The sequence below is a fragment of the Hibiscus syriacus genome, unplaced genomic scaffold (assembly GCF_006381635.1).
Source record: "Hibiscus syriacus cultivar Baekdansim isolate YM2019G1 unplaced genomic scaffold, ASM638163v2 tig00111298_pilon, whole genome shotgun sequence".
Lineage (NCBI taxonomy): Eukaryota > Viridiplantae > Streptophyta > Magnoliopsida > Malvales > Malvaceae > Hibiscus > Hibiscus syriacus.
In genome coordinates this window covers 177,597-238,544 of record NW_024063047.1, presented here as the reverse complement: position 1 = coordinate 238,544, position 60,948 = coordinate 177,597, and the positions used below count along the sequence as shown (strand labels likewise).

Below are 60,948 nucleotides of genomic sequence, written 5' to 3'. Positions count from 1 at the left end.
ACCTTATAATCAACTCATACTATTCAATTTTTTTTTTTATAATTATCGACATCTGATTCCTTATTAATTAATCTGGAATGAGTATTGTTAAGATTTATTAAGGGGATAACCCTTCATTCATAACATCGTGATTCAAATCTCTTACATTATTTAAAGAATTTGACGTTTAATCCACTAAATCATCTAGTAATTAAATTTTTAATACATTTTAATTATAGAATGGTACATTTATCGAATAAAATAAGAAGACATTAAGAAATTAATTACTAACATACAAATTAAATGTAAATTAAAATTGAAGAATAGAAAACAAAATTATGTTATAGGCATAATACCATAATTAGTCCCCAACATTTATCAAAATGATCATTGTGTCCGCATTCTATTTTTTGAGTATTTTGACCCCCCAATGTTTCATTTTATTGAAAATATTCCCCTAATATTTGATAGAATAATCATTTTGTCCTTCATTCCTTTTTTCCCAAGGAGTTTTAGCCCTCAATGTTTTATTTTTGTCCCAAAGTGAAATGTTGGGGCCAAAATGCCCTAAATAAAAAATAGGGGCTAAAATGAATATTTTGATCAACGTTTGGGGGACTATTTTTGGCATTATGCCTATATTATACGATAAGGATTTTTAGTGGATATTCATAACTTATTTTTAATATGATGACATCTTTACTTTCGGCTGGTCATGATGAATGTATCAAAAGATACAGATATTTCTCATTGATTCCCATTTAGTTAGTCAAAAAGATAGGGTTGAAACTTGATACTAATTATTTTTTTCTTCCCAAAATCAGTATGAACATAGAAAAGATTTAATTTAGTTTTGTTCAATTGGGATGGAATTAAATTTAAATACGATTTTTTAGAAATTTTAATTATAGGATTTGGCTTGATGGTTGAGCTTTGGCATTTTTTTCACACTGCAAAATGCCAAGGTTCAAGTCTTAATAATTGCACATTTTGTTTTTTTAAAATGTAAATCAATGAGATGATAACACGTGTTATCATATCATTAGATAAAGATTATTAAATATATAAAAATATTTTTTGTTGATGAGATTTTTTTTGCTGACGTCATTTCTATATCAATATTTTTGTATATGTGGCACAACTAAATCATCGTGCAATGTCATATAGGATTGTTACGTCATCTCAAGTCGTTGATCATGAATTGATTAAGTGTTTTCATTTACATATGAAGTCTTTTGCCATAAAATGATACGTTAAAGGTTAAAATATTAAAAAAAAGAAGAAGATAAGGATCAAAGTGACCTAATGTAAACATTTTTAATACAAAATTATGAGTCAGAGTAGAAGCACTAGTAAAAAGTATAATAATGGTTTTTGTATTTTTAAAAATTAATTATGTATATAACCTTGCATTATTAAGACCAATGTTATATTATCCTAACCAAAATGATATGAGAGTAGATTACAGTCTACAGAAAATAAAAGACATAATAATAAAATTATTCTTAAAATTTACATAAATAATTATTTTGGTAGCTATTATTTTCTTTAAATATTTTTTTGTCAAAATATATATCCTTATTGAAAGGAGATTATTAGTTGACTAACGATTAATACATATTGTTAATGTGTTATTTTCTCATATATTTAATTGTTTATGTGACATGTGTCACATCACTTAAAGTGATGCAATGACATGTATAATGTCAGTAATTAAACACATGTGAAAATGTTACGTCAATAATATGTGTTTTTCCGTTAATCAACTTACGATTTCATTTGAGAGATGATTATAAATATATTAAAAACCCTAAAGACAAAAATCCCACCGAAAGCATTGTCAAACATTTTGATTTCACTTCCAACTTAGAAAAAAAAAGTAGAAAAAAACCACTCTTTAGTCAAACAAAAACACCCATCACCGCCTTCATTCGGAAAAGCATGCAACCGGAGAATTTCGAGCTCTACCGGTTTCTCGCCCAGAACGGCGTCGGAGGCTTTCCGACCAGTTCGGGGTTTCCAGCGATGCAAAGCTTCTCTAGTTCCTCTACGTACTACCCTTTGGAGATGTCTGGAGTTACTAGTGAAACGTCGCCACAAGATAAAGCTCTTGCTGCCTTGAAGAACCATAAGGAGGCTGAGAAAAGGAGGAGGGAGAGGATTAACGCTCATCTCAACAGGCTTAGAACTCTTCTCCCTTGCAATTCTAAGGTAATATATATATATATATATATATAATGTATAGTATTTCATTTAAGTAATTTGAAGCTTTTAGAGAAATGGGTTTGAATTTTGATTACGATTGGTTTAGTTCTTCTTTGGATATGCATGGTTGAACGTTGATTTCTTCTTCTTTCTTTTTCTTTTTGCTGTAGTTTGTTGACTGTTTGTTTCTCGGGGAAAAATAACAGTAGACGATTGATTTCTTTTGACCACGGCCCACGAAATGCTAAATGACCGGACGTTTTCGCAACTCAATTATTGTAGTCGTTTCAGTGTTTTAATCAGTTGAAAAATGAACGGAAATCGAATTAGTCGATAATTGAAATTGATTTAATATGGATTAGTTAAATTAGTTAATTTATGTAACATATGTTAAAAGTTATATGATTTGATCGATTCAATTATTCGGATTATCTATTTTAACCACTTGTAAACCCTAATTCATCATCATAACTTTTGACTCAAAGTGAATAAGCTTTTTGATTCCATTTGTTTTCTTCAGACAGACAAGGCTTCACTTCTAGCAAAGGTGGTCCAACGAGTGAAAGAACTAAAAGAACAAGCTCTCGAAACGACCGAGCTCGATAACTTACCGTCCGAAACTGACGAAATCACCGTACTCTCGTGCGATTATTCCGACGACGGGAGATTGATCTTCAAGGCCTCGTTTTGTTGCGAGGATCGATCTGATCTCCTGCCGGAACTAACCGACATCCTAAATTCTCTCCACTTGAAGACTCTTAAGGCCGAGATGGCGACGATCGGAGGACGGATATGCAACGTTCTGATCGTCGCCGCCGACAAGGATCACAGCATCGAATCGGTTCATTTCTTGCAAAACGCGTTGAAATCATTGCTCGAACGTTCGAATACGAGCGATAGGTCAAAAAGGAGACGAGTGTTGAATCATCAAATGATGGTGTAGTGGCATTATCTATTTCTCCATGGCCATTGTTTAAAAATTTCATCTTCAACCTTTTGCTTTTTAAGAGTGAGCTTATCTTTGTTTTTAGGGTTTTACATGCATCATGATTGTATGGTGAGTTTAGGGTTTATCTTTTTTTTTTTTATGAAACCAGGAAGATATGAGACAGAACTGTGTTGTGGAATTGTTATATAAACGGTAAATTTGTGGTTTTAATTTGATTCGAATTTAACCTCAAAAATAAATAATATACACATCTAAAAATTCTATCAAAAAAATTGAGTTGTATTAATCTGTCATAAAAAATAAACTCAATTCGTTTCGATTTAAAACTCGATATCCGAAAAAACAACACTAGACTTCAAAATTTTATATAATTGATACTTGCAAAGATACATAAAGAGCGGAAGATTTTTAACAATTTAAATTTTAAGATTAAATACTTGACGAATCTCTATTATTTTGAATTTAAGTACTCACTTCTTTTGATATTTGATTCTAATTATGTTCTTGGATAAACATGATATATACGGTTAGAATTCACTAGTACCAACTGTAATACTTTTAGTTTATATCTTTTTAATAACGTTGAATGAGTGAAAACAAACAATTAAAATTATATTTTTATTTTTATTTACGAATATCTTCTTATTTTTTATTATTAATTTTAACAATCTATTTTTATTCCTCTAGTGATCATAATAGATGTAAAACTAAACAAATTTCCATAGTGAAAGTATATATTGTCTTATATCGTTAGATGAATATAAAATAGACAATTAAAATTGTCTCACGATTCTTTTCAATGAATATGTTATAATTTTCTGTTGTTAGTATCAACCGGATTCTATATATATATATATATATATATATATAAAAGGAGACAGATGGATTTATAAGATTTAGACATGAGAATCTGCAGTTGAAAAGGGGGTAGGAAGAATCAAATCCAATCATCTGAAATAATATATATGAAATTAATTGGTTGGTGTCGTTTTGTTTGTAAAAAGCAGTCGTTTGTGTGAGTTTCGATGAGTTTGCGAAGATCACATATTGTCTGTTACGCATCCGTTTATCACGTAGAGGGTAATGCTTCTTCCCTCACTCGCCATTTCTTTTCTAACACAAAGTTGGAAAGAAGATAAAACATTGGAAATGAGGAGGAATTACAATCCAAAAATTCAAAGTAAATTTATATTAAAATGTTTATTCGTGTCAACAGATTACTCCACGTGATATTTTGATATGTTTTATTTTACATTTATTATTATCTTATTTATATTATTTTAAAGGATGGTAATAATTCAACTTAATTGATATTAAATATAATAAAAACAAAGAGAAGAAGGCGTGAATAAAGGGAAGGCTGACAAGAAGAAAGTATTAAATGATGGTGTGTGAGAAGAACTGCAATGTTCACAAATTTCTAGGAAACGAACAAGGAAGGGAGACAAAAGAAAAACAAAGTGAACAATGTCGGGAAGACGTGCAATCTTTGCTCGTCTTTGTCTCCCCTCTCATCTCTGCTTCTTATTTCCACCGACGAACCATTGCCTCCATCCCACCTCTTTTCTTAAAGTACGTGCCCTTTTCTTACATTGCTTTCTCTCAAAACTTCAATCTAATTTTGGACTTATTAGGTGGGTTTATTAATTAAAATTAATGTTATTTTTTTTTAAGATTTTAAGTTTAAATAATTATATTTACAAGATGTATATTATTAATGATTAAAAATATATATGAATATATATTATTTTGTATAAAATGACTATTTGTACGATAATTGAGGCCTATTGAATTTTCAATAAGGATAGTTACTACGATTAACATTGAGTTGAGTTTTTATCAATTAGACTTAACTTGAAAAATATATCTATTCACTTGAAATTTGATTCGATTTGAATTAAGAAAGGTTTCATATTATCTAAAGCTCGATATAATTTTTACGATAAAATCTATATTCAATTCTATTCAATACAAATAAAAAAAGTTCTTATGTCATGCGATAAAATAAGGATCTAAGTGATATATATATATATAGAGAGAGAGAGAGGGATAAAATGAGAATTATATATATAATTTATGTTGGGTCAAGGAAGATAAGTGCATGTTTTTTTATATCAATAATCAAGTCAAATTTTGAGTCTGGTGATAGGTGAAAGGAATTTATGCTCGGATCGAATTCGAGTATAAAAAATATGACTTTAACCCATAATCATACCTAACTATTATCCAGAATTGGGTCAAATCGTGTATTTTCAATTTACCCGACATCCTCCTTCAAAAAAATCAACCCGCTCCTATTATTTTTTGTTTTGAAAAACTCGATCTTATAGAATTAGATCTAAACACTTTAGATTCGAGTAACATGACAATCCCTAGTTTTTGGGGATAAACTTCAATTGGGCTTCAATAAGATTAATTGGTTTTTAACTGGGCTCATATTTTGATCACTTCCCAAACAGACCCTTGAGGGGCCCCTTTCCATCCAATGCTTTGTTCCATTGTTTAAATTTCAGTGAATTAGGAGAGCAAAGTGTATATCAGACAGCTAGTAGGATGTTGGTCCACTACCAAACACTTCTAATTCTCAGTCCATTACTAATACTGGACTTTACATGTTCAAATTCGAATTCAAATAATCTTTTTATCGAACTGAATTTTAGTTCTTTTGTTACATTGTTATGTCGTACGATTATTTTTGTTCATTATTTGGGATTTTAGACTATAACAAGTCGGATCAGATTATTTTTTTAAAAAAGGATTCTTTTATAGATTTGAATTTAGACTACATCGGCCTGGAAAATCGCTTCTTATTACTTATATATTGTAACCCAGGAACAAAATTACAACACGATGAGCATTATAATCTCAGAATCAATAAGCTTTTCTATTCTATGGGTTCTAATCTCCTCTGCTTAACAATTGAAGGAGAAAGTTTGCAATGACAAACTCTAGCTGGATCGAGTTCGATACCCTTTAAGCAATAAGTGTTGGGAAGTTTCTGCAAAATCAGGATCCGAACTCAACTCAACTCAACTCTGAACTTAGTGGGGTCTATGTGACTAACGGACACCGGGGTCTCGGACCAAAAACGAAAAATGGTGGCAATGGCATATATTTACAGAGGATGAAGGGGACAATGACATAAATGCTTTCTATTCCAAGACTTGTTTAGGCCAAAGACGTTTCCACATAGAGATCTCTTCTTTGTAAAGCTTTCTGATTCCACCATAAAATCCATCAACTTCATTGCCTACTTCTCTATGATCTTTCCTATTTATTGCCGTTTTCCGCCATCTCGAGCTTGCCGGGAACTGCTTGAATTCTAGCATCACCGTATCTGTGTTAACAAACACAATGCTGTTACAATGCCAGCTATATTGATCGGCCTTCCCGTTTTTCTTAAACTACTCGTATTAAACACTATTATTCGACACACAGGCCATAGCTAAACACCATTTTGACATCTTCTGCACCTAAAAGGACAACGACATGCTAACAAGAGAATGCTTATCGAGGTTGCAGATGATTTCGACAATATTAATGGTTCAAAAAGTCAAAAACCGAAAAATAATGATCATAACATCGCGTTACAGCCTCGGTTAGCAATTAAAACAGTCTAGTTGGATTTAAAGCACAACTCAATTAGTCCATATAATCATTTTTGTAAAACAATTATTAAGTTCGAGATTGAATCCCGAAATCGATCATCTTTCTCCTATCCCTAAACCGTGATGCCAATGTATATAAATGCAAGGAAGATCAAGTGATTTTTCCTTACCTGTATATTGACAACGGCAATGGTTTTCATTTCCATCACAGGATTCCATGTGACCAACAACACCATACCACCAACCTGAAAGAAATCAAGTTCACATTGGTTACCATATTGTTTCTAATAAGTAAAAGAATTCAAGTTTCGGGTTCAAGTCCTATTAACGGAGAAGACATACGGTCCAATCTGACCCGACTCTAGAATAATGGAGACTCAATATGACTACCGAGTACCCGAATAGCTTTCTGGAAAACTCACCATAGGGGAATTCTTTGGTCTTTCTCCATTGGATCTCAATATGATTCCCAGGTTTCAAATCAACTAATGAATCAGAAATGTAAAGATCATATGAACAAGTATCGACAGGCGGCGCCCTCAGCCTATCCCACGATATATTCTCCTCTTCCGTCTGACGTCCGTGAGGTGAGTACCTGAGAACATAATATAATGTCAAAATCAAGTCCGAGATTCGAATCGCGATCTCCATCGCGTTTTCGGGTCTAAATTTATCGCCGTTGCCGACGAATATGCCATAACCAAATTACCTTGCCTGAAAGGTATCAGTCTTGGAATCATAGCTAAGCTTGGCATCATAACAAGATAACATAAATCCAGCATGTCCATTCTGCAAAAACCAAATCAAAATTACAATCATTTCACCAAAATCATCGTGTTCATCAGCAACATTTAGCAATTATAAAAATTACTTTCGGGTCTAAATTATCGCCGTTGCGGACGAATATGCCATAACCAAATTACCTTGCCTGAAAGGTATCAGTCTTGGAATCATAGCTAAGCTTGGCATCATAACAAGATAACATAAATCCAGCATGTCCATTCTGCAAAAACCAAATCAAAATTACAATCATTTCACCAAAATCATCGTGTTCATCAGCAACATTTAGCAATTGTAAAAATTACCTCTCTGTTATAAACTTGTGCTGGGAACCAGAATTCGCCGGTTTCAAGAGACAGATACCGAGCCATGATCGAATCAAAAGGAAAATAACTTTTCTTGAGCTGATTCTCGCAGTTTTCAGTTCTGGGTTTAGAGCTAAACCGAGAGAGAAAAGGGCAGATTTCAGAAATGGAATCGATGAAACTCTTTTGGTTACTTCGATCCAAGAGATTTGTGGATCTCATTTTTGAAGCAGTATGCCATTGCCATTCTCTGTAAGCTGAATCCCCAATCACTTTACCCCATTTTTGCTTCATGTGTTTCTCCCAAAGATGGTCGCTCGTACAACGATCCCTTAACGAGGAGCAAACTCCGGCCATGGCACATAGGCCGGCCGTTGAAAGGCGCCCAGAATGCATTCGAGGGTCAGCTCGGGCAAGTCCAGCAACGAAGATGATGACGACGTATTGTGGTCTTCCTTTTGATTCTCTAACGACCCGAGCTTCGTCTTCATCTTCTTCAATGGGGTGATTTGAAGGAAACTGAAGATTCCGAGCTTACCCTTGTGGAACAATGGCGGAAGCAATCTCCATTTACAGTGAAAGAACCTTTGATGGGTCTTTGAAGACAATGACTTTGACAGAATAATGACTGAGAAACATGATATTAGTAACAGAAACATTTGATTCTTTGAAGCTTTTTGTGTCAAAAGAAAGAATCAACGAAAAGAAGAAGAAGAAATTATGCAAAATAACTGTTATCTAAACAGAGATGATACTACAGCAGGGGGTATTTATACTGTTCTTTTCATGTCGGTTTGGTGTGCATTTTCACTTTGGTTTGATTAGTGATTAAATTATGCTTTTGGTCCCCTCATATTTTGGGATAAACACATGAGTATACTAATAATAATATTTAAATTATTAAAAATATTAAAATAATATTAAAAAGTAAAAAAAATTAAAAAATAAACTATATAATAATTATTATTTATTAAAAATTAAAAATTTATAAACATTAAAAATTTTAGATACTTTGAAAAATCATTGGTATATTTTTTAATATTTATTTTTAATAATTAATAATGTATCATCTTATAATTTGTAATATATTTTTATGCAGTTTAATAATTTTTTAAAAATTTAATTTTTGTATTTTATATTTAATTTTTGTATGTTTTAATAATTTAATTTTTTATTTTAAAATATTAAATAAATTCTCGAATTTTCTATTATAAATCAATTAAGTCCATATAACATGTCTCATCTATTATGAATTATTACATCATTATTATTAATAATCAGTGAATAATATTATTTTTTCTTAATTCAAGAATTATATTGAATAAAAATAAATTTAAGAATCACATTAATTTAAAAAAAACTAGAATGTCATTAAACCAAAAATTAAGTGATCTATTATCAACAATCAATTGTCAAGTGAAATGAGACATCAGATTCTTTAAGTAAGATTATGTGTTCGAATTCTGAAATTTACAAATAGAATAACTGTGTTAATATGGTTGTCCATACATGAACATCTCTAATATTTTATTTAAAATATCAATTAATATATTAGATACAAATGGTTAAACAAAAAATTAAATCACCTATTAATTCAATTGGTTAAAAACGTGGTGTTGAATTTTTCAAGTTATTCACAAAGAAAGTAAAAGCAATGAAAGAGAAGCGAAATGGACGGAGCTGTCAAAGTGCAAAGCAAGGTGAACGGTCCTCTAAAAACACATTGAAATTAAATTAAATAACTAAAAAAATGTGACACATAGGTTGAGTGTTGACACCATAGCCGACATCTAACTTGGTAGTTGGATTTTAGTTTGGTTGGATGGTTGGCCTTGAAATTTAAAATAATAATAATAATAAACTATAGATTATATAATAAATACACAATTTGTGAAAAAATTACATTATGGGTCACATTCATAATCTTTTCTTCAATGGATTTTAGGTCTAATCTTAATGCTTAGGTAGAGGAGATTTTAGATTATGGGTAACATTTATAACCTTTAGTCTCTTAAAAAATCCCATTTATCATGAACTGAAATCTCTCTAATGACATGAACTAATTAATTTTAGTGGTTGATAGAATAATTGTTATTTCTAGATATCTCAAATTCAAACACAATATATACAAGAGTGATTGAGCGTTTATTGTCAAATGGTTAAGAGTGTTTTTTAATATAATATGATGAGATTAAAGTAATGTAACTCACGTAAACTAATTACATATTCCGATTCAAACCTATCTTTTGCCATTTTTGACTACAAGAAATGTAACATTGTAACTAATAGAAAATTATAATATAATTACTTCTTTTTGTAATAAATTATAAGTTCAATCACTTAAAAGGTAAATTATCCGAACCGTCCAAATACAATGTATTAGATTTCCGGTTCTGCACCACATGGGATTGAAAGGTGAACCGAATTTTCCGAACATGGAGGACATGTGGCAAGTTATAATTGGTAGATATATAATAATAAAATAAAATAGTATGAGAATAAAATATAGGGGAAAGTTATTAACCTTGAGGTCGTGGGATCGAGTCTCATGGAGGGCATTTTATAATTTGGAGATCTCATACGGAAGCTGCTCTCAGCCTAGTATTGGGGGCAGCCTACTATCTTACCTCCCCTTACCTCATTACATATGGGAACAAGGGACAACCATTTTTATTGTAAGATTTTGTCAGGTGAGAGCCCACGTGTCCAAAACCTAGGAATGTTTTTTTTAAAAAAAAAATTGATAGGTTGCTTCATAATGGGATCCAAATTAGTTGAAAATTAGGTTATCAAATGTATTAAATGTTATATAGTGAGGGATGATGCAAGATCTAAGCTTACAAAATCTTTGGATTTTAATAATATAATTGTTAAAATAATAATATTTCACATAAGTTTTGTGAGGAGAATCTACATCGATCCAAAAATACAATACTTAATTATTGAAGATTTTAACCAACTGTATAATTGAAAGATCCATAAACAAAGAGCATGCCAAATACTAGACCAATAATATTATTTTTGCAAACCTTAACCTCCACGTGTCCACAAAATGGTTAGAGGTTGGCGAGGATGTGACGACAACAAAGGGAGGAAGAGGATAGGAGACCAGGTGGGTCAAATTTTCTATTTTTTTTTAAAGAAAATAAAAATCGTCTCAATCTTTTTATTGTCATCCTTATATTTATTAAATTTTAGATTATATATAAATTTATGCTTAAATTAAAAAATAATTATTAATTTACAAATTGAGATTTGAAAATAATATTTGGTGGGTCCAAAGTGGATTGTTCCCATTAACTCTGATTGAAGAAAAGGATAGTTATCCGTTTGAGAGGGTGCAATGACTGAACATTGATTTGTGAGAAATCCATAATAAAAGCCAACCCCTCCTTTTGTTGGCCTAACTTCCCCACCAAACATCATTAATGCTTAATTTTACTCTTTGTTTTCTATTAAAACCTAAAATATGATATCTGAATTTAAAAAGTAATATTAAATTATTTTTAATAGAATATTAATACACATATGTCACATCATCATTTAATATTATTAATTTTAAAGATATTTTAGAAAACGTAAATAAAAGCTAAAAAAATCTATAACATATTATTAAAAACTCTTAGTTGACACATTATCTCTCCTCTATATTATGAGTTCAATACTCATTAAGAGTAAAATTCTCTTCTATTTCTCCAAGTAAGAAATATAAAAAAAAATACATGAAACACGTTACACAATTACAAAATACAAGCATCACATTAACAAAAAGTAATAAAATACATAAAATATGTATCACATGTCCCTTATCACTTTGGACATATAATATGTTTCACGTCATAATTTTACATACGTGGTATATACCACATTATTGTTGGACACTTGAATGTGTCACGTCAATATTTTAGACACATTTTATATGTCACGTCTATAATAAACATTAATGATTAATCAACTAATAAGTTTTATTATACTTATAGTGCTTTATCTCAAAATAGAATGTTGCATGTCAGAGTGTTCCAAAACGAAGATAACATAGGCCTAAAAAGATTGACATTGTATTTTTTTAATTAAATCATACTAAATTATTTAATAGAATTAATAAAAAAAAGTTGACATTAGAAAAAAAACATTTCAAAAAGGTAGGAGACTAAAAAGAGAAATTATAATTCAAGGATTAAATTGATCAAAACACATAGTACATGGATCTTCTATGGAATTAGACCCATATATATGTGTGGAGTACTTGGATCAAAGCATTATAATTTATAAATTATTAATTGCCGAAAGTAAATGGTGACTTCTTCTTTACCATCGAAATTGCCTTGTTGCTCACATCAATCACATGTTGATGGTCCCAATGTCTTCAACTTAGGATTTCTCATGTTAACCAATTTATAATTTATAAATTTAAATTTTAAGATTATTTAAATTAAATTTATAATATTTTAAACATGCAAATAATAATATAAATGTGAATATGATAAAGATGTGAATATAAATACGAATATGAAATATTTTAATATCAACGTAAACAAATCATTATCACAGAAAAGTTTATTTAAAATTATAACATTCTCACCAATTGGGTTTAGGATGGCAACTTTTAAGTTGATGTTTAGATAATAATTATGAAGAACTAATTACCTATGATAATAGTAATACCCTTTCAAACCAATAAGAAATATGATAAATTACAAATTTAATCATCCATTTATTATGTAATTTCATTTGATTACTTAAACTATATTTTTTCCTTTAAAATCATATCTATGCTACATTTTTGTTCCGTTTCAATCACCATTCATTAAAAAAATAGAACTGTTCATGTGGTAAATTTTTATAAATTTTCAATGATGGTGTGAGATTATCTTATAGTAACACATCGACATCACAGTTAATTTTTTAAAGGCAAGTAACCAAGTATGATTTTGAAAGAAAAAAAAAGTTGGATGACCAAAACAGAATCGCAGGAAATGGTGAGTAACTAAATACCAAATTTACCCTAATAAGTATTAATAAATGGGTAAACTACACAATAGTCACTGATGTTAGCATAAGTTTCTTTCCCACTGATACTTCAAAAATAACGATTTAATCACTAATGTTATCGATTTATAGCAATTCAGTTTTTCGACAAAAAACCGTTACTGTAAGTAAGGGAATGCTGATGTGGTGCACTAAATCGGCTTACCTGACACCGTTTGGCCATGATAGACAACCATGTTGACCGGTCGTTTGAATCCCCTCTTTAAAGACCCAAACCCATACAAACATCCAAGACTTGCACCCCAAGACTGCTATCAAGTACTCGATTTGAATCTTCCATGAGTTGGTCTCCAAGTATGGGCGTATAAGGTTGATTCGTTTTGGTCCATATCTCTTCCACAAACATATTTTTGCATCCTGCTGCGTACAATTCACATCACACTTCCTGTCATGGCTCAAGGCCACTTGATCCCCATTGTAGAAATCGGACGACTGTTAGCACAGCGTGATGTGGTTGTTCCTATCGTTACGACGCCACTTAATGCAGGCAGAGTCGAGAAATCGATCTCCCGAGCCGACAAATCAGGGAGCCCTATCCGTATGTTGCAACTCCAGTTTCCTGGCAAAGAAGTAGGACTGGCAGACGGGGTTTATAACATAGACATGCTGCATTCGATGAAGGACTTCAAATCCTACACTGCAGTAAACAATATGGAAGATGCAGCTAAGGGATTATTTGAGAACCTGCATTATACCCACAAAATTGCTACCGAGTTTCGGGTTCTCGTTCCATGGATTTTGTTGCTTCGCTCTTCTTTGTGTGCACAATGTGAACTCGAAGATACTTGAGGTTAATTATGATTTATTATAAACCAATAACGACCAAATAGCTATTTTTAAGACATTAATATAAAAAAAATAAAGAAAAACTTTTTCAAACTTCCGTTTCAGTGACCATTTATATAGTTTACCCTTAATAAATCCGTCATGGTCAGTGATTCTACAAGAACCAAGCACATTAAGCCCGAGGAAGACACCCTATCGCCGGCGGTCTTTAGTTGCTGAGCTCCATACGCTGAGGAAAACATTACTAACACCAGATCAAGTGGAAATATTAGAATTCTCAGGTCAAGATTAAGACGACCAATAATCCAACTCGATACGATCCATGTCCATCTCTAATTGGTGCGTCAATTCATTGATGATTTAAGAAATCCCTCAATTATTTCTAACATATTATGACTAAATTCAAAAAATGATCTAAATTAATTTGACACTAACACAAGAAAATTCTTCATTACTATTCTGAATACACATTCACAACTTTAACTTATTTTACCTTTGTTACATGTACCACCCCCTATCTTCATTTCTTAATCCTAACATCGTACTTATCACATTATTATTCGATCTGTCGTCTATCATTTTACAACATTCTGTAGCCATTGCTGCTTCCCGGAAGATTCTGGATGTTGATGTTGATATTGAAGAACAGCGCCGTGTGGAGACTGTTTTCATAGAGATGAACTTTGTATCTACTTGTCATTCACGAGGCCTGGCCAGCCAGAGAGAACTGAGAGCTCGAAGCCGAGAGAAATAGTCATTTATTGCAAGAAGGGCACGAGCTGATTGCCGAGTCGTTAAGATCCGGTGCATTTGTTGAAGTGTCTGCTGTCGTAGATTATCGGCCTGGTACGTTAAAGAGAGAGAGATTATTAATCCGATGAATGCCCCAAATCCGAATAAATCTGAATATTGCACCGAGAAGGGAAGTACCTGACGAAGGAACCCTTCAAGGGTTCCTAGCTTTCCCATGGCCATGGCCATTTGACCCATATAATTTGCCACGTTTCCAGATGGTCCCGAGGGGGCAGGTGATCCATTTGCCAAAGTCTCTGCCAAAGATTGTTGTAATGCTTCCATCCCTTGCGACAACGCATCTTCGGCCTGCTGGGATGATTGCTGCAAGTTCTGGATACCCATAAACTGTTGCTCTGTTAGAGGCTCCAACTGATTTGCAAGAAGCTACAAGCAACATGAATTAAGCTTAGAGAATGTGAAAAACAACAAAAGTTTTAATACTGGAGGTAGGAATCAAGAATCGAGCTCACCTTAAGAAGCTCAGATGAGCGGAATCCACCTATCCAAAGAAAACACCGTTCTGCTGGTGTTTTCCACATTCCCGATAAGATATGAAAAACATCAGCTTTTGCAGCGATGCCTTTCAAACGAAAAATGTCGTCAAAATGTGCTGTGACGCTGTCGACAATAGTGCGAAGTTCAGTGTCACCAGCATGTGAATTGACTGCAGCCCTCAGCTCACTTATGTGCCTATTGTGTTCCTCTAGCCACCGTGCATACTCGGCATCAAATGCCAGGGCACCTGCACAGCAGTCCATAAAGCCAGTATCTTATCATATGATATCACTGATGGATGCCCATGACTAGAGCACTTAAAAACGCTTCTTAATTTTAGTACTCCTCCAAACTACGGCACTAGTTTAATAATCGATCAAAATCCGATAACAGAAAAAAAGATCTATTCAATAATCTTATACCTAGTGCAACACAAAGACTGAAGGTTGTAAATGCACGTAAAACAGGCCTTTCTATGTTCCAAATAATAGCATCTATGCCGACTTAACAGTATTTCAAAAAGCGATGAACTTTCTACCCCTAGAATTAAAATACCGTAACTTGGTACTTGGTGCCTGACAAAGCATAAACAGTACCTCTTCTCAGCGTTTCAGGAACAAAAGTTGACATAGTAACACGTAATATCCACAAGGCTAATAGCTACGGGATGAAACATATTACAACGAACTCAAAACATAGTTACTTGAACTCCAAGACCCTAACAGAAATCACATATCATTTTTCAAATTTCAGTGATGAAAATAAAGCTCGCATACCATTTCCACCCATTGATTGAGATTGATTTCCGGAGCTTGAAATGAATATACCCTGAAGTGAAAGAAGCAAAAACAAAGAAAAGTGAGGCATAATAGACAGCATTAGCACCCTGAAAACAAAGAATGCTTATGATATTCATCACAATATTAATGGGATAACATAAAGCAGACCTGCTGACGAGCTTGCTGCAGCTCTTGCTCAAGTTGTGTCAGTTTCAGTCGACTACTCTCTAGTTGTTGCACATATGCCTAGATTTTGAAGGCAGAAAAAGGATTAAGAATAAAGGAATGTACACTAATAAGTACTATATACAGGCTTTAATTATCGTAATAAATAAATGACGTGTCACAATTTTGAACTTTCTTCCTATGTTACTTGGTCAGATACTAATATGTCTCAGCCATTGGTGCATTTAAGCTTTATTATGTAGTTCATATCCATGTCCATCCGATACATATTATTTTCCTCACAGTTCCAACCAAAAACATGACGGTTAATAACGATGTTTTTCCAATTTTTATATGTCCAAAAGGGGCAATTAGTATGACATAATGGTGTAATTTCAACACAATATCGTAGTGGATTTTATAAGTGACCTCTTAATTTATAATAGGACACAAAGAAAGTGTATCTTGACTGATTATTTTCACAATAATATAATAAAATCTTGACTATATAAACACGATCAGTTGAAAAGATTAAAGAAGTTCAATAAAGGAAATACTTTTTTCCTTAATCGGCTTTTTCTTGCAGCCTCGCGATTTTGAGCAAGCCTGCGCAATGTCTGCAAATTAGTCATTGAGAAGGAAATATGATTAATTCATCGATATTATAGAAGGAAAAACTGATTTAAGAATATAATATTCGTGTTATTTCAAAATCAATTGCAAAAAAAACCCGACCTTCTGATCTGTTTTATCTTTTGACCTATCACTAGAATCCGAGGCCACAGTAGCATTTTTTACACCTCTTCCAAACTGCAGAAAAGGATGGTCAGTTAAGAGTCAGTATTAGCCAGTAAGCAGATTCTCCAACTATAGACTTGTGCACATGCACACGCTATATATATGTAAATACATTTTTCTTTTGATTATTTCTCAATGATGAAAGAAAAAGTATATTCAGACAAGTAAGGATTTTAAACACTGTGATCTTAAACATTTATACATTAAATTGAAGTAAGAGGCATCACCCTTTGATTCTTCTCATCAGTATCATCTGTTGACGTATCAGTTCTGGGGCTGCCATCCGCCATATTGGAGTCCCCCCAGTTCTCCCGACCAACTGATATATGCGCAAGATTTGGTTGGATAACCTTCTGAAGCGGTAATGGTTGGGATCCCACAACAGCAGCAGAGAGATTGTTGTCTGTGGATCCAAGTGTCTTACAAGTACAAAAACAAACATAAAAAAAAAAACCTCTCAGTAACTAAATTTATGTCAAATGTTTGAAGCAAAAACACAACTTTCAAAAGGAGATGGATGGCTACCTTGCTTAAAGCGCCAAACTGAGCATCAGCTAAAGCCTGGCTATTTGATTTTATTTGATTAAATAAAGGATCTAAAATACGAGAATATTATCAGTAGAAAATATATACCAAATAAATTCCATAATGCAAAGAAGAAAACAAATGCTGAATAATCAAGTAGTGTAATACATTAAGCAATTCATTTTCCATGAAATATAAAATCAAATGCTTGCATATGCCCGTTAATAGTAAATTGAGGCCCATAATTACATACTTCTGGTCAGATTAATAGCATCCTCTATTCGAAAATGCTCAAGGGCTCCAAAGTCCGGAATTTGAGAAGAATGAACGGCATTTGCCTCTGTGCCGCTGAAATCCATGTCATTAAAACCACATGTTCAATTGTAAGGCAGTATGATTCAATAAGATTGGGTCTATATTCCTAGACAAGAAGAAAAAGCTACATAGGAATATCTCAAAGTAATCAAGAACGAAAAAAATCTACATTCAAAGTTGAGATGAGGCCGACCGAATATTCTCATAATCATAACAATAGAAAACGTCCAGCATGCCGGTTTAAAAGTAAAAGCAAAATTCTCAGATTCTCAAATGACAATAATTATAAGAAAACAGAAAGTTAATAAACCTCCAGAACAGATGTCAACCAGCATATTAAAAGATCCCAAATTCCTTCAGATTAATACGGAGCTTAAAATGTAAACTTGAAGTGAACCAGAGACAATCAATCATCAAATATAACCACCATAGGAAAAATTAATGGCTCTATATCATGATGTGAACCTTTTAAGTCAATATATTACCATTCTTTCCGGAGATGACAAACCGACAAAATAAAAGACGATAAAACAATATATTAACTCCTTGATTCAACCCTTTAGTAATATTAACAGTATCCTACACTTATAACGAACATAAAAGGCCATGAATTCTCCTTTGCAAATATTAAAAATGCAAACCTGAAGACAGAAGTGCACCAGGAGACAAGCAATTATCAAATACAACCATATCACCTTAATACTTGCATAGGACAAAAATAAGGGCTCTTTATCACGACATGAACCTTTCAGTCGATATAAAACCATTATTTCCTCAGATGACCAATTGAGGACATAAAAGAAAACAAAACAATATACTAATTCCCTGTCTCACCTCCTAAGTTATTCTATACTTATAAAGAGCATAAAACGCCATGAATTCTTCTTTGTCCATCACAATTCAAAATTCAACCGCTTCGTTAAATACCTACACTCAACCAACTCTACCCTAGTACAAGTTCAATAACTAAGAAAATAAAGATGTCTCAACATACAAATATACAAACATGTCGCCAATACAAAGCTCATGTGGAAATAGATTGATGAATTTGAACAAAAAGCAATCAAAAGCTCATAAACAGAATTAAATCGAAAGAAAAACCTGGGATTTGAAGAGGATACTGCAGGAACGTAGCTCGGCATTGCTGCTGAATCTTTCTTATTATTTTCTACACCATTATTCACCGTTCTATTCCCCATCAATCACAGCCAAACATATCATCATCCAAAAAATAATTCTATTTTTTATCCTCTCACACTCCTTCAATTTCGTTCACTGAGTCAACCAAAAACAAACCGAATAACTCAGATAAAAGTGACCCATAATGATATTTATAAGCTACATGTAATCGAACTTCTCAAAAATAAAAAAACAACAAGAATTTCCACTATATTAACCTACTATTCGTACAGTTTTGCAACCAAAAAGAAAAACCCAAATCTAAAAACAACCCAAATAGAAAAATAGATTGACCTTGAACTGAGAACTAACCTTGGTTTTTGCTCTGTGTTGAAATCTTAAAGCAGCACCGATTAGATACAACATGAACTGAGAACAACTTGTTCAGCAAAAATGAAAAATAAAATTATTTGGCAAAGTAAATAAAGGAGATAAGAAACCAAAAAGAGAGAAGGGAAACCCTAATAAAGCTTATTTTGAGGAGTAAGAAATTGTTTTTTAAAAGGAAGCAATCCTCCATTTCTGACTTTTTGATGGCACGTATGAATTAGTCGTCATAAATAAAACAGTAGGTAATATAAAAATAAAATATCTAATTATGTTTTTAGTCCCTTTATAATGTAAATTTTAGGATTTAGTCGATTTAGTCCATCTGATTAAAGGGGATTTTGCCCCTAAAATAAACCTAAATCAGTAATTTTATCTCTATTTTTAATTACATCAATTTTGTCATCGAACTCATTTAATTATATCAATTTCATCACTTGAATGGTGTTGATCGTTATAATACTAACATAATAGTTAACGATATTGACGTAATGATTATTATATTAACTTGTCTATTTTATATAATTATCCGTAATGATTCATTATATTAACTTGTCTATTTTATATAATTATCAATGTTTAATTCATATTGAGTATTATATAAACTCATTATAGGAACGATGTTTTTAACTTAGACGATATTCACAACGTCAAGATTTGAATAATCACGCATGTACTTTTTTTTGTTAATTTAATCATTTTTTATCCTTATATTTTTCAAGTTTTGAGATTTTGGTCATGATCTAAACTGAATTCATGAACTACTTATAATATATAGACTAATAATACAATTTGACACCTTTTTAAAATTGAACGCATTTCAAGAATATTACGAATTGTACAGGGGTAGATAAAAAATATTTAAAAATATAAAAGAAATAAATATTAAAATTATACCGACAATAAATATAATAATACTAGTATTATGTATACCTCCATAGAAAAGAAATGGAAAAGTAAGCACTTATTAAATGACCTCATCGCCACCTTTTCCTCTTTGTTTTTTCTTGCACTTAGATAAAGAGAAATTTTAATTATACCGTTTAAATTATTAATCTATTTATTTGGACTAATTATTGTAAAAAAATTATACTTTTTAATAGTAGAGACTCAACAAAGCAATGTCATAAAATCAGATGATCATTTTATAATTTTTAATAGCCGATGGACTCAACAAAACAATATCCTATAATTGAGGAATTATTTTTGTACTTTACCTTTGAATTTACTACTTAAATGGGCCTAATAGAAGAGTCCAATTTGAAATAATTAATATAGTTAAGCCTAAAACTTGTGGATTTTGAGCTAATTGAAAAGCCCATTGGGCCGGCAATTCAATTTAGTGAAGATAATTGGGGAGGAAAAAGGACCTCTTATTTCATAATAATCAAATTAAAATTAAATGAATAATTTGAGTTTTTTTAATTATCTATTAATTTCCCCTTGCTATTAATAATATTTTATTTTTTTAAAAAAATTAATAGATATAAATAATTATATATTTTTTTTCAAAAAAATATTTTTTAATAGATTTCAAACATATTTTAGATCAAGACAAATTACGTATCTTGTGTTGTTATCCTTATCTAATAAAAATCGAATTTATTAAATGAAATTTTGAACTTGACTAAATAAAGCTTAGATTGTTTTTAGTCAAACCAGAAATTAAAATAAATACTAAAATTGACATATAAAGCATTAACTGCTCAATACAACTTGTGTGAATAAGAATAATGATATGAGAAATAGGATAACCAACGCAAACTTATCCATGGAAGGGACGGGTGGGGTAATTGCCATCTTTTTTAAAATATATTTTTATATGTTTTAGATATTTTTAATATTTTTTATTAAAAATTTATCTTCGTCTTTTTAAAATTTTATAAATTTATTTATCTTTCAAATTTTATAAATTCATTTCTTAATATTAAACTGTGTTCCTCTAAATGCAAAAGACTAACACGGTGTTCTTATATATATATGATTGAAAAATGTGAGAGCCACTTTCCAATATACATATATTATAAAACTTTTTTAACTTAGATGAAATAAACATGATTTTAATGAAAATTTTATGATATTAATAAAAATCAAGAAATTTCACATTTTTCAAACTTTTAGGTCTTTAGATATTTATATGTATACTTTTTTTTTAATTTAATATGATTTTCAGAGATGGACCGATAAGGTTGAATGGGGGCAGTCGTTCCTTTGAAAATTTAAAATTATTATATATTTTAGATTTTTATGTATTTTTTATTGAAAATCTATTTTTACCCCTTAAAATTTTATAAATTCGTCCCCTCCTAAAATTTTAAAGGTTCGTTTCTAGCATAAAATTTTGCTTTTTTCCTAATAATTTTTGTTTCTGGAACACGTTCCTAGAGTATCATATGATTTTTATTTTAAACAAAGTGCGATGATGTGTTTCATGTTTGAAAATTTCAAGGATCAACTACACCAAAATATTCTTTAAATATTAAAGTGATTACTAGATACAACTTCACATGCTAAAGCACTATTTATCCCTATAAAAATAATAAATTTATGATAATATATGATAAGATATATGGAAACATGCAAAAATTTATGTTAGACGGTGCGAATTTAAGAATTTATATTAAAAAAGGGTGTTGAATTATAAAATTTTAGAATGTACAAAATTATATAACCAATAGAAAATACAAAGAAAAAAATCTAAAATATAAATGAATTTTAAACTTCTAGGATGTGACCGCACACCCTAAAACCCCTCGATCCATCCCTGATAAGATATAAAATAATATTGCTTAATATCTCTTAGGTTGTTTTTGTGATGAGGTATAAAGGAATTATCCCTTCTAACAATATTAGTTTTAAAGTTTCGATTTCGATTTTTTTTATTTGAAATTCATTCAACTTTAATTTTTCACATGTTATAATATGTATAAAATTAAATATATAAATAAGATACATACTAAATTGTAAGCAGGTTATTAATTTATCAGTTTCTTGGAAAGGAAATGGGGGGTCATCTCATACCAAAACTCAATTAATAAGCAAGAAAAGTATGACTTAATTTGTTTATTGAGTTTAATGAGATTTATATTTCATACCAAAGATTCTCCTTCCAAATAGCCCATTGGTTTAAGGAGTTGGTGGTAAGGCAAGTTATCTTGATCAAATTATATTTATTTATTTATTCTGAAAAAAATTAATTACGATGTAAGCATCGTAATATGTATTTTTCAAGAATATAAATATAATTTTAAAAGACTTTTTATACAAAATTTTTACATTCAACAAAGTACGTAAAAATATCATAATGGAATGTGTCGGTAATGTTTCTTCTCTCTTGATTTAGGTGGAGAGTTGTAACGGTAACAATATGATGGGAGTTTTGAGAGGATATGGACGCTTGATGACATGGAGAAAAAATTTCTTTCTATTGGGGGAGAGACGAATAAATTATCATCTTACGCTTAGAACGAAAAATCTCCTTTTATATGTTGTTTTGATAATTTCACAAGGGTTGGTGATCAACGATGAAAAATCAATGATTTGGGAGAAGAATAATCATTAAATTGATTTTTTTAAAATACGAAGAGTTAAATTTGTTGAACTATAATCAATTCGATAGAGCGCATAAGTTTTGACTTTTGAGGACAAATATTATAATGAACCTTTTAACTATATTATCTAATGTTTAACAATCTTATGACTTATTTGTAAAAATATTTTAATTAAATGACTAATTTATAATTGTTTAATAAAACATAGACCGTTTATAAACTTAACTAATAATCCAATGACCTGAAATGTACCCTCATTATTATTACCACGTAAATTTCAATTATTGATATGTAAAAAATCTCCTGAATTATTATTAACAAGCGCAAAAGTCAAATATGGAAAACACATGCTTTGGACGTTGATATATTCACATTACATTTTTTCATATAAACCATTTTTTAGGTTTACAAAAACTTAAAGTTATTGTAAAATTTAACGAGCGATTTTAGTAATAAAGAGATTGTTGTTCTCTTTAGATAATTAGAGTTTGAATAGTTTTCTTTATCGCTAATGATAAATTAAAAAATATTTTTTTAGATGGACACATGTATATTAATTACATAAAATTTTTGTTTGAAGGAAACACAAATAAAATCTCAGGGTGACCACAATCAATAAAATCGATAATTATCTCGAAAAAAAATATGGATTTCAAGGTGTGCAACCCCTAGTTGCATCTGCCAGTGTCTATAAATATGTATATGTTTTTTCGTATTTAAAATTAAACACGTATGATACTTTATAATCATTAAAAAATTTGTATTAATATAAATATATGACTTAAATTAAAAGTTGAGAATAAGAAACACTTAATTAAAAATCAAGTCATACTCAAAGGACATCTCATTTAAAATTAACATATCGAAGATAGTATTATTAGTGTTGTAGTAAGTATATGTCAACATGATCCCTAAAAAACCAATATTTCTTATCGGTAATCACCCCACGTACAGAACTATAATTTTAAGAGTTAGACGATAATCTTTTATCTCTCCCCTCCAACAAAGGGGAGCTTTCCCTCTTCTTTAAATAATCTTCATTCTTTTTTAAAATTTATTATTCATTTTTATAATCTGTAAACTGTAATGATATTTGATTCATTCATCGTTATAATTAATTTTTTTATCTAAATCAAAAGAAATAAATGGCCGTCTATGTTTAATGCTTGTAATTGGTATCTCTCTCAAACATCAATCGCTAATATATATGTAAAGCTTATAATTGGAAGTGAATGATTAATGATGATTTTAAGGGTAAATTTTATTTTACTTCGCATACAAGGGTTGTGCCAACTGTCCAATTTAATTTCATAGCACACTAAAAATGTGGTAGGACACCCATCATAAATAATAGGGTAAACTAAACCTAGTACCTAAACTATCACTTTTATCTCATTTTGGTGCATCAATTTTTATTTTTTCAAAATCATACTTAACGTTTATTTTTTGTTTTGTTTTGATACCTCACCGTTAAAAACTTAACGGTACTATTGTACGTTGCACTTTTTATGGGCAAATTATATCATTCATCACTCAACTATCTTCTCACTCCTATTTTGGTCACCAGAGTTTTTTTTAGTTTAATTACTTAACTTTCAAAATACTCCTAATTTAATCACTCTAACTTTCAAATTTATTTTTTATTTTACTTATATATTAATGAGAAAATAATAAAAATGTCATGTAACAAAAATTATTAATAAAATAAATTAGAGTGATTAAAACATGAGCAATTTGAAAGTTGAGTAGTTAAATTGAAATTTTTAAACTTTAGTGACCAAAATAGGAGTAAGAATATAGCTGAGTGATAAATAATATAATTTACCCATAAAAATGAAATTTAAACTAAATTTATAAAAATAAAGTTTAAGTATCAAAACAGAACAAAAATAATGATTTATGTACTAAATGTAAAATTTACCCTAAATAATAATTGTCATCCACTCTGGATTATTACTGCAAGCCGAGTCGAGTCATGTCCATCGAGCCAAGCTTGTTGGGACGTCCCATCTCGAACCTTATAGGTCACAATTGGTTGGGTGACGTACTCATTTGGAAAGCAGTGACGTCAGGACATCTAACCGGGCTTTCGGTGATGGCCACGTGGTAGAATTATTGATACACTGATAGATCTATCTTCTTCCTTTGTTCTCCATCTTCACGCCTTAAACAAGCGCGTTATGACACGCTCCTTTTTTGTCTTCCTTTGATAAAATGTGTTTAGCTTAATTAAATATATTTAGGTAAAATTTAATTCATTTTTTGGGCATATATATATATATATAGAACGTATATTTTCTTGCATATATAGTATTTGAATTTGAGATTTCAAAAAATAACGATAAATTATTTAATCATTAATGTTGTTCAGTTTATACATTTTTATTTACATATATTCTAACTTAAATTTAAATATTATTTCGACTATTGGTCTAATCATATTTTATAATGATTAATTTATTCTAATTATATTTTTACTTATAATTATGATGGTTGTGTTACTATAGATGCAATTTAAAAAAACACGTGTTTCTATTCTCATCAAAAGAATTTAAAATAGAAAATGACAAATTACATTAAGGGCTATTATAATACGAGTATGATTATAATTAGGTTATCATATTTTAATAAGTTAAAATAGAATCATTCTATTTATCGATTGCAAATATCAAATCACTTTTCTGTTAAGTATGGAATGGATCTTAAATTTTTAATTACAATCATATCACTTTATTTATCAATTGTAACAATTAAGGTACTCAAAGTGTGTATGTATGTTACCTTTTTAGTTACTATCATGCCATTTTATTTATCGGTTGTATTAGTCAATTCATTCAAATACAACTTAAGAGTTAATGTTCGTCATACACTTGGCGAAAAAAGTGATATAATTGTTACAATTAGTAAATAAATTGAAGTGTTGTAATCATACTAATAATACAATGACTTGTGATGTAATTTATCTATAAAAATCTAGTGAGAGCTTGGCCGAAGCACGCTTTAGGTTAGCGTCTGGCTTAGCACACACATTGATAATCCTTCATTTTGTTGTTTAAATTCCAACGTCCCACTTCATTTTCTTCCTTATTATCTTTATTTCTCATCCGAATTTTCAGGAAACTTGTTCATTTTCCTCGGAAAAACACTCTTCTCGTCAATCTTTTCTCTCTCTTTTCCCCGAGAAAATCAGTTACCCTTTTTTGGAAACTTTCAGGGCCTGGAAATGGATAATTCAATGAGCAGTACTCTGCAGACAAGAAGATTATCACCCAAAAAAGCCATATCCAAGAAGCCTATCAAAGTAGTGTACATATCAAACCCCATGAAAGTGAAGACCAGTGCCTCAAAATTCAGGGCCTTAGTGCAGAAACTCACCGGCCAAGACGCCGAATTACATGACGACCCGACAAAGTTCACCGACACCGAAGAAGCAGTCGACGACGTCGGCGGAGACAACGATGACGGCAATCAAAGGGTCCCCGAAACCGTGGCAAAGAACGGTACTACTTCTCCCGATTACCATGTAAAAGAGGTCCCCACCTTTGACCGACAACAGTGTTCCGCCATTGCCGTCGACGGCGACCGAGGTGTCCCGTTTGACGCCTTCTACGACGACTATGTTTTTACGCCGCAGATGATTGAGAATTTCACTGGGATGTTGCCACAAGGCCTTTTCATATGAATAAAAAGAAGCTTGAATGTAAGCTCTCCTAGGCCTTATTTTATCTGTTTTTCTATTCTTCTCTTTCGAGTAGAAATGGATTATTCAAGATCGAACTCGAGAACGATATTAATGTCAATATCTCTCTATAATTAGTATTTCGTATATATGTTGCTGTTTTCTTCTTTTCGGTCTTTGTTTGAATGAATTTGATTTTATTATTATCATCATCTTTATTAGGCCTGCAAGAAATATCCATGGATGTAACAATCTTTTCTGTTTCTTTCTTGTCACTTTTATGTCTGTTCGGGTTTGTTCCGATTCTGGTTCGGGTCTGGATCGGGATCCAACACATTCAATCTTAGCAAGTACCGTACAGATAGCTACTCTAAGTTAAACCAAACACAAAACGTTAGATATTTGACACGAGTTAAACAATGTTACATGTGTTTTGTTTGCGTGTATTATTCCTATACATGTGTGTGTTTAGAAAAGGATAGTTGCAATAGTTCGTGATAATTAAAATACGAAAATAACAAATGTAAAATAATTGTAAAATAAAGAACACCAAGAATTAGTGTAAAAAATTATTTTAAGAAAAAATCACATGTAGAAGAAAATAAAAATTCACTATGTCGAAGAAAAGTACAAGAAGATGAACATCTAAACGCGCTTTAAGATTTAAACAACTCGTCTTTAAACCCTAATCCATAATATCTATTTATAGATATAATTTTTTTGTTTACAAAGAAAACTTGCATAACAAGAAATATACTCAAACTGAGTTTATTACTGTTCATCAGCTTATAAAGGGAAGAAAATAAAGTTCTATATGGATTGAACTTCTTTGCCTATCATCGCAAATCTTTATTTTAATTTATGTTTTAAGTGAGTTTATTGTTAATCATCTCAAGTCCAATCAAATAGAATTTAGGTCACACAATTCTAGCGTTATAGAAGACAAAAAAAAAAAAAACTATAGGAAATTCATTGCATTTTCTTTTCCTTTGTTGGATTTATATTCAATATACTTAAGATAGTTTAATCATAATTTCTTACACTATCAATGAATCATATTAAGACACGTTATTAATAAATTAGCGAATAATTTTAAAAATAGATATGATTATTATATATTTCGACAGATAACATCATGTAATTCACTGTCAATGGATAAAGTTAAATTCTATTAATGTTTTGAATACAAACCCCTTTATTCAGTACGCATGACATTTTCCTAGGGTTTCATTTTCTTTAGCTTTTGGCATATTATGGTGAAGAAAATGAAATGTCTCTTTCTCATCTTTGTAGTTGCATAAAAAGATGTATTGTCTACTTGATAGCTAGTGCTTGTCTATGCATAATATACTAAAACTTATCTTATGGTGCAATGACAAAAAAGAAGCTTTGGTTGAAATAATTTAGTTGATTTTTTTTTATTAAATAGAGATGTATTATATTTTCAAAATATATATTGAGATTCGAACCCACACAAACTCTGAAAAAAAAAGAACTTCTTTAACCACTCTACCTGTTAATGGAACTCATAATTTAGTTGATATTAGTTATAGGTTCAATCTCGAGTGATTTCTCTTTCTTTCACTTATAAAAACTTTTGGGGTAAACTTCACATTTAGTACCTCAATTGTTACTTTTGTTATGTTTTAGTCATCAAACTATTTTTTCAAAATCATACCTAATGTTATGTTTTGGTTTCATTTTGGTCACCCTCCATTAAAAATTTAACATAGCTACTGATGTGACTTTTATAAATGATGACATAACATTATCTTATGACAAAACGTCAACAACACCGTTAATTTTTTTAATGACGGGTGACCAAAATGAAACCAAAATAAAATGTCAAGTATGATTTTGAAAAAAATAGTTGAGTGATCAAAACTAAACAAAAGCTAGTTAAGGAAAAAGTAAAAAATAATAATGAATAAGAATGTGATACATAACACTTTCTTAATAACCATCTGTTTTTATTATAGGGACAAATAGAAAAAAGATGGCAAATTAAGACTTAAATTGAGAAAAAAATTGTATACTTTGAAGGCAAAAAGAGAAGAAAATTATAGTTTAAGACTGAAAGTGAAAAAAATGTAGCTAGAAAAACATGCATATAGATGAGGAGATGGTGGCTACTTGAAACCTAATAGCCACAAATTCTGCCATATTTTTCCAGCCGCATTTGGAATCAATCAAGATATATATACCGTTCCAACCACATACAGATAAAGGCGTTTTTGCAGTACCCCAATTTCAGAAAGAGACCTAATCCTAATACTTGAAAAGGTCGAAATTATTGCACGACTTCGATGGTAAAAATAATGTCATTCTTTAAAGAGGATTTTAGTTTGACCAGTTGTGTCAGTAAGATGTGTACATTGTCAGATTAAGAAAATTCTGAATAAATACTATCTTATAATCACCTTAGATTGTTAAAAAAAAAATTAAAGGCTACTATTTTATTAAGTTATTGAAGTTTCAAATTACATTAGAGTGACTGAATATGCTAAAAACACGAACTACATGGACCTTCTATAGAATTGGACCTAACTTACAGCAACTGCATGCGAAATTACAATAACATGATTAGCTGACGTGATTTTTTATTAAGTTAAAAAAAAATTAAAGGCTACTATTTTATTAAGTTATTGAAGTTTCAAATTACATTAGAGGGACTGAATATGCTAAAAACACGAACTACATGGACCTTCTATAGAATTGGACCTAACTTACAGCAACTGCATGCGAAATTACAATAACATGATTAGCTGACGTGATTTTTTATGTTGTGATTGTTGTTACTGGTTGATTTGGTCGAATTTTGATTCTAGTCTTTATATTGTATTGAAATTTAAGGTTTAACCTATTTATTTTAATGTTTTATAATTTGAATTTTTTATAATGTTATTAGGAGTTCTAAATTGCTAACATAATTCATTGACATGATATTTCAAAAAATAACTGAAATATTTGACTGATATGTGAATTTATGGATTAGTATATCAATTGGTCTTAAACTAGGCATTTTTTCTCAACTTGGTACTTTTATGCATCATAAGAATCAAACTTGAACTTAAATATACCAGAGCAGGAGAGCTCATCAAATGACCTCAGTGGTAAAAGAAAACGTTATTCTCCTTAGAGATCATGAGTTCGAACAGTTGCGTTTGCAGGATATTTTGCTTGCGAAATTGATAAATGAATACTCTCCCGAAACATATTTGATACACATACATTGTCACAAGTTTCCCAAAGATAAACCAATTATTGTGAATCTCTTTATTCTTCACATATAATATTAATGTAGTAGAGGATGATAAAATGAGGATTGGATAGGTAGCACGCAACCTATCTTTGCAATTAGTACATCGTTACCGATTTTAATTTTCTTAATAATACAAATGATGGAAGTAGTAGATTCGTCAAATAAAAAATCAATTTTTTTAAAATTTATCTGATTTTTCTGCCTCGAACACATGATACAACCTCTTGTTCTGAATGAAACAATTGGCATGGATAACAAATTTTTTCAACCTAGCTGAGAACAATAATAACACTAATATTTGTTGTTCACCTTTTCAAATCAGATTTTGTTATCCTGACCTCTAAAGTCATAGTGGTCAATGCCGACGAAAAATAATGAAAATTAAATCTAATGTGGTGTGACAATGAAACACAATCCTTCTTAACTTAAATGTTGCATGCAAAACAAATATATAAAACACAATTTCCCTAATTGTCACATGCATCACAGTTCACAAAAAAGAAGTTATTTGGTCTTAGTAACAAAGTGAAAGGATGATCATAAAGAGATTTATCTTTAATAACGGGCAGTAGTTAGTGAATATTAACCTGATAAAGGACACTGATAAATTATTTTTTATCAGCAAATCCTTTCTTGGCACAAGTCGGATTTAGGGACACAAAATCATTGAAAACAAGTAAAGTGGGTGTCTCAACGAAAATTGTGAGTAATCATAAAGGATAGTTAAAAATAACTTTTTTTATGGAAGAACCTTCTACACGTTAAAAAAAAACCCTACAAAACATTATTCATGTTAAAAATTTGACAAACCCAACATGTTCACTATAGAGAACCTAAGATCTATCACTAATGTTACATCAATTTTCTAAAGTCGGTTAGTCTTATATTTTATTTATAATTTCTTAGTACATAATAATACTTAGACATCAGAATCGACCATATATCATTCAGACAATAGAATTGATCATTTATTATTTAAGTGATAGAGTATATTATATATTAAAACCAACACAAATGCATTAATAATTTAAAATAAATTAAGGTTAACTAGGAAAGTTAAGAGAATAATTTTTTTGTTAATATACAATACAATTATAATATTATTGAATTATATCACTATTTTTATTATATACCATAAGCTCTCTTTTTTAGAATTGCCCGTCCAGCTCAGTTGGTAGAGCGCAAGACTCTTAACCTTGTGGTCGTGGGATCGAGTCCCATGATACAGAATCTGCTCTCAACCTGGCGTTGTGGGCATCCTACTACCTTACCTCCCCACACTCCATTACATATGAAAATAAAGTCAACTAATTTTTTTTTCTCTTTTTCACATAACTCACTCTGACATACTTTTTGTATTGTTTTTATAATGAAAACTCCCTCCCCTATTCATAAATTTTAGTAGTCTTTAATTGTTGACACATATTAATTAGGGATGGCAATGTGTCGGGTTTTTGGGTCACCCGACCCGAGAAGAAAGGCTCCTCCACCCGTGATCTGATTCGATGAAATTAAGGTTTCACCCGACCTGACCCGAAATAATAATAAAAATATATTTTTATTCAATAAAAATAGTGACTTAATTGAAAAAAATTATATATAAAGGAGTATTATTGTAATTATCCCTAAATATATAGGGTAAAATTATATATATTTTTTTGGGTCGGGTCGGATTTTTCCACCCTAAATCCGACCCAACCCGAACCCAATTTTTTTTTTTAAAAAATATGACCCGGTCGAGTCGGGTCGGGTCGGAACCCGTCGGATTCGGGTTGAGTTGCCATCCCTAATATTAATATCTTAGCTATTAATCTTATAAAAATTTAGACTCTTAACAGAAAATTCTAGATAAATTTTTCTATGTATAAATTTTAAACATGAAAAATTAAATTTATTAAATTATTTATGCATAAATTTTAAAGATTAAAATTATTATTATACTAAGTCGCATTACTATTTTTTTCGCTTAGACAGAACATTAATTAAAAATGTGCTTCATGTATTTCATGAGTGACAATGGCAGCCACTATACGATTCCGCTTGCGAGCAGCCTATTGAATCCATACCTCCCAATTACATTGTTTAATTAATTGATTAAATTGTTTGATATTTCTTCCAAAAATTTGTGAATACTGTATGAGCCAATGTCACGTTTGAAGATAAATATAGGTTCACAATGATAAAACCAAATCATAATAAATTTAAAATAAAAAAAATTAAAATCCAATCGTATTATCTCATCCAAAATAAAATAAAATATTATATTTACGAAATCGTACTCAAGGGCCATAGAGATTTGTGAAGAATATTTAATTTGTGGTCTCGATTGTTGTGCTTGAACGTTCCCTCGTTGACTAACTAATTTCTATATAGTAATTTATATCGTATATTATAGTTCAAACTTCTACGATGCTTCCATTGACCACCCTCTTCTTAACTCATCTTTAACGTAATGAGTTTTATAATATATGATATATTTTATAAAGCTGGATGAGTTCAATAAATGAAGCAATCACCGGAAAAAAAAAACAAAACAATACAACTTACAAGATCACTGCTATTTTTTTCCTCAGCAATAGCATTTTAATTGAATAAGGTTAACCTAACTAATATGACTCGTTACAAACTTTTATAATCTTAAATGCAAGAAAATAGTACATATAGCCAGACAATACAATGCACACAAGAAAACTTATACCAACGTTACAAAAATCAACGTTGACACCATACTACTGCTCGTCGAAAGCCAACAAGAATACCACAAAAAGTAATACAAAGACAACAGAAACATAAACTAAACTAAGCAAAACCACCATGTTTTCCAGTCCAAGTTTGAAAAACTAGTAATTTAGTACACAACAAACAGTTTTAGTTTAGACTAAACCAGCTTCATACATCATTCACCACACTCTATATCACTGTCACCGTCACTGCCAAGAAAATCGGGTTTTATGCATCTCCAGTGAACAGTATACTTGCACCCATGCTCCATACACTCAATTGACAGATCTTGGCAAGGCTCACCACAGGGAACACATTCAGGGTAGTGATAAATCTTTTTAACGAATGTGAGAGGATGTCGATGACCTTCGTATGTGTATTTGCTTCCGGCCTTGATAAATCGGGACTCTCCGATAACACATTTGATATGCATAGCATTGTCACAAGTTTCACATCGATAAAACCATCTTTAGGTATCAAAATAGAATATAAGTAATAATTCAGGTATTAAACATGTAGTTTATTTTTTAATAGTGTAGGAGATTACAGTTGAAAACTTTCTTAACCAATTGATAACACTCTTATAGGTGTAACTGTTTAAATCCAAAACCTCTAATAAGTAACATTTCTTTTAACCATCTAGTAATTAATAGGTTCGAGATTATGTAATTATTGTCTCCGTTATTTCAGCAGTTGAATGGTTGGTGTGTTCCATGTTTGATAAATTGTTATATGATGAATTAATTAATATAAATGTTTATATGATAAATTGCAAATTTAACTATTTTTTTTAATAAATATTGAGCTTACATAGTAATTTTTTTAATATTTATAAAATAACAAAGATTTTAATATAATAATGTTTGTCAACACCGTTTTTCGCACGGGTGGGGAAAGGCCTATACCGACTTGGGAGTTTTCTCTTTTTGAAAATCGTTTCGAAATGTGAGGAGTCGCCACCAGTTATTTAAGGTGCGATTGGAACACCAGAAAAATGGATGATTTTAATAAAATATTTTATTTTTATCAAAATACAGAGTTTTGAGGTCTGCGAAAATCTAGAAATCAGGTTCGGGAGTCGGTTACGCGTGGGGAATGATTAACACCTCCACAAGCGCCCAAAAATTGGTACCCAGTTGATTATCCTATATTTAAAATTGGAAATTTTGAGTTCGATCTTTATTTAATTTAAAAATCATTAATGATGCGAAGTTGAAAAGGGTATTCGTTTATTAAGGCCGATAGCCTTCACTCCCGAGCGTAAATGCGGAAGATCATCTATTGTGCCTAATAACCGAACATTGCCTCATTTTTAGAAAACATGATGCAATTTTGAAAATGATGTCGACTTATTTAGGGAATTACCAGTAGTCACTCCTTGAGCATGATCGTGGGAGATATACTATTAATTTCTTAAATGAGTGTACAGTGCCTTAAAGTTAAAATAAAATGCAATCAAACAAAATTTTATTTTATCCTAATTAATCTAAAGTAAATTAAGGTTTTTTCTAACTTAAGGTGTCAAATTATGAGAATTAGGGAACTTAGGGGCTCAAATCTAAAAATGTCGGCTCTAGTATTAATCTTATTTGATTTTAAATAATTATTGAATTAAATAACCGAGATGGTTTCTCGAGCATTTACGCGAGGGCTGACTCGAATTATCCCCTAAATTAGAAAACTAGTATGAAATCTAAGCTAAAATGGAGGCTCTATTTAACCTATTTAATTATGTAAAAGTTGAAGTTCTAATTAAGTTTGGGGACTAAATGGTCAAAGGATTAAACTATGACTATGAGACCTAAATATAAAATCCTAAAACTTAAGGATCTAAATTGCATAAAATAAAAATTACTAAAATGCAATAAAATAAAAGATAGTAGTTAAATAGGAAATAAATAGTGACCAAAATGCAAAAATTAAAATAAAAGTAGCTAAATCAACAACTAACAGTGACTAAATTAAAATAAAACAAAACATAATGATAAAATTGTAATAAATAAAAAACAAAAGATCTAGTGACCAAAATGTAAAAACACGGTAAAGTTCTGAGGACTAAAAACAATAATAACCCAAAAAGTAACAACACATGCACAAAAAAGGTAGAATTTCAAAATCAATCCACGAAGTTTCAGAAAAAATTAAAAGGTCACTACACATGACTAAAGTGAAAAAAAACATGCTAATAGTGAGGGGATTAAACTGAAATTATACAAAAAATTTTAAAGTACCAACAGAAAATGGAAAATTATGAAAATAATCCCTTCCAGTTACCATTTTTGTAAAAACACGAGAATTGTTGAAGGATCTAAAATGCAATTTCCCCTTAAATTGTTTTATAACTACAAACTTTTTCCCTTCTTTTTAACATTTTATTTTTCTTTCTTTTTTTAAAAAAAAATAGAGATAGAGGGTCTCCATTCTCTCTATAATGTTGTCCGATCATCGGTCGCCGTCGGTTGCTACGCCGTCTCCGTCTCCGGTGGCCGTTGGCCACTAAAAGTTATCGGAGACTCATCTCGACGCAGTGGTCACAAATCCGAGCTTGGTTTTGTGAAAAACGATCTCCAATGCCTCAAAATAAACCGATAACCCTCAGCTTCAACTGCCTGGATCTCCGCCGTTCACAGTTGGATCAGACCCAAATTTCAGTATGTTTTTTCTCTCCTCGAGACGCTCCTCATCACTGTTCGGATCTGCGAACCGACCCCCCGAACGCCGGTGAGGCTTCGACAGAACACAATGTACTATCATTTTTATTATATATTTTTTGTTTCGAAAACTAAAATAAAATAAAATAAAAAAATACCAGAAAAATATCTTTGAATCTTTTTTTTGCTTTTTATTGATTTTTGAATGGGAATGGAACCCCCGACCCTTCGCTCAAACACTCCAACGACCACGAATCAACCCCAATTGGCACCCTTCTCAGGTAAAAAATCTAACCACTCTCATTCCATTGTTTTATTTACACATGCAAGATAATTTTTTTGTTTCGAACTATGAAAATAAATGACAAAAATACCTTCAAAATTACTCAAAAATTTCATATTTTTTTTCGATCTCGAGAGTCCCCTTACATTTTTTTGCTTCGGGTTCATATAGCATCCTATTTTACAACATGTTTTTTTCTTTAAACAAAATGATTGAAATCATCGTGTTTTTTTCTTTTGCATTTTTCTTTTACTTTTCTTCTCTCATTTTTATTATATTTTTTTGTTTCAAAAATTAAACTAAAATAAAATAAAATAAAAACACCAGAAAAATATCTTTGAATCTTTTTTCTGCTTTTTATTGATTTTTGAATGGGAATGGAACCCCCGACCCTTCGATACTCAAACACTCCGACGACCACGAATCAACCCCGATCGACACCCTTCTCAGGTAAAAAAATCTAATCACTCTCATTCCATTGTTTTATTTACATATGCAAGATAAAAAAAATTTTGTTTCGAACTACGAAAATAAATAACAAAAATACCTTCAAAATTACTCAAAATTTCCATATTTTTTATTGTTTTTTTTCGATCTCAAGAGTCCCCTTACATTTTTTGCTTCAGGTTCAGATAGCCCCTGATTTTACAACATGCTTTTTTTTCTTTAAAGAAAATGATTGAAATCATTGTATTTTTTTCTTTTTCTTTTACTTTTCTTTTTGCTTTTACTTTGAAATATAATGATGAAAGTAAAATATGATATTATTATGTTTTTATTGGTGGATCCAACTGGAATTCGGTGAAGAAGAAGAAAACGGTGGTCTACCGGGTCGGGTCAGTTCCGGGTTCCGGGTCGAATCTTGGGCCTGGTACAGGGATGAAAATTGGTGATTACAATGTTATTTTAAGTATATTTATAGCCATAATTTTTTAAAAATAATTTAAAAATATAATATACTAAATAATTATTTAACTATTGATATCTTATCTATTTATCGATTAATTCAGATCAAATATTGTAAAGTCTTATTATGGATGCGACCTTCGAATCCTTGACCTTAAAATCTAGAGCTTCATCACATTGCATAGAGATAATCTTTTCAATTCGATTTGAATCCTAAACTTAAGTCCAGTATTTCATCCCACTATATCAACTGATCGTATGTTAGTAAAAAATGTAAGGTAAATTACATTAAATACTATTTAACTTTAGTTGATGTATCAGTTATACCATTAAACTTTCAATTGCTCCAATTATAGCATTGAATTTTAATTTTGACTTCAATTATACCATTAAACCATTAAAATCCAACTGACACAATGCAAGGACAAAACTTTTAAACGATATTGTTTTAGCACTAAAACTTTTAAACGATTCACTTTTAGCATTTTATTTTTCCGGGCGCCTCTGGCAGTATCTTTGTCCATCACTAGTCTTCATTCTCGACAAGATCAATATCAAAACATTCACATTTTACTCATATTTCTAATCATATGATTGATTTTCTATAAAACTCACTTAAACCTAATGAAATTAAATAAAAAATTACCAATTATATAGGTTTCGAGGCTTTCTTGAATTTGAGGTTACAATGTTTGTTCTAAAATTCAAACCATGAGAAACATTATTTTAAGAGGATAAACAATATATTTCAAAACTAGCCTCACTAGATGATCATAAGAGGAGATCAAAGTATTAACGCATTAAACCTTTAAATGAATTTTCGTTAATTTTGAGTGGTTTCATGGAAAATTAATCTGATGAGAAGAAAAAAGAGTAAAAAGTCAATATATTAATATCGATCTTGTCGTAAATGGTAACTGATAACGGGAGATGATTGGAGCATGCAACGGTCGAAAAAGTTCAGTGACTAAAATTAGATCTTTTTAAATTTAGTAATAAAATAGATACACGCCTAAATTTAAGGCCTAAAATTATGTTGCTTTAGGCATCAATAGTCGCATAAAAAATGAGGTCATTTTACCCTCATCATCACAGTGATAATAAGATCCATCCACATCATCATGTCGTTAAAATTTAACGACTCAGTGGTATAATTGAAGTCAAAAATAAAATTCAATGTTATAATTAGAGTAATTAAAAGTTTAACATTATAATCAGTACATCACCTAGAATTCACTGGTATATGGTGTAGTTTATCCTATTTTTAATTATGTAAACGCATTTAGAAAGGAAAAAACAATTTTCATTACCAAAACAGAAAAAGGTGAGTGCTTTGCTTTTGTTCACACTTTCTTTGTGCATATCTTCAGGGATTTTACTGCAAATTTCTGAAACAGAGTCTTTAAACCTAACGAGTCAAAGCTGGTAGTTGGTTTTTTTTTCTGTCATGGGTTTCACTTAAATCTTTGGTTTAGGTTTCAAATTGGAACTCGCCACTGATCAATGCCTTTTGCTTTGAATTGTAGGTAAAGTTCTCATTTTTAATCTATAAGCGTTGCCTTTATTTAATTTCGAGTAGCTTAATCAGTTTGAAATTGCTCCAAATCGTTGGGGAAAAATGTGTCTCCAATCATTTCGGCTTGTATGAAATTGGAAGACGGCGGTGGGCAAGACTCCGCAGAAATATTCTAGGGTTTTGCTTTGAATTGGATGTAATTTCTCTTTTTTAATCTGTTAGGGTTTCCTTTGTTTAGATTTGGGTTACTTAATTAGCTTAACAGTTCTCCAAATCGTTGAGAAACACAAAGTTTCGTGCAATTCAATTTATATGAAATGGAAGACGGCGGTGGGGAAGAATACATAGATAAATCTAGGATTTTGAATGTTAAGCCACTACGATGTTTGGCTCCCATATTCCCTCCAACGCCGAGTTTCCCTTCGTTTCCGCATCCCCAAGCTGCTCCGCCTTTTATGTGTGCACCTCCTGCTGGTCCTTGCCATTCTGGTTTTGCGCCATTCTATCCGTATTCTGGTTTCCCGGACACTCACAACATGCAAACTCCGATGCATTATGGGTTCAATGGAACCATTCCCGCGGTTCCTATCAATTCATTCAGGAGTGAAGCAAATGGAGATGCCGGAAGGAGTTCAAGGAATCCGGGTTTGTCAGAACACGAAGAAGATGGTTACAGTGATGGGGTTCATGTAATTGATGTTGAAGATTCAAGCAAGGCTGCCCCCAAAAGGAAAAAGAATCAGAAGAGGATGCGGACTGGCAGCAGCCAGGATTTCAATGTTGCGTCCTCTGATGTGGATATAGATGGTGTTGTTGATAAAATTGTCGAGTCATTTAATCTCATGGACTTCGATACATTCAGGCGAACCGATGGTGACAAGGAAGCAGTAGGATATATAAGGTTGATCTACGATGTGCTTCGACGAAAAATTTCTCAAATTGAGGATGCGAAGGAATCTGCTTCAGGAGTAACGAGACGACCCGACTTAAGAGCGGGAACCATACTAATGAACAAAGGGATTCGGACTAATGTGAAGAAGAGAATTGGTGTTGTGCCTGGTGTGGAAATTGGGGATATCTTCTTTTTCAGGATGGAGATGTGTTTGATTGGATTGCATGCTCCAATTATGGCTGGCATTGATTACATGGGGCTTAAGGTCTTTCAAGGTGAAGAACCTGTAGCAGTTAGTATTGTATCGTCCGGAGGGTACGGGGATAATTCAGATGATGGCGATGTGTTGGTTTATAGTGGCCAAGGTGGAAATGTTAATAATAGAGGCATGGAAATAACTGACCAAAAGCTTGAAAGGGGCAATCTTGCTTTGGAGAAGAGCTTGCATCGAGGTAACGAGGTTCGAGTGATTCGTGGTGTAAAAGATATAGCAAATCCAACCGGAAAGATATATGTTTATGATGGTCTTTATAAAATCCAGGAGTCATGGGTGGACAAAGGGAAGTCTGGTTGCAATGTTTTTAAGTACAAATTAGTTAGGTTACCCGGGCAGCCTGAAGCATATACAGTGTGGAAATCCGTTCAGCAATGGAAGGATGGCAGTGCTGCTAGAGTTGGCCTTATATTGCAAGATCTCACTTTGGGGGCTGAAAGCATACCTGTTTCTCTTGTTAATGATGTTGATGATGAAAAGGGACCTGCAAATTTCACATATTATCCCGGTCTAAGATATTCAAAGCCTGTAAATTCAATCGAATCTTCAACTGGCTGTGGTTGCCATGGTGGGTGTATAGCTAGTAACTCCAACTGCCCTTGCATTCAAAGAAATGGTGGCTATCTCCCATATACTACCAATGGTGTTCTTGTCAGCCAAAAAGCCTTGATACATGAGTGTGGTTCTTCATGCGTGTGCCCTCCTAATTGCAAGAATAGGGTATGTCAGAGTGGTCTGAAAGTTCGTTTAGAGGTGTTTAAAACTAAAGATAGAGGTTGGGGTCTAAGGTCATGGGATCCTATCCGCTCCGGGGCTTTTATTTGTGAATATGCAGGGGAGGTCATTGATATTTCTAGGGCTGAGGAGCTCGGAGGCGTAAATGATGATGATTATATTTTTGATGCAACCCGTACTTGTCAGTTGGGGGAAAGTATCCTGGGTATATCTAATGAGACTCCAAAGATCCCATTTCCGCTAGTTATAAGTGCAAAACATTCCGGAAACGTAGCGCGATTTATGAACCACAGCTGCTCCCCAAACGTATTCTGCCAACCAGTTTTGCTCGAGAATAGCAAGGAGTGTGATCTGCATGTTGCATTTTATGCATACAGACATATTCCTCCAATGACCGAGTTGACATATAGCTATGGCATTGTTCCACCTGATAGAACATACCAGAGGAGAAAAAAGTGCCTTTGTGGATCAGCAAAGTGTGTAGGCTACTTTTACTAGTGGTCTATCAACTCGTGAATTCGAATCAGCATGGTCTTTTCCATTAGAAAGGTTAGTTTTCTCCAATTATGTGGTATATTTACTTTAAATACGCTTAATCTTCTTAGATTTGACAAAGTATTGTAGATTAGAGGCGGCCATTATCTTTAATTGTACAAAGTGCTTGCTTCCTTAATACGGCTTTTATCTGATTAAAATGAAAAACAGAGCTCCTTGAAACCTTATCTTTGTGAACCCTAAATCAGTGATAATGTAATTGCTTAGACATTGTTCTTAACTATTTGCTATGTTTTGAATTAAGATTGCTATCATTGTGTGTGAAAAACTGATTGGAGATTAAGAAAATATCACTTCAATCTTTTAAGAGTATTAATAGTGCTCGCTGGGGATGTGTCAAAGTTCATTTCTTTATCCCATACCTCTCTCATTAGCCTAAAATGACGTCAACCGGTTTGAATCTGATTTTTGCCATGCAGTTATGTGCTGCCGTTTCTATCACAGTTAGTAGCTGGGGGTTTAAATCCCGTTCCTCTTGTTAGCCTAGGCATGCCTTTTTGTCAAGGCGATAGGCATAGAAAAGCTAGCCTGGTTGAAGTTCTTTTTAATTTATTTTATGTTTCACTTATTTCATTCGATATACATTTACTAGTAAAATAAGGATAGTATCAAACTCTTCACTTCTCAATATTCGAATAATATACTATATGCACAGACCATAAGGAACCGATGCATATTGAACATACAAAAACTCACGCATATACATGGTCAATATGAGTGCCTGGAGTGCACCTTGTGCATTAACTGTTCCAACTAGTCAATGTATGAGTGTCCTTTACATCCTTTACTTCAGGCTACATATACTTTACTCCGTACTACATACCGTTGGTTGATCCATGAATTCATTTGTGCTGAAGAATTGGCAATTGATTTTACAGGTACAGAGGCATACCGACGTTTCCGCTTGTAGCTGCTGAGCTTGCACGAAATGGTCCTCCTCGTCCTCTTTTACTTTTTGACATGCTGGGTCCGGTAATGAAGTTCTAAGCTTATAACATGGAGCATTTTGGCAGAACTGCTGATTATAAAAACACATGTATAGTGTAGTTTAGCTTCTTCTATCTCCATGATTTTTTTTCTGTAATCAACTAAGTTATGTTTGTGTTTGGTCTAGGGCAAGGTGACTACTAGGAATTCACCTGAATTGAAGTACACTTTTGAGGTTTTTGAAGGTTTAAATATATTAATATTTCATGTCTGTAATTAGGGAAACATAGTAACCATCAATATCATGCGTATTTGCTCAAGTTCGATTCGGACCTGAAATATGAGCTTTAATTTTTTTTCGAACTCCTTTATCTGTAGTTTATATATCTATCTAATCTACAATATATATATATATAAAAGCTCAAGTTTGGTGAATTTTTTGAATTGACTAAAATATCTTTTTTGGCTCATTATATTATTACAGTTGACATCACAAAATTAATATTTTAAATATTATTAATTATTATATAATTATTAAAGTAATATTGATTATAAAAGTAATATTTGGCAAATACCATATATCACATCTAAACCAGAAAAGAAAACAATACAACTTACAACACCACAAAATGTAATACAAAGACCAAGAAAACCACTCTTTTTTCCCACACAAATTCAATACATTATGAACAGTTTTACTTTAGACTAAAGAGGATTCATACATCAATTATTTATAAGAGAATGAGGTGCTATTCAATCCCAATGAGCGAAGTATTTGCATCCTTCCTCTATACACTCAAGGGCTAGATCTTGACAGGGTTCACCACACAGGCATTCAGGGTAGTAATAGATATTTCTGATGAATGTGCAAGTGAGAGGATCTGGATCATCTTCAAATGTGTATAAAACCATTGCTTTAGATCTCTTTCTTCTTCACAGATGTCACAATAATGTCGTAGCGGATAGTCATCGGGATCTTGATAAACAAGTGCCAAAAGTATGTTCGTTACACTTATGCCAAGCAATACGTGGTAATGTAACACATCTCCCATGCAGAGCAAATGTGCAATCCTTGCATCTGTATGTTTGATCAGAACGGGTAAAACCTTTACCACAAGCACTGCACTTCCCTTTAAAGTTGTCGTCATTGAAGAGGAAATGTGGCTTACCTGCTTGATATGTACAACTGTGAGATACTGAAGCACATCTAAGACACAAGCACCGGAAATCAATCACTATGTAGGAGAAACCACTACACGTATAGCAGCATTCACTACATTTGAAAATACCGTCAGTGAGAAGACGGAACGGTTTTGCATTAAACCATTAAACCATAGTCGACGCATCCTCGGCAATTCAGCACATGCCTTGTGTAAAAAGAAATCACAGTGTGAACAATAGTGAAATGAGGAAACAATAGGTAGCACACAACCATTGCAATAGTTATTATCCTTGATGTCATCTAAGAATATAAAGTTGTATCTTTCCAACTATTACATCGTCTCTAACTTTAATTTCTTTGATAATATGATGATGCAACTCATAGATTCATACAACGGATCAGATTCCTCAAATTCGTCGATATTTTCTACCTCAACCACATCATACAAGTCCTTCTCATCAATGGAACACTCGACATGGATAACAAAATCACAACCTGGTCGAGAGCAATAATAACTCCCGTGCTCGATGTTTACTTTTTTAAAACAGATTTTGCAATCCCAATCTCTAGAATCATGGTGGTTAATGTAGGTGAAAAAGTAGTGGGAAATGGGATGGAAATGAAGATTGAGTCGAATGTGGCGTGGCAATGAAATGCAGTCCTTGTGAACTAGAATGTTGCTCGTCGAACAAATATAGGAAACGTAATTCACTTGGTTGCCACATGCATCTCAGTGGAACGGGTCATTTGGTTTTTACAAAAAAAATAAGAAGGCGATCATGATGAGATTTGTCTTCAATAATGGGTGGTGCCCAAGCACATCCGAGGTGTATGTAAAACTTGCAAGGGACACAACGACAATAAAATCCCAACCGGATATAGAGTTTGCACAGGCTGCATTTAGGGAAGTCTTCGTCGGGATAATCGAAAACAAGCTAAAGTTGGTGTTTACGGGGGCAAGGGTGCTTAATTGTTGAGGGTAATTGAAGACATTTCTTATGGGAGACATTTCTACATTGAATATAGCACACAGTGGAAGAAGAATATTCAAATCCTCGTCTGTTTAACTAGTCTTTTTTTTTACTGATATTAATCTCATTATTAAAGTCCTATTTGCTTAAAAATACCTCTGGATCTTCATTATTAGTCTGATTAGTTATTCTCTTTGGATCTATCACTAACAAAATCACGTGATTTATCATAACCAAATATGTTATTTAATAATCGTATCTATTTATTCTATTTGTCTATGGATAACCATCATTAACATTAAAACTGACACTAATATTAGACAGTCATTATATAAACAACCGAGCATAGGTGGTGAAGGGTGCTTAACCTATATCTTTCCCCTTCGGTTGTTGATTTCTCTCATCTTTTTTTTGTTCGCCATTTTTTTATATAATTATCGACTATGATTTTCCGTCTAAATTAAAAGGATAAACGTTTACAGTTGTTGTAACTTAAATGTTACGATCAACAAAAATTAATATGATAAATATACAATCATGATTTTTTTACTCATCGAAAGGTATGAATACTAGTGTTCTTGCTTGTAATGTTGCTTAACCTGTTATAAAATTACAAATTATATTTTTAGAGATAAGTGTCAAAAGAAAATAACATAAAAAAATTATTTACGAGGTTCAGACTTTAAGCAAATTAAATAATGGTCAACTAAATTGATGATCCCTTTTGTTTTTGCTTTGCAACATTGAATGATAATGAACAAAGTCACAAATTACAAAAACTGGCACATAAAAAACAAATGCTGCATATGAGGACTCAAAAACCTGCAGGAAATGCACTCAAAACAGGGATGGACCGAGGGGTGTTGGGAGGTGCGGTTGTACCTCTAGAAATTTCAATATATTTTAGAATTTTTGTTGTATTTTATGTTGATTATCTTGTTTCGCACCCCTAAAATTTTATAATTTCGCACTCCATGACATGATTTCCTACATCTGTGACTCAAAACATGTTCATATACCATAAAAGAAAACAATACAGCTTACAAGACCACTGCTAATACCGCAAACGTAATACAAAACAGAAACCAGTCTGTTTTTCCACATCAAATTTGCCAAATAAGTGGTTTAATAAATAACAAACAGTTTTAATTCAGACTTGAGCAGCTTCATGCTTCATTCAATGAGTCTATATGAGCATCTAAGATAAAAATGTGTTATGCAGCTCCAATGAATAATATATTCGCATCCTTCACACTCGAGGGCTAGATCTTGACAGGGCTTACCACACCAAGCGCATTTGGGGTAGTAATAGATCTTCCTGACAACAACGAGAGGATGTGGATGGCACTTGTATGTGTATTTGCTCCCAACTTTGATGAATGGATATTCTCCGAGAACACACTTGATATGCAAAGCATTGTCGCAAGGTTCACAACGATAAAACCATTTTCGTAGATCTCTTTTTTCTTCGCAGAAATCACAATAATATCGTAGAGGATAGTCATCAGGATCTTGATAAGCAAGTGTCAGAGGATGTCGATCACACTTATGTGATGCAGTTCGGGGAAATGTGACACATCTCCTGTGCAAAGCAAATGTGCAATCTTTGCATCTGTATGCTCTTTCGCGACTTAAATCTTCACCACAAGCATTGCAATTTCCCTCATGTTTTTCTACAAAGAAGATAAAATGGGGCTCATCCGCATGATATGTAAAACTGTGAGGTATTGAAGCACACCTAAGGCACAGGTACATAGCATCCCCATCTAATTCGTAGCAGAAACCACTACACTCGTTGCGACAAATATCACATTTGAAAATATCACTTATGACAAGACTGAAGGGATTTGCAAAAACCCATAGCCGACACATTCTCGGTAATTCAGCACATGCCTTGTGTAAAAAGAAATCACAACGTGAACAATAGTAAAATGGGGATAAGATAGGTAGAACACAACCATTGCAACACTTATTATCCTTAATGTCATCTGAGAATATCAAGTTGTGCTTGTGACTAATATGTTCCATCTCTCCAGCTATTACGTCGCCTCCAACTTTGATTTCTTTGATAATACGAATGATGCAACTCATAGGTTCAAATAACGGATCAGGTTCCTCAAATTCGTCAGGATTTTCTACCTCAACCAAATCATACAAATTCTTCTTCTCAATGGAACACTTGACATGGATAGCAAAATCGCAACCTGGTCGAGAACAATGGTAACTCCCATGCTCCATGTTCACTTTTTCAAAACAGATTTTGCAATCCCAATCTCTAGAATCGTGTTGCTCAATGTAGGGGAAATAGCAGTGGGAGATGGGATGGGGATGAAGATTGAGTCTAATGTGACGTGGCAATGAAACACAGTCCTTGTGAACTTGAATATTGCAGGTAGAACAAGTATAGCAAACATAATTTCCCTGTTTGCCACATGCATTACAATCGAATGGGTCATTTGGTTTTAAGAACAAAGTAAAAGGGTGATCATGATGAGATTTGTCTTCAATAATGGGCGGTGGCCAAGCACATCCGAGGTGTATGTAAAACCCGCAAGGGACACAACGATAGTGAAGTTCAAGCATAATATAGTGTTCGCACAGGCTGCACTTAGGGTCGTCTTCATCGGAATCATTGAAAACTAGCAAAAGTTGGTGCCTACGGTGGCAAGGGTGATTGATTGTTGAGGGTAGTTCAAGACATTTTTTATGGAAGAACTTTGTACAATCAAAACAAGCGTACGAAACATCGCCTGAGCCGTGGCAACCATGGCACCAATAACCGCTTATTGGATTAATGGAAACCAAAGGATGAGGGTGGGCAACATGGAGGGTCTCAATCAAGTTTCCTCCAGTGTCACGTGGAAGCAGAGAGCAATTAAAGTCTAGGTAAAATTCACAAGAAGAACAATGATAAATAAATCCCTTAACCTCATTGAAGCAAATGTTGCAATAAACTTCTCTTTTCTGATGTTCCGAAGCTGGAAGGAGAAGAAGAGGGTGGTCGCGGTGAGCAGGGTGATGTATCTCCGAGGGCACCTCAGCACATTTCTTGTGCAGGTAAAACTGGCACTCCCCGCACTGTAGCTCGAATCCGACACCTTTTCCGCACAGCCAGCGCAGTCGTAAGTGGTGTCCCTTGGACTGCTGGTGTCTTCTTTGAATACCAATGGATGGTGATGGTTCATGTGATGAAGCTCAACCATGTTTCTTTTTCTCTGCGTCTCTTCACTGATCCAGATTTTTCTCACTTAAGGCACCAAGTCAATGCTTGGCTCCGACTTTTCTACAACTACTCCAGCGGCCAGCATTAAAATACTTTAAAATTGTAGAAAAAAAATATTAAATAGGCCACTTGGAATTGAAATCTGAATCAACATAGGATGTTTTGTCTGTTCAAAGCAGGCAAGTTGAACATTGAATACAACACCACGTATAATCACACAATGCATCCTACAACTTGTAAACATGTTTGAGACAACCAAGAAGCTTCAAATAAGCATACAAGGACTTTCATAGCACGTAGTTCATAGCTTTCATAAATTTTACATTTAAAAATCATGCTTAGTGCATACAAGAATGTCATTTAAAAGTCATAAAAAGGGGTATTTCATCATTTAGGACTTATAACTAAATACATGTCCATTATATTAACCTTTAATCATGTAAGTCTCATAGAGCATTTTCATATAGCTTATCTAACTTCCATATACTTATAGTTATTCTTTTAGTCATTTAGTTCCATTAGGATCTTGATAAACGAAAGGTACATAAATGAAAAGTATAGCGTTCGAGTGCGTGAGAATAGTATAGCACCAAAAGGTATAATAACAGTATAACCCCGTATGAAAGGGTGAATGATCCGTATAGCACTTGAAGGTGAGAATTAATCGTATAACATTCGAAGGCATAAAATGATCATATAGTCTATAAAACTTTATGGCATGCAAACTGTACCTATTGAGTCTTCAGTAATTTACAAGGTCGAACTTTAGTATATATTAATATTCTTTTCTTACAAGCACTCTGTGAATCATATAACATTTATTTTAACAAAATATATATTTGCATATATACATATAAGCCTTTAGGCAAACTTTTCCTTGTCATGTACTCGTGTATCATCTTATAGGTCACAAATGCAACATAGCTTGTTATATTATTATGTAAACACCATATAGTCCATAAGGCAACATGTTCATTTAACCATTTAGAGTATTCACTTTGGGGCACACTTAAGAATGTAATTCATTCAAGCATACTAGCATACATTAGCATGCATTTCCGATATCAAGCATATCATCCAAGCGTACTAGCATACATATCATATAATATCTCATCCATATCATTCAGACACTTTGGCATGTAAATCATATAAGCTTCAACTTCTGACAAGAAATTTAAAATCAATAATTGAAGAAAATAAGAGCATCAATCCCACATGGAGTCGCCATTTTTAAAATCTCGCCAGTGAACAAAGAAAAACAATACAACTTACAAGATTGAACAATAATGAACAAAATTCAGAGTTACAAAATCTGGCACAAATGATCCAAATAACCATATATTACATCTAAACCAGATAAAGAAAACAATACAACTTATTACACCACAAAATGTAATACAAAGACCAAGAAAACCACTCTGTTTTCCAACACCAAGTTCGCTTATTGAGTGGTTTAATACACCATTCACCACTAGTACCAGTGTTACAGCCACCACCGATGTCACTGCCGCTACCAGTATCACTGCCACTATCACAATCAGTGTCGCTGCCGCTATCAGTACCACTGCCACTATCACAACCAGTGTCACTGCCACTATCACAACCAGTGTCACTGCCGCTATCAGCTCCAACATAGAAATACGTTGGTCCTATGCAGATCCAATGAAAAATATATTTGCTTCCATGCTTCTCACACTCAAGGGTTAGATCTTGGCATGGCTCACCACAGTCATTGCATTAAGAGTAGTAACACATATTCCTGACGAAAGTGACAGGATGCGGATGATCTTTATATGTGTAATTACTTCCGACTCTCATAAATGTATATTTCTCGAGAACACATTTGATATGCAAAGCATTGTCACAAGTTTCACAATGATAATACCATTTCCGTGGATCTCTTCTTTTTTCACAGATGTCACAATAGTGTCATAGTAGATAGTCGTCACGATCTTGATAAGCAAGCGTCAAAGACTGTTGATCACACTTATGCCGAGCAGTGCGTGGTAAGGTCAAACATCTCCCATCCAAACAAAATGTGCAATCCTTGCATCTATAAACCCCATAGTTATCCCATAAATCTTTACAACAAGCATTGCACTTGCCTTCATGATTTTCAACAAAGAAGATGTAATGTGGCTTATCGGCTTGAATCAATTTTTTATAAATGTTATCTATTTTGTTTTAAAATATAATTTTCAAAACAATATTTTTCACCTTAAACCATTTTTTTTAATAAAAGTTATATATTTTATGTTAAATTTAATGGTGCGAACTAAGTTAATAAAATTAAACTATTTTTTGGTATTTAGGATTTTCTAATTAAAAAATAATTATTCACTTGAAAACTTTCTAATTTTAATTATTTTTATTTAATATATGTGATAAATTCAATTTATCGATGTTTGTCAATAAAACCAACACACAAAATCGCAAATAGATTAGGTATTCCACGCGCCCTTTCAAAGAGTGAAACGCAAGGCTTTATCTTGATAATCTCAAGTCAGGCGCGTGAAACTTACACATCCTGAATTCCACGTTTTTAAATCTCAATCCCGTGAGTCTCGTATTGGCCGGTCTCAGATGGAACGTATCTTTTTCCTTCGTGTCCAAGAATATAATGTCTTTCTTCCTCGTGATTATGCAGTTGAATGAAAATTGACATCTTCCACAAAAATATATTTTTAATTATCGATTATAAGTAAAATTAATAGGACGAGATATTGATCGAAATTCTTATAATCATAAAATATTAATGATTTTGATAGTAATGGGAAAATATAAAGGCAAATTATCTGTTCGAAATTCACTTATTTTTATATTTCTCTTTTAATTATTTATTTTTAATAAAAATATATATAATATTATATTTTGATTCGATTTTATTTATAGATATAAATAGGGTGTGCTTCGTAAGGACTCACCCTACTTATCCAATTGGGCATAAATGAGTATATGTTTGTGGCTCGTGGGTGATGGAACAAACATAAGTATGACCTCGTACTCGTTGCATCACCACTTCCTATGTAACATTGTCCTACGTCATCTTCGTCTACCCGTTATACCTAATAAATATATATTTTTAAAAAATAATACACATATTTTACATGTGTTTATTAACTTTTAAAAATTTTACCCTTATGTTGCATTTGAAGATATTTATGATGTACATGAGACATTATTTATATTTAGATATTATGTAAGACTTTTCTTTATTGATATTTTTGAACTTGTATTGAAGTTATATTTTAATTTATCAATTAAAAGATAAAGACGACTTATCATTATTTTTAAAATGATTACAATTGAAATAATATCACATGTGTTTTATAAAAATAATTTATTTTATTTAATCGATACTTATAAATATATTATATGAAGTGATTCATAAAGTATGTATAATCAAAATTAGGTGAATCTCGAGATTCACATAAATGATGGACGGTGATAGTTTTAGTTTTGTAGGTCACCAGGATGGAATGATTTAGATTTTATACCTACAACGGGTCACAAGGTGAAATGATGATGAAAATTTTTGACGAAATAAAATAATGTTAGGTACGTTTTTATAAAAAAATAATAATTGAATGATTAAAACAGAAATATAAAAATAAGTAAGATACTAAATTGGTAGTTTACCCAAATAATATATAGTATATAATTGTGTCAATTAATCTAAACAATATAATATTTGAAAGTGGGCCCTACTCGAAATTTCATTTTTTGAATAAATAAACAAATAAAACCAAAATATTAAATAAAAAATAAAATAAAAAGCTCTCCTCAAAATCAACCAATCAATCATTACATTTCATAACCAAGGCGAAAAAAAAAATCGAGATTGCCTTCTTCAGGCTTTTCTGCATAAGGCCGTAAGGTAATCTTTCTCAAATCTCTTCAATCTTGTTCGATCTCAGATTCTGTATCTATTTTTTCGATTTTTTGGGGGGTTTAATTTTCTCTCTCTTTTGGGTGTAAAAAAAGAATAAATTATAGTGATCGATTCCTTTTCTCTTTCGATGGTTATGCTTTCTTGGTGAAATGGGTATGTTGTAGATTCTTTTTTTGGTCGATCCTTTGTATGTGTTTTCCTTTTTTATTGGTTTTTAATAGATTTATTATAAAGGGGTTGCTGGGGTTGAGCTGCTGGGAAGCGTGTTAGACTTGGACTTGGTGTTTGATTTTAGGTTTGTTTTTGGAAAATTAGTTGTTGGGTTGAAAACCCTTTTTCAGGGTTTTGATTGTATGTACTAAGTTGTTCATGGCTTGTGAGTTGCTGATTATAGGAATATGAGGTATGACCCACTGCATGCTTCAAACAAATTCTGCATTTGCTTTATCATTTTTATGATCCACAAAGTACAAACTGCACTGCGAAGCTAGACTTAATCGAAAGCTGAAAGACCTAGTTTTCAAGAAAAAGAATACAAGATCAACTGGTAGTAGAGGTGTAATTTGTGAGTGATATTATCTTGCTCTGACTATTTTGTGCTGCATATTTAAGCTTTTGACAATCAATGGATGATAGTTGTGCCTGTTTGATCGTAAAAAAAAATTGAATTCAGTTTTGTTTTGTTTCGTTTGCAGTATAAAATATGAATTCCTTCAATCTTCTGACCTTTTTTATGGCTTGTTTTGGAATCGCAGAATTCCCACTTTTCTCACTGTAAATAAGTGCAAAAGTTTGTGAACTTTTGGGATTTGTCTTACTGAGGTTTTGAGACTTTTCTTCTAAGATTCTTGTTCTTCCCTTACCATGGTAAGTTTCTACCATTTATATGTTTCGATGATTGGGAAAATTAACAAATTCTTTGTTCAATTGCTAGTTGCATGTTATTATTTGTCCTAGCCAGTTACTTATATGTTATGACGTTTTCATTGTGTATGAAGTATGAACTCATTATTTGATCGTTTAGTAACGGTGTTGTGTTTTGTTAGGCAACCAATGAAAATCTTCCACCAAACGTTATAAAGCAACTGGCGAAGGAGTTGAAGAGTCTTGATGAATCGCCACCCGAAGGCATTAAAGTTGGTGTAAATGATGATGACTTTTCGATCATTTATGCCGACATTGAAGGGCCAGGCACTTAATTCTGTCTGGACAAATTTACTTCCTTTGCAGCATGCTTGTTACTTTTCCATTTACTGAGAATATTTTTGGCTTTGCAGCTGGGACTCCATATGAAAATGGTTTTTCCGTATGAAGTTATTACTGTCTGGTGACTTCCCTCATTCTCCTCCAAAAGGTATGTTTAATAGGTTATTATAGTAATGCAGACATAATTAGATTTCAACACTTCTATGAGCTAGAAAAGTTCAAAACTGGGTCATGCACTTGGGCTTCTGTAGTATAATACCGCAACTTCGTTGCTTGCAGTTGCGTTTAATAGGTATGTTTTATAAGTTAGTATAGTAAACCAGGCATAATTAGATTCCAACGCTGCTATGAACTAGAAACAATCAAAACTGGGTCATGCCAATCTTCGTGTGCTTTTTAGTCACCAAACTTGTGGTGATACTATATGTAGAAAAATGTTCTATTTTGCGCAATAGTGAATATTGTTAATATCATGGGTACTGCAGGGTACTTCCTGACAAAGATTTTTCATCCAAATATTGCGACCAATGGCGAAATTTGCGTAAACACTCTAAAAAAGGATTGGAATCCAAGTCTTGGATTACGACACGTACTCATTGTAAGTTCCATTGGACCCAGACTTGATTCTTGCATCTATTGTTTTTTTCAGTTTGATAAGAACCGCCCAAAGACTGCAAATTTCTTTTGGTAATTCAGCTTTAGATCTTTAGATTCATGTCTTTTATCTTGGCACTGCAGGTAGTTAGGTGTTTATTGATTGAACCATTCCCAGAATCAGCTCTAAATGAACAGGCTGGCAAGATGCTGCTTGAAAATTATGACGAGTATGCCCGGCATGCCAGGTGTGGCTTGCCTAACCCATTTAGGCCTAACAAATTTATTCATTAGTTATTTAATATTTTGCGATGTGGAAATATAGAACCTTCAGCTGGAAGTTCACAAACTCGTCCAGTTGGAATGGCTTCACATTCTGTAATATTAGTTTAGTTGTTCGACTTCTTCTACAAATGGACGATCAAGCTTTCAAATATTGTTATTCTTTTAAGCCTTACAGATATGATAAGATATTATATAGTTTAATATCATATAAGAGCATCTATTTTTTAGTGAACTGATCGAAGTAGGAAGGTGCAAAGATGGTATGAGTGATGCACTCTTAAAGGAATTCAGTCAGAATTTGTGCACAACCATGTAGGTCTCACAATCTTATGTTCTTAACACAGGCTTTATACTGGAATCCATGCAAAGCCGAAACTGAAGTTCAATCAGGAGCTATTTGTGAGTCAACTACGGTATTGAATGTGGAGCAGCATAACACCTCTGTTCTGAATGTTGAGCAGAAAAATGCAGCAAATGGTGCCGGGTTATCGTTGCCTACCCCGCTCACCCCGACAACCGCATCAACAAAAGGAAGCAACAATCCAGACCACCAGCATCAACATCCTACGGTTCTGGCAACTGAAACTGGGTTTATTGGAAGCGGCATAGTGGGAATATCGGGCACTGCACCTAAGAAGGAAGGTTTACATAAAGTTCCTGCAAACAAGAAGAAAATGGATGCTAGAAAGAAAAGTCTCAAGAGATTGTAAAATCGTAGTTTTTTTATAAATTAATTAAAAAATAACTTCATAAGGCGTTCGGAAATTGGTTGTTTTCTGGAGTAATGATGCTTCAATTTGGGAATGTGATGGATCAAATTTGCACATTGTTTTTCCATCTCGTATTCTCCTGCTGCTTATACATAAACAGGATAGATGCATATGCATATATTATCCTATCCAGAGAGTGATTGTTGCCTTTCTTTACATTTCTCTTTAAAAATTATAATTCCTTCAAGCAATTAGGGCTTCAAAAAATTGAGATTAATATAAGTAACAAACAGACGAGGATTTAAATACTTCACCGCATTCTATGCCATATTCAATGTTCAAGTTGCCTGTGTGAAACAGACTAGGCATCCTAAGTTGATTAAGAATCCAATCCTAAGTTGATGCTTCTTTTGACGTTGGCTGGAGTACGAATACAAAAGTTGGAGCCAAGCGTTGAGTTGGTGCTGTAAGTGAGAAAAATTTGGATCGTTGGAGAGACGCAGAGAAAGGAACATGGCTGAGCTTCACCACATGATTCATGAGCATCCACTTGTATTCGATGAAGACACCACCAATCCAAGCGGCAACAGTTATGACTATTCTGGTTGTGCCAAAGAGGTGTCAGGTCCAAGCTATAGCTGTGGGGAGTGCCGGTTTTACCTCCATATAATATGTGCTGAGGCGCCCTCACCACCATGCTTGCCGCGACCACCTTCTTCTTCTTCTTATTCCAGCTTCAGAACATACTGAAAGAGTAGTTGATTGCAACATTTGCTTCAACCAGGTTAAGGGTTTCAGTTACCATTGTTCTTGTGAATTTTACCTTGATTTTAATTGCGCTTTGCTTCCACGTGACACTGCTGGAAATTTGATTGAGACCCTTCATGTTGCCTACCCTCATCCTTTGGTTTCCATTAATTCATTTGGATATTTTTCATGTGAGGGTTGTTGACATCCAATAACAATATGTGATGCTTCATACGTTTGTTTTGAATGTAGAAAGTTCTTCCATAAAAAATGCCTTGAACTACCCTCAACAATTAATCACCCTTGCCATCGTACACACCAACTTTTGCTTTGTCAATGATCCCGATGAAGACTTACCTGAATGCAATATGTGCGAATGTCGTACTTGTTGGGGGTTCTTTTATCGTTGTGTCCCTTATAAGTTTTACATACACGTTGGATGTGCTTGGCCACCGCCATTGTTGAAGACAAGTCTTATCATGATCACCCTTCTAATTTGTTATTAAGACCAAATAACTCTCTTTTGTGATGCATGTGACAACCAGAGAAATTATGTTTCCTATATTTGCTTTACATGGAATATTCAAGTTCACATGAAGTGTGTTTTTCTGCCACGCCATATTAAACTCACTCTCCTCCACCATCACATTTCCCATTGCTTTTCCCTTGACCAACATGATTCTGGTACTCGGGATTGCAAAATCTGTTACGTAAAAGTAAACATCGAACGTGGAAGTTATAACTGTTCTTGGCCAGCTTGTGATATTGTTACCCATATCAAGTGCTTCATTAAGAGTGGCTATTTCTATGGTATGGTTGAAGTAGAAAACTTAGATGAATTTGTGGAATTGGATTTAATTTCTGGCGAATCTACGAGTTCCATTATTCGTGTTATCAAAGAAATCAAAGTCGGAGATGATGTAATAGCTGCAAAGATAGAACATGTTAGTCATGAACGCAACTTGATGTTCTCAAATGAGATTAAGGATAATAAATATTGCAATGGTTGTGTGCTACCTATCCTATCCTCATTTTACTATTGTTTACATTGTGATTTCTTTTTGCACAAGATCTGTGCTGAACTGCGGAGGATGAGTCTACTATGGTTTGGATTGTACATTTGCTTTGGATTGGAAATGGTTACATTACCACACATTTGCATGGCGTAAGTGTGATCATCAGTATGTAACACTTATCAAGATTGTGATGAATATCCTCTACGACACTACTGTGACATTTGTGAAGAAAGAAGAAACCCACAAAAATGGTTTTATCGTTGTTGAACTTGTGACTAGGCTATGCATATCGAATGTGTTCTCGGAGAGTATCAATTTACTGAGGCCGGAAGCAAATACACATATGAAGGTCATCCGCGTCCTCTCACATTCGTTAAAAAGATTTATCACTTCCCTGAATGTGTTCTCTGTGGTGAGCCCTGTCAAGATCTGGCCATTGAGTGTATGGAGCATGGATGCAAATATATTGCTCACTGGAGATGCACAAAACCCGATTTCCCATTAAACCCGATTTCCCTCAGTGGCACTGACAGTGATAGTGGTAGAGTGATGTATGAAGCTGCTTTAGTCTAAACTAAAACTGTTTGTTGTGTACTAAATTCCTTGTTTTTCAAACTTGGTTGTTTTATGGTGTAATGGATGCTTCAATTTGGGAAGGTGATGGATCAAATTTGCACATTGTTTTTCCGTCTCACATTCTACCTATTTTGTAATATAATCCTTCAACTTTACACGATTTCTTTTTTCTTCAATTCCTCGTTCGTTTTATGTTCATTTTGACTAAATTTGAACTACATTTCCTCTTGTTGGAAGCGTAGATGGGCTCTCAGTAATTTATAACACTCAAACTTTTTATTGATACGAAATAAAATAAATTACAACTACACTCTCAATATTACAATACTAGCTTCTGCTAGTTCACAAAATACTTATAGCTTTGCTAAACTTTTCTTACAATTCTCTCTAATTTTTTCTCACTCGTTACTCACTTTTCCTCACTTACCTACATGCTTGCTTTGCTCACATATATATATATATATATGTAATAAACCGACTTAAATTGCTTCTATATTCTTCTAGCCGCATGATTGAATTCCTTAGCCAAGGATTTCAAGACTTTTCTAGATATTTTAATTGCAAAAATTTGATTTCTTGCCGACATGCACATGTGATTTCCATATTGCCACGTTGAACTCCTACAATAATTGATTTTGTCTTCTAACACTCCCCCTCAAACTCGATTTTCTATTCCAAGCTTTTCTTTGAGTCGGTTGAATATATCTGCTCTCTATAGTTTTGTGAAAATATCTGCTATTTGATCTTCAGTTCTGCAGGCTCCACATTTTTGTTCTTCACCTGCTCTCGTATAAAATGATACTTTGTATCAATATGCTTGCTTCGGCTATGAGATATTGGATTCTTAGCAAGGGAAATTGTAGACTTGTTGTCGACATAGATTGTAATTGGTTCTTCTTGTGCCAAATTTAGCTCGTTCAAAATATTCTTTAACCACATTGCTTGGCAAGTACACACTGCTGCGCTATGTATTCTGCTTCACATGTTGAAAGAACTACCGTTTGTTGCTTCTTTGATGACCATGAAAATGCTGCAGAGCCGATATAAAATAGATATCCAATTGTGCTTTTCTGATCATCTAAGTCTCCCCATAATCACTATCAGAATAACCAACCAGCTTTAAATTTTCTGAATGCGTGTAGAATAAGCCATGACATATTGTACCTTTGACATATCTGAGGATTCTTTTTGCTGCAATCCAATGATCTTGTTTCGGATTTTCCATGAATCTGCTTACCAATCCCACAACGTATGTTATGTCTGGTCGTGTGATAGTCAGATACCTTAGACTTCCAACGATGCTTTTAAACAACATTGGATTCACTTATTCTCTTGTTGAATTCACACTTAATTTGATGCCTGGTTCTGTTGGAGTGGCTACCGGCTTGCAATCTTCCATTATGAATTTTCTTAAAATTTCTTCTGCATACTTCTTTTGTGATATAAATATTCCTTCTTGCATTTGATTTACTTCAACTCCAAGAAAGTATGACATTTCTTCAATATATGTCATTTCAAATTCTTTAGTCATAGCTTTCTTAAAATCATTGAACATACCTGGATTATTTCTTGTGAAAATCATGTCGTCCACATATAAGCACACGATCATGATATCACCGTCTTCATTTTTCTTTGTGTATAAGGCATGCTCGTACGGACTCTTCATGAACCCATTTCTCTGGAAATATTCATCAATTCTCGTGTTCCATGCTCTCGGGGCTTGCTTCAGACCATATTGAGCTTTCTTCAATCGATAAACTTTGTCTTCATGTCCCTTTTTAATGTATTCAGGAGGTTGCTCAATATAAACTTCTTCTTCTAGGTAGCCATTTAAAAATGCTGACTTCACATCCATTTGATAAATTTTTCATCTTTTTTGTGCTGCAACTGCTGTGAGAAGTCTGATGGTCTCGATCCTTGCTACTGGAGAAAACACTTCATCATAATATTCCTTGTCTTTGCTTATAGCCTTGGACAACTAGCCTCGCTTTGTGTTTCTCGACCTTTCCTTCTTTATTGGTCTTTGTCTTGTTAACCCATTTTACTCCAATTGGGTTATGACATTCTGGTTGTCTTGTTAGCTCTCATGAATCATTTCTTTCTATTGATGCAATTTCTTCATCCATTGTATTCCTCCATTTATCATCTTCAACCACTTCTTCGTATGTTATTTGATCACTATTCAAAAGTAAACAAAAAAGTGAGATATTATTTAATTCATAATCGTTGTATCTTTCTGGCATTCTTCTCTCTTGTGGATCTTTGAACTTCTGTGGGAGGTGCTTCAGAATCTTCTATTATATTGCTGGCATCGTTGCTGCTGCTTGACGACGATGATACATTTTGTTGAGGACCTTGATCATCAGCTTGTTCATCTTGATTGATAAGATTGTCATCTTTAAAAAATAGTTCTTCAAATTTCTTTTCCTCTTTGCTCCATCGCCAATAGTCTGCTTCATCGAACTTGACATCTCTTGAAATTATTAAGAGGATTATATAATCTGTAAGCTTTGCTTATTTCATCATAGCTAATGAAAATACATTTTTCTTCTCTATCATCAAACTTCTTTATGGTCTATTCAGGAACGTGGGCATATGTGATGCATCCAAAAATCTTGAAGTGTCTAACTCCTGGTTTCTGTCCACTCCATGCTTCGTTTGGCGTCATATACTTCACACTTTTTGTTGGACATTTGTTCAATAGGTAAACTGCACATCGAACTACTTCATCCCATAAATTTCTTGGTAGTTGCTTACTTTTTATCATGCTTCTTACCATGTCCAAGATTGTGCAATTCTTTCTTTCTTCAACACCATTTTGTTGTGGCGTGTATCTGGCTGTCAGCTAATGGATGATGCCATGCTCTTTGCAAAATTCTTCAAATAACTTTGATGTATATTCATCTCCTCTATCTGATCTGAGTATCTTCAAATATTGACCGCTTTGCCTTTCCGCCATTGCTTTAAATTCTTTCAATTTTTCCAGCTGTTCTGACTTTTCTTTCAAGATGTAAATCCAACATTTTCTACTAAAATCATCAATGAAAGTTAGGTAGTACCTGTTACTGCGAAGCGATGGTATGTCAAAAGGACCGGCTATATCTCTGTGTACTATCTCCAACGGTCTTCGGGTACGCCAGGATCTACCAACTTCAAAGCTTTGTACATGTTGCTTTCCTTTGATGCAAGCCTCACATATTTGATTTGGAGGGTTGATCTCTGGTAGTCCTTTCACCATGCTTGTTTTTGATAACAACTTCAAACCAGAAAATCCAAGATGTCCATATCTTACATGCTACAGCCATGAATCATTTTGATCGCGGTCTTCATGCACTTGACTTCTCCCGACTCGATATCAATTGTAAAGAGATGATTTCGAGTCATATCAGCTTGTACTATCAATTTTCTTCTTTATTTTTGATGGCAAGCGAGCGATTCTTCATCTGCACTTCATATCCTTTTTCCAGGAGTTGACCAAGACTGACGATATTGCTTTTCAAAGCAGGTACATAATAAACATCTGAAATGTATTTCTTTTCTCCATTTCTTTGAGTAATCATGACTTCACCTTTTCCTTTTAGTTTTGCGTGCGAGTCATCTCCGAACGTTACTCGCCCATGGACTGTTTCATCTAATTTCACAAACAGTTCCCTTTGACCACACATATGGTTACTGGCACAATTATCAAGATACCAAATATTTTTCTTGAATTCTTCATTTCTTTATAAGTGAGGAATACATGAGTTTTTTCAATTTTTTCTTCTTGAGCTGCTGCTACGTTATTTCTTTCTTCTTGTTTAGGAGCAGATCTACATTCATAACTATAATGATCATACTTATTGCAATTATAACATTGTACATGTAATTTATTTCCTTGTTGATAGCCGCCTCTACCTCGGCCTCGACTTCTGAATCCTTGTTCACGGCCTGATGTTGGATTGCGTTCACTCATTTGATCGGTGCCATATGATCACCACCATGTCCATGAGTTCCTTGTCCTCTGTATCTACCACGATAACCTCCACAATTTTCTTGACCTCGTATGTAGCTGTTGCTAGCTTCTCCTTCGTTGACATTATCTTGCTTTGTAGAGCTTGCTCTAGATTTTTAGAATCTTCATTTTGTTTCATTTTTTGCTCATGGTCTTGAAGTGAACCCACAAGCTCATCGATCGATATCTGAGATAAATCTTTCGATTCTTCGATTGCCACAACCACGTAATCAAATTTTCTTGTTAATGACCGCAAAATTTTTTCCATCACTCTAACATCATCGAGTGATTTACCATTTCTTTTCATTTCATTCACACGCATTCACACGGCTAATATAATCATCGATGTTTTATGTATTTTTTATTTTTAACATCTTAAACTCAGCTATGAGAGTTTGTAAGCGTACCTTTTTTTCTTTTTCGGCACCTTGTAGAGATTTTTGCAAAATCTCCCACGCTTGTTTTGTGGTCTTCGCATCAGAAATATTTTCAAAGGTAGATTCGTCTACTCCTTGAAAACTAAAGAACAATGCTCTTTTATCTTTTCTCCGGGATTCCTTTAATATCTTCTTTTCTTCATTGGCCAGAGCTGCTTCTACTACTGCATTTTCAGGCTCAGTGTAAACATCCTCGATGATATCCCAACAATCTTGAGAGCCTAGTAACGCCTTCATTTGAATGCTCCAATTGCCATAATTTGTCTTTGTCAATCTCTGGATTTGTGGTTGAATCATGTTGGCTATCTTCTCTACCACGTTGAACTCGAACCAAGCTCTGAGGCCACTTGTTGGAAGCGTAGATGGGCTCTCAGTAATTTATAACACTCAAACTTTTTATTATATTACAATACTAGCTTTTGATAGTTCATAAAATACTTATAGCTTTGCTAAGCTTTTCTTACAATTCTCTCTAATTTTTTCTCACTAGTTACCCACTTTTCCTCACTTACCTACATGCTTGCTTTGCTCTCTCTCTCTCTCACACACACACACACACATATATATAATAAACCGACTTAAATTGCTTCTATATTCTTCTAGCCGCATGATTGAATTCCTTAGCCAATGATTTCAAGACTTTTCTAGATATTTTAATTGCAAAGGTTTGATTTCTTGCCGACATGCACATGTGATTTCCATATTGCCACGTTGAATTCCTACAATAATTGAGTTTTTCTTCTAACACCTCTATCCCTTTATAATACATATGTAACTTCAATTGCTTTAAAAAACAAATTTTGTCTTTTTCAATTTAGTCATCAATTTTATATTTTATTAAAAATAAATAATAGAGATTAATTGGTCAAGAGGAAAGGAAGAAGCACAGAAGCAGCGACGACAAATTAAATATTCTTCACAAATCTCTATGGCTATAATATTGTATTCATTGTTCAATTTCCAAGTGGGAAGTTTGTGGCCAGCTGGAGTAGGATTAAAAAATATTGGAGCCAGGCATTGACTTGGTGCCTGTTAAGTAAGAAATATTTGGATCGTTGGAGAGACACAGAGAGAAAGGAACATGGCTGAGCTTCACCACATGAGTCATGAGCATCCACTTGTATTCAATCAAGATACCACCAATCTA

At 32.8% G+C, this 60,948-nt stretch overlaps 5 protein-coding genes and 2 pseudogenes across 5 annotated transcripts; 4 read left to right on the top strand and 3 right to left on the bottom strand.

Annotated features, from left to right (window-relative positions):
- Positions 1-1,895: 1,895 nt before the first annotated feature.
- LOC120157984 (transcription factor bHLH106-like) lies at positions 1,896-3,280 on the top strand. The gene is made up of 2 exons (XM_039168934.1): positions 1,896-2,190; positions 2,705-3,280. Exons 1-2 carry the CDS (start codon positions 1,921-1,923, stop codon positions 3,125-3,127), a joined length of 693 nt encoding a protein of 230 aa, XP_039024865.1. The 5' UTR covers positions 1,896-1,920; the 3' UTR covers positions 3,128-3,280.
- A 2,642-nt stretch (positions 3,281-5,922) lies between these two features.
- Positions 5,923-8,566, bottom strand: LOC120158003 (annotated as a pseudogene).
- A 5,543-nt stretch (positions 8,567-14,109) lies between these two features.
- LOC120158002 (transcription factor HBP-1b(c38)-like) lies at positions 14,110-19,148 on the bottom strand. The gene is made up of 12 exons (XM_039168947.1): positions 19,025-19,148; positions 18,635-18,808; positions 17,472-17,566; positions 17,219-17,289; positions 16,921-17,112; positions 16,631-16,705; positions 16,453-16,512; positions 15,899-15,976; positions 15,728-15,779; positions 14,927-15,198; positions 14,592-14,840; positions 14,110-14,504 (listed from the first exon to the last, which is right to left on the bottom strand). The coding sequence occupies exons 2-12, from the start codon at positions 18,730-18,732 to the stop codon at positions 14,358-14,360; spliced, it is 1,389 nt and encodes a 462-aa protein (XP_039024878.1). The 5' UTR covers positions 18,733-18,808; positions 19,025-19,148; the 3' UTR covers positions 14,110-14,357.
- A 6,551-nt stretch (positions 19,149-25,699) lies between these two features.
- On the top strand, positions 25,700-26,321 carry LOC120158025. Its single transcript, XM_039168965.1, has one exon. It carries the CDS (start codon positions 25,814-25,816, stop codon positions 26,270-26,272), a length of 459 nt encoding a protein of 152 aa, XP_039024896.1. The 5' UTR covers positions 25,700-25,813; the 3' UTR covers positions 26,273-26,321.
- Positions 26,322-37,409: 11,088 nt separating this feature from the next.
- On the top strand, positions 37,410-41,220 carry LOC120158017 (histone-lysine N-methyltransferase, H3 lysine-9 specific SUVH1-like). Its single transcript, XM_039168957.1, has 2 exons — positions 37,410-40,058; positions 40,943-41,220. Exon 1 carries the CDS (start codon positions 37,926-37,928, stop codon positions 40,005-40,007), a length of 2,082 nt encoding a protein of 693 aa, XP_039024888.1. The 5' UTR covers positions 37,410-37,925; the 3' UTR covers positions 40,008-40,058; positions 40,943-41,220.
- Positions 41,221-44,297: 3,077 nt separating this feature from the next.
- LOC120158007 lies at positions 44,298-48,458 on the bottom strand. The gene is made up of 4 exons (XM_039168950.1): positions 48,366-48,458; positions 48,233-48,299; positions 47,826-47,996; positions 44,298-46,318 (listed from the first exon to the last, which is right to left on the bottom strand). Exons 1-4 carry the CDS (start codon positions 48,456-48,458, stop codon positions 44,298-44,300), a joined length of 2,352 nt encoding a protein of 783 aa, XP_039024881.1.
- A 1,673-nt stretch (positions 48,459-50,131) lies between these two features.
- LOC120158022 lies at positions 50,132-53,148 on the top strand (annotated as a pseudogene).
- The last annotated feature ends 7,800 nt before the right edge of the window (positions 53,149-60,948 follow it).

Excerpts from the sequence above, each read along its gene's own strand:
- LOC120158017 (XM_039168957.1), top strand. The coding sequence starts at position 37,926 with ATGGAAGACGGCGGTGGGGAAGAATACATAGATAAATCTAGGATTTTG.
- LOC120158002 (XM_039168947.1), bottom strand. The coding sequence starts at position 18,732 with ATGGGGAATAGAACGGTGAATAATGGTGTAGAAAATAATAAGAAAGAT. Across the intron at positions 17,290-17,471 it reads TGCTATTAATCTGACCAGAA|ATCCTTTATTTAATCAAATA; the intron begins GTATGTAATTAT and ends CTCGTATTTTAG. Across the intron at positions 16,706-16,920 it reads CTGATGAGAAGAATCAAAGG|TTTGGAAGAGGTGTAAAAAA; the intron begins GTGATGCCTCTT and ends CCTTTTCTGCAG.
- LOC120158025 (XM_039168965.1), top strand. The coding sequence starts at position 25,814 with ATGGATAATTCAATGAGCAGTACTCTGCAGACAAGAAGATTATCACCC.
- LOC120158007 (XM_039168950.1), bottom strand. The coding sequence starts at position 48,458 with ATGAAGGCAAGTGCAATGCTTGTTGTAAAGATTTATGGGATAACTATG. Across the intron at positions 47,997-48,232 it reads AGAAGAGATCCACGGAAATG|GACCAACGTATTTCTATGTT; the intron begins GTATTATCATTG and ends GGATCTGCATAG. Across the intron at positions 46,319-47,825 it reads CGGTGGTGGCTGTAACACTG|CTTCATCACATGAACCATCA; the intron begins GTACTAGTGGTG and ends AACATGGTTGAG.
- LOC120157984 (XM_039168934.1), top strand. The coding sequence starts at position 1,921 with ATGCAACCGGAGAATTTCGAGCTCTACCGGTTTCTCGCCCAGAACGGC. Across the intron at positions 2,191-2,704 it reads TTCTCCCTTGCAATTCTAAG|ACAGACAAGGCTTCACTTCT; the intron begins GTAATATATATA and ends TGTTTTCTTCAG.